At 34.1% G+C, this 72,089-nt stretch overlaps 2 protein-coding genes across 12 annotated transcripts in view; both read left to right on the forward strand.

Moving 5' to 3' along the window:
* The first annotated feature begins 1,591 nt into the window (after nt 1-1,591).
* KLRC2 (killer cell lectin like receptor C2) lies at nt 1,592-52,656 on the forward strand. Of its 9 annotated transcripts, XM_033222889.1 has the most exons (25): nt 1,592-1,981; nt 3,039-3,110; nt 5,779-5,996; nt 6,993-7,088; nt 7,600-7,653; nt 8,176-8,327; nt 9,952-10,052; nt 10,941-11,035; nt 23,370-23,468; nt 23,741-23,785; nt 24,244-24,288; nt 24,835-24,986; nt 26,584-26,684; nt 27,570-27,664; nt 38,567-38,671; nt 38,938-38,982; nt 39,432-39,476; nt 40,023-40,174; nt 41,773-41,873; nt 42,746-42,840; nt 48,592-48,690; nt 49,201-49,254; nt 49,800-49,951; nt 51,611-51,711; nt 52,539-52,656. In XM_033222889.1, the coding sequence occupies exons 3-25, from the start codon at nt 5,810-5,812 to the stop codon at nt 52,654-52,656; spliced, it is 2,289 nt and encodes a 762-aa protein (XP_033078780.1). In that variant the 5' UTR covers nt 1,592-1,981; nt 3,039-3,110; nt 5,779-5,809. The 9 variants fall into 9 exon arrangements, with proteins under 9 accessions (XP_033078780.1, XP_033078789.1, XP_033078785.1 ...); XM_033222890.1 differs by lacking the exon at nt 1,592-1,981 and having other exon boundaries at nt 2,625-3,110; nt 38,567-38,665; XM_033222892.1 differs by lacking the exons at nt 1,592-1,981; nt 39,432-39,476 and having other exon boundaries at nt 2,624-3,110; nt 38,567-38,665.
* A 16,014-nt stretch (nt 52,657-68,670) lies between these two features.
* The window catches only part of LOC117090555 (NKG2-D type II integral membrane protein), an 18,055-nt gene continuing 14,636 nt past the window's right edge, over nt 68,671-72,089 (forward strand). Inside the window, exons 1-4 of one of the 3 annotated variants that reach the window (XM_033222916.1) lie at nt 68,712-68,826; nt 68,950-68,986; nt 69,966-70,070; nt 71,889-71,996. In XM_033222916.1, the coding sequence (XP_033078807.1) occupies nt 70,031-70,070; nt 71,889-71,996 (148 nt within the window). In that variant the 5' untranslated portion in view covers nt 68,712-68,826; nt 68,950-68,986; nt 69,966-70,030. Of the gene's footprint in view, nt 68,827-68,949; nt 68,987-69,965; nt 70,071-71,888; nt 71,997-72,089 lie in introns of all 3 variants that reach the window. The other 2 variants (XM_033222917.1, XM_033222915.1) reach the window with 2 other exon arrangements.

The raw sequence follows: 72,089 nt of genomic DNA on the forward strand, positions 1-72,089 counted from the left end.
TAAAAAGTAAACAAAACCCCCCACAAGAGTCTCTTATCTTAGACTTTTGACAATTTGATTATATTGTGCCTCATAATAGTCTTTTTTGGGCTGATCTTGCTTATGGTTCATTGAGCTTCATGAATCTGGATTTCCATATCCTTCCCAAGTGAGGAAGGTTTTCAGGCAGTACGTCTTTAAAGAAAAAATATTTTTGACCTTTTATCTCTCTTTTCCTTCTGAAGGTTCTATACTTTGTATACCATATTCTTGGTGATGTCTCAAAGGTCTCTTATGCTTTCTTTGTCACTTTTTATTCTTTTTTCTTTTTTTTACTCTAATTTGTTAATTTTAAATGACTCTTTTTTGAGTTAACTAATTCTTCTGCGTGTTTGAGTCAGGTATTGAAACTCTTGATTGACTTCTTTCTTTCTTTCATTGTGTTCTTCAGCTCCAGAATTTTTGTTTGGTTGTTTTTAGTGGTTTATATTTCTTTATTAAATTCTTATTTTGTTCATGTATTTTTGTTTTAGATTTTTTAGTACTCTTTTCTTTTGCATCTCACTGAGATTTTTTAAGATGATTGTTTTGAATTATCTTAAAGGAAACTTATAGATCTCCATTTATTTGGATCAGTTGCTAAAGCTTTATTAGTTTCCTTTGGTGGTGTTGTATGTGTCTGACGCTTTGTTATTTGTTTATCCTTGTACTGGTGTCTGTGCACTTGAAAGAGCAGACATCTCTTTCAGTCTTTACAGACTGGTTTCGTTAGGTTAAGGCCTTCTCCTGTTAGGGTGCTGGGCTGATGAGATTGCCTTCAGTGTCGTGGTTGAATGGGGTTACAGCCAGATCACGTGGTTGCTTATGGGTCCAGAGTGGGATCTTTGGTTCATGATTCTGTTACTAGGGCTTCTGGCAGGCTTGTATCCTACTTAGTCCCTCAGAGGACCAAACTGGCTCTAGAATCATACTCCATAGGGCTGGGGAGGGAATGAGGGTCCACTTAAGGGTCTGTAGATGGTGGGTCTATTATTAGGTGTGTAGCTGGGGGAGAGTTCTAGTTTTCTGGGAAGGCTGCTCATGGGTCTCTGAGTGGGTTCCTCAACCTGTGGCTGAGAGGAGTTAGTGCTAAGTCACAAGGTTTCCTCGGAGTCTATAGCTGAAACCAGTGCCTTCATGTCTGTCTCTGGGGTCATGGATGAGTGTGTTTTCTGGCAGGTCTCTGGGCAGGCAGACTTGCTTCAGACTGTAGTTAAGATGGGCTGGAGCTGGATCACAGGATTGTTTCAAGATCTGAAATAAAACTAAGGTCTGTACCTTTAGGGGCACTTATGATGTCTCTCTCCAGGTCCCTGTGTGGGCAAACTGCTCTCTAGCATAGCTGAGAAGGGTTGAACCCCCTTTTCTGGTCCATTTCAGGATCTGCTGTGAAACCTAGGTCAATGGTCTCCCAGTTGGGACATGGATGCACATGCCCTCCCTCTGTATCCCTGAGCTGGCAAGACTGCTCACAGCCCACAGCTGAGAAGGATGAGGGTCAAGATTCAAGGCTGTTTCAGAAACTACCGTGGAACTGAAGTCAGCAAGCCTGTACTGCTGACAAAGATGAGTGAGTCTCACAGCAATTTCCTGTGATTAACTCAGGCCACAGTTGAGAGGAGCTTGAGTGGAGATTCAGGGCCATTTTAGTATCTTCTATAGGACAGAGATCAGCAAGCATGCCCCAGGGGAACAGATGTATATGTCTCCCAGGAAGTCTCTGTGGGTGAAGGACTGATCTCAAGTTGTGGCTGACAGTAGTTAAAGCCAAGTTACAGGGCTGTTTCAGGGTCTACATTGAGACTACAGTTGATATGCCCGCCTCCTGAGACACTAGTGTGTGAGTCTGCTCCTGGGCCCCTGGGCAGATGGTTTTGGCAGCATGACGAAGTCCTAATGCGGCTGAAGGCAAGTGCACAGGAGGATGAGTCCCTTTTCAGGTCTGAAGATGGAATCACTGTTGGTAAGTCTGCCACTTGGATGCAAATCTACTCTCTAAAACAACCCTCCTAGGTCTTGGGTTCCACTGGCATTTTACAAACTCCTACTTGAATTCCAAAACTCCCTCAAAGGAACTTTTGTCTGTGGATGGCTGAAAAATTATTGTTGTTGTGGGGGCATATGTGTGGGGGACCACCTGTTCTACCAATTTGCTGACTTTCCTCCTAGTAAGATTTTAAAATTACTTTTTCCCCATACATAGTTTGACTTCAGTTTTTGCCATTTACAACTAAATATTTCTATCACAGTTGAGATAATTTGTTATGGCAGAGAATGGATAAATGAAGAATGTAATGAATATCTATTTAATATTTCAATCTCTTGTGTGCTAATATATTTCAAAATTGATTAATATTTTACCTTTCCAAGATACATTTATTTTTATCAAGGGTAATCTGAAGATTAAATAATCTATTTTTAAAAAATTAAATGCAAAAATTTAAGAACTAAGAGATGTTAATAATATAACTTTGGCAATGATGGTTTTTGTACCAGCTACAATCAATTGAGTAATTACTACAGTAATTTTTCAGAATAATTAAGGAAAAAATCAGTAGATATCAGTTGATAATGTTACTATGAGTTTTAGAATGTTTTCTATTATAATGGAAGTGACAGAATAAGAAAAGAAGTATGTAATGTTAAGATTTAGCAATCTAGTCTAAAAGGCACTCTTAATGAGGTGAGGGTTGGCAATGTTTGTGATCAAGACAGAAACAAAAATTATCATAGGCACTTGAAAAATGGACCAACTAAATGACCCACTTTCAAAGTCAACCTTGTACTTCTAACAGACCAGAGTATCCTATATTTTGGAGGTGTGTGATGAGATTAAACTGATTTCGCAATAGCCCATGTGTAGAATTTCCTGTTCAAACCTTAGTAACATGTTGATGAGATATCTACTTTTTCCACTCTTGACTCACTCTGAGCCTTCACAGGGCAGTCTGCGAAGATTATAGGCATTGTTTGTTCTTGTCCTGGATTTATGCCTTTAAATTTCACCTTTTATTACCCAGCTATAGCAGGCCTTTTTGTGAGACTAACCTGGCCTCTCCACTAAAGGATGTGTGACTTTCTGGGGACAGAAGGTATGTGTTGCTACTCTCCAACTCTCTACTAGCCTACCTCACTTAGTGAGTGATTACAAGTGCTCAATATGGTGCAGAGGAGGTATAATTAATATAAAATAAAATCAAAGTAGAATATTGCTGTCTTCATTTGAATAACTCAGGGTAAAAACCATATGAAATATGTTGAAGGATTTCTTAAAGTTTTCAAATTCTTGTTTGTGGAAACCTAGTGGGTTTGTTGATCAATATAATTTAAGTGAAACCTATTAACATCACAATAATGGACAATTAATTTTGTATTTTGTAATCAGTACATCATGTATCTTTGAATAATAATTTATAGTTAGCTTAGCCATTAAAGATTATTAAAATAAATGAATCAATTGATGAAAGCCAAATACAATTCCTCAGACACGTAGATTAAATAAAAGCAGTTTTTATTTTTAATAAGAATCACAATGAGATAGAGTACATAAAATGCTAAAGGTAATACAAAACAATCAAAATACTTTTTTAAAATTGATCAAAATATTGCAAAAAAAATGTAGCACACGGATATAGGAGACTTATCTGAAGATTTATTTTCCATGCTTTAACTGACACGAATCAGAAACAGTAACATAACAATTGTGACTAAAATAATAATTACAATAGCTAATGCTTATTAAGAACTTTAAGTGCCAGGTTGAGTGGTAAATGTTTTACATGCAATGTTTCATATATTCTTATTGCCGTTTTAGATTAGCAAACTGGGTTATTAAACATAGAATAACTTTTTAAATGTCACACATTGTAAATGTCAAAGCTAGAATTAATTCTAGATCTCACTGACTCCAGAGCCCATTGACTAAATGATTTAATTACATTATCTGAAACTTTACAAGTACTTACACAACAAAAGTGGCCTTTACTCACTTTGACAACCATAAAATCTTTTTATAAGTTTAAATGAAATGTGCTTTAACATGAATTACCTATGCTTTTACTTATCAGTTTTTGGTTCATAACTTAGCCAGGAAATGAATTACCAATTACTTATTAAATTACCAATACTTCTATAAATATTAACAGTTTATGTGGTGTTCCTAATACTATTTAGGTTAGGCATAAGTTAACCGTGTCACATAGCATTTTCGACATATACAAATATTCACATTTTTAATAATTTTTAATAGTTTAAATTTTTAATAATTTCTTAGAACATTTCAGCCATTAAGAAAAGACCATTTAATTGCCCCTATTGATTTTCATTAATGTGTATAAATTACTAAATAAAAGTAATTTAGTGCAAGAAATTTATATATATATGTGTATATAAATATCTCAACTTTACGATTTTCATGTGCAGACCACATAGTCTTAACCATTACTGGACTTCAAAATTAACATAAAAAATGAGTGCAGAACTTTTTCTAATACATTTTAATTTTTAATACAGGTAAAGCATCACACTTTAAGAAATATATTTTGGCCAGGCGCAGTGGCTCAAGCCTGTAATCCCAGCACTTTGGGAGGCCGAGACGGGCGGATCACGAGGTCAGGAGATCGAGACCATCCTGGCTAACACGGTGAAACCCCGTCTCTACTAAAAAATACAAAAAACTAGCCGGGCGAGGTGGCGGGCGCCTGTAGTCCCAGCTACTTGGGAGGCTGAGGCAGGAGAATGGCGTGAACCCGGGAGGCGGAGCTTGCAGTGAGCTGAGATCCGGCCACTGCACTCCAGCCTGGGCGATAGAGCGAGACTCCATCTCAAAAAAAAAAAAAAAAAGAAATATATTTTTATTCCTGAACTTCTTTATTCCTTAGTAATTTATTGCTTCTTATTGCCCCAGCAACAATATTTTGTCAAACGTAGAATTTTCTCTCTCTCTCTTTTTTTTTTTTTTTTTTTTTGAGTCAGAGGCTCACTCTGTCGCCCATGGAGTGCAGTGGCAAGATCTCGGCTCACTGCAACCTCTGCCACCTGTGTTCAGGCGATTCTCCTGCCTCAGCCTCCCGAGTAGTTGGGACTACAGGCGCCTGACATTGTGCCCGGCTAACTTTTGTATTTTTAGTAGAGACGGGGTTTCACCGTGTTAGCCAGGATGGTATAGATCTCCTGACCTTGTAATTGGCACGCCTCGGCTTCCCAAAGTGCTGGGATTACAGGCATGAGCCACCGCGCCTGACCCACCAATCTTTTTTTGAAACAAATATTTTACCATAAGAAACTTGTTTAGGCTTGAAGAAAATCAGAGAAAGAACTTTAGATTCTTTAATGCAAAATGAGCTCCAATACTCGTTCTCCACCTCACCCTTTTTTTTTTTTTTTTTTTTTTTTTTTTTTGAGACGGAGTCTCGCTCTGTCGCCCAGGCTAGAGTGCTGTGGCCGGATCTCAGCTCACTGCAAGCTCCGCCTCCCGGGCTCATGCCATTCTCCTGCCTCAGCCTCCCGAGTAGCTGGGACTACAGGCGCCCGCCACCTCGCCCGGCTAATTTTTTATATTTTTTAGTAGAGACGGGGTTTCACCTTGTTAGCCAGGATGGTCTCGATCTCCTGACCTCGTGATCCGCCCGTCTCGGCCTCCCAAAGTGCTGGGATTACAGGCTTGAGCCACCGCGCCCGGCCACCACCTCACCCTTTTAACTGCACTAGGGAATATTGTATATAAACCATTTATTAACTTCTTAACTACGGTTATTATAGAGTACAGTCGCTGACATCACACACTGCAGAGATGGATAACCAAGGAGTAATCTACTCAGACTTGAATCTGCCCCCAAACCCAAAGAGGCAGCAACAAAAACCTAAGGACAATACAAGCTCCATTTTAGTAACTGAAGAGGAAATAACCTATGCGGAATTAAACCTTCAAAAAACTTCTCAGGATTTTCAAGGAAATGACAAAACCTTTCACTGCAAAGGTAAAGCATTTAAAAGATCCTCAATATAGGATGTGGAGAAATAGGAACACTTTTACACTGTTGGTGGGATTGTAAACTAGTTCAACCATTATGGAAAACAGTATGGCGATTCCTCAAGGATCTAGAACTAGATGTACCATATGACCCAGCCATCCCACTACTGGGTATATACCCAAAGGATTATAAATTACTCTACTACAAAGACACATGCACACGTTTGTTTATTGCGGCACTATTCACAATAGCAAAGACTTGGAATCAACCCAAATGTCCATCTGTGACAGACTGGATTAAGAAAATGTGGCACATATACACCATGGAATACTATGCAGCCATCAAAAAGGATGAGTGTGCGTCCTTTGTAGGGACATGGATGCAGCTGGAAACCATCATTCTTAGCAAACTATCACAAGAAGAGAACACCAAACACCGCATGTTCTCACTCATAGGTGGGAACTGAACAATGAGATCACTTGGACTCGGGAAGGGGAACATCACACACTGGGGCCTATCATGGGGAGCGGGGAGGAGGGAGGGATTGCATTGGGGAGTTATACATGATATAAACATCATGCACATGTACCCTAGAACTTAAAGTATAAAAAAAAAAAAAAAAAAAAAGATCCTCAATATAACAGTCTAGGATGTGCAGCTTGGGGTACAGGGATGTGGGGAAAGAGCAGGGAGTGCTCACATATTTTCTATTTGCAAAGATCAGAATTTCAAGTTGAGATATGCTATTTCAATATAAAATATGAAGACTGATTTAACGCATTGTTGAAATGTGTAGTCTTCGTCAAAGAATTCATGGAGCATTATTTTTACTGAAAATGCAATGGTATATTATTCTGAGAAAAAGATTACAATGGGAGATGAGGGTTTGGGGTCCAAGTTTCTCCGTATGATTCCTGTGCATTCAGGTTCTTTTGTTTTTGAATCTTCTAAACAACTGTGTCCACCTCTCCTTTCGCACTGTTCCCATTTCGCTCCCTGCAGATTTACCGTCAGTTCCAGAGAAGTTCATTGCTGGGATCCTGGGAATTAGCTGTCTTGTCTTCATGGCCTCTGTGGTAACGATAGTTGTTATTCCCTGTAAGTCTATTTTAGAAGATTACAAGGGGAATTTTCATGTTAATGATTGAATGTGCCTCTATACATTTCATATTTTCAGGGAATAGAATTCTCATTGTAATGTATATCTTTGGACTGAATGTGGAATGGTCATTCAGAATTTGTCAAAGAATAAATGAAAGAATAATTGTTGAAAGTATTTGCTTCTGATGCAATTGTATGTATATAATTTGATTTCATAACTCAAAAATACGTTCTAGGAGTCTGAAAAACCTTACTGAGAAATAGAAATTAATTTTTGAAAGTAGTTAAATCAAGAATTATAAGAACTATATGAGATGGTGAAATTTAGTTCTTTAGATCTATGAAATACTTTTCCAAAAAACCATTATTACTTTATCAAATTTTTCTTAAAATCATTTTTATTCCATATTATTCTAACTCTAACACAAAAAATTTCAAACAAAAACTTAAAATTATTATGATTGATTTAGATGCTAATTTTTTACAAAGATTACTTTAATTTTTCTAGCTACATTAACACAGAAGCACAACAATTCTTCCCTGAATACAAGAACTCAGAAAGGTATATAATAATTTTTAAAGTTTTAATATTGTACAGTTTATTTTTTCTTGATCTTAGGCTGTGCAAAAATAAAATTTGGGGTGAAAAATTATAAAATTTGGCAATAAATGTTCATAAATAAGGATTAGAGTAAGGCATTCCCTTGTCATCAACTGTAAGTAAAATCACTATGCTTTGTTTTTATCTGTTGTGTTCAAATTCTTATTGCTATAAGATACAAGTTATTTATTGTTCCTTAAAAATCAGATTAGTTTGTTCATTGATTTTCAAGACATGTATAAAGTAGATTTTTGTTTGCTGGTTTGCTTTATATGGGAACACAATTAGGAGATGAGAGGCTGACCCTTTATTGCACATATATATATAAGTGACTGGGTATTTTAAAACTACATATTTACCAGCCTCTGAAGATGCATAGATATGTTGCATACATATAGGTTTACACCTTTGCAAATATGTAAAAAAAAATTTCATTTTAAAAAATTCATATTGGTCTAGACAGTAATTCATATCTTTATTTAGCACGTCACTGTGGCCATTGTCCTGAGGAGTGGATTACATATTCCAACAGTTGTTATTATATTGGTAAGGAGAAAAGAACTTGGGCAGAGAGTGTGCAGGCCTGTGTTTCAAAGAACTCCAGTCTGCTTTCTATAGATAATGAAGAAGAAATGGTAAGATGTAAATGTTATAAGCACTTTATGAAAAGCTTATTTCGGTCAATAATATATTTATAGAAATCATCCATATGTGTGGGTATATATATTTAGCTTATGTATTTAGTAGGGAGTAGCTTGTATGTTTTCAAGTTTATGTAATAGTTAATTGATTGACTTAATAATGTTTAAAAATTCATATACTGATAAGGTACTTTTGATTGTTTTCAGTTTTTGCTTTTCATGGAAAACCATGCTTCTATAAATGCTTTGAATCCACAATAAATGTTGCTATCTAATTTTATCAGGCATTATATGATCTGGTCATGCAGATTGATCACAAAGTGAATGAACTCATGTTACACAAGTCAGATCATGAGATAAAAGTTTCCAGCTCTAGCAGATCCACCCCTGTGTGTGCCCTCATCACTTACCCTGACTCCTCTCCAAAACACTGTCTTGACTTTTAATATTATAAATAACATTTGCCTGTTTTTGAATTTATATAAAGGGAAACATACAGTGTAAATTTCATATCTGTGTTTTTCACTCCTATCTGATATTTGTGCAATTCCTCCATATTATTGCAGTTATCAGTAGTATGTTACTGTTCACTGCTGTACTATGTACAAAGAACACTAAGAATCCATTGAGTCTTTGTCTCTGGATGGGGAAGTGGGTCTCCTGCCCTCAGGGACAAAGAGGACCCTGGGTGGTGCACTGGTGGTCATGGGGTCGCTTTGCTGATCCTCCTCACCCACATCCACCCTGCTGTCTCTTGGTATGAGAAGGAAGCACTTCCTCTGGCTGTTTTGATAGCAGGTCTCCTGGTAGATCATGCTCGCCAGTGGTACCAGCCTTGCCTGGTGTTGTGGAGGGGACTCCCCTTCAATACAGAGCAGGAGTGAGCTTTGCTGGGCCTCCTCCTGTTGCCAGGTTGGGTGCAGGGAAACAGCAGGCCTAGGTCACCTTCTTCTCTCAGGTGGGGGACTTAACACGCTCGCTCCGACACTTTGTTGATCCCTGATGCTAGGGTCCCAGACAATTTCATCTATCTCTTTCCACCTTTCAGAGTTCTCCGTTGCTTTTGTCTTTCATTAATCACAGGGTTATAATTGTTTTTAGCAGGGAATACCAGAGAGAGATGAGTCTACACCACCTGTCAGGACCACTGTTATTCCACCAAAACCAAATCAGTTAAAAGTGAGGGCTTATCTAGTTAAAGAATGCTGTGGTGCCCAGAAAACCCAGTCTGTAGCTTCTATGTCATTTATTTCCGAATAACAACCTCTCATTCCTCTTCCAAATCTCCAACTCTGGGAAATATAGTACAAAAATAGATTGATTTAGTCACATATCTGGAGGAATGAATGCACAGTATCACTAAACTTATTTAAATCCTTCCTGGGTTTATTCGGTCAATTGGGGTCACTATTAAAATGCAAGAATTAACAGGTCCTCATTAACATGAGAATAAGAATGAAAGTACTAAGTATAAATGTTGAAGAGTTCATTTATATCAAAATTATAAACATTTATGAAAAATTTAGGTACTGCAAATAGTGGTTTTCAACTTTAATATATTGCTTTTATAATGTTTTCATAATTATTATTTAAGTGAAAATTCTTTCTTTTCTTTTAGAAATTTCTGACCGCCATTTTATCTTCCTCATGGATTGGTGTGTTTCGTAACAGCAGTCATCATCCATGGGTGACAATCAACGGTCTGACATTCAAACATGAGTACGTTGTTTTGTATGGTGCTATATAAAAATATATATAAATGATAAATTCAGAGGAATAATATGAATAAATGTGTGTGGACTCATTGACATGAAGAAAGATGTGGAAAGTTAGTGAAATGTTGACATAAATAATTTACAAGAGACCATAGTAGTCCATAATGTCTACCCGCTCATTAGTCACTAGTAACCCTCTTGGTTATCAGAAAGACCGGGGTGTCCAATCTTTGGCTTCTGTGGGCCACATTGGAAGAAGAAGAATAGTCTTGGCCCACACATAAAATACACTAACACTAATGATAGCTGACGAGCTAAAAATGTATATATATATATATATATATCTCAGAATGTTTTCAGAAAGTTTACATATTTGTGTTGGGCCGCATTCAAAGCTGTCCTGGGTCACATGCGGCCCATGGGGAGCGAGTTGGACAAGCTTGAGACGGACTATCAGGGAATTGCAGAGCTTGTTTTTATTAAAAAGCCACACTTACTTTTTTCCTTAAGAATATCCTCAAAGCACAGTAGTAGTGCTGTTGGCATATTGCTATAATTTTTTTATTAGTAGTTATTGTTGTCAATCTCTTATTGTGCCTAATTTAGAAATTAAACTTTATCATAGTTATGAATGTGTAGAGAAAACATAATCTCTCTATAGGTTCTGTACTATCTGCTGTTTCAGGCATCCACTGGGGTCTGGAAACATATCCCCCATGGATGAAGGGGGACCACTCTATTGAGTGTTCAGAATAATGACTCTTACTAATATTATGAAAAATTTAATTATCCTTTCCCATGAAGTTCTTTTCTTACAGTACATGGAAAATGTTTTTGTCTCATGAATCATTTGCCTAAAATGTAACAGAATTTGGATTTGTTTCCATTACAGGATAAAAGAGTCAGATCATGCTGAACATAACTGTGCAATGCTACATGCACGTGGACTTTCATCAGACCAGTGTGAATCTTCAAAAATATATCATTGTAAGCATAAGCTTTAGAAGTAAAGCGTTTGCATTTGCAGTGCATCAGATAAATTTTATATTTCTTAAAATAGAAATAATATTATGATTGCATAAATCTTAAAATGAATTATGTTATGTGCCCTAATAAGAAAATTGTAAATCAATTATTGAAGTAGGATACACACAATTACTAAAGTACAGATATCCTAGCATTTGTGTCGGGCTCGTTTTGCATTTGATATTTGTAGTATTCAGCCTTTCTAAAAGTTGCATGTTATATGAGTCAGTTTATATGAAGTATCAAGAACAAGCAAACCCATGGAGATACAAAGTAGAATAGTGGTTACCAATGCCTAAGGGAGGTGGAAATAGGAGATGATCACTAATTGCTAGAAAGTTTCTTTGTGTCACGATGAAAACTTTCTAAATTTCTGTAGTGGTGACGGTTGTAACTCTGTGAATATACTAAACATAGATTTTTAATCATTTTAAGTGGATGGAAATTTATGCTTTGTATGTGACACTTCAATAAAGCTATCCAGAAAAAAAAAAAAAAAAAGCCTCTCGTGGGATTGTTTGTGACCGCATTTATTCTCTAATTTTCAAAGATTAACTTCTTCATAATATTGACTTTTCTAATCAACATAAAGTGTTTCCTTCAGTGTACTGTGTTATCTTTAATTTCTCTCTATCGTATTTTGTATTTTGGGGGATTAAAGTCGTACAGAAATGTAGGTATTTTATATTCATGCTTTTGTAAATGGCATCCTGATTCTAAAATTCCCTTTAGTAATTTTTGTTGTTATAAATAGAAATACAATTGATGTCTGCATTTTGATTTTATATCTACTTATTCCACTGATTTTATATATTGCAATCTATTATGTCAACTATTGATTTTTTTCTGGGTATTCTATATAAAGAGCATTTTATCTGCAAATCATCACACTTTTATTTTTTTTAATCCACATGCTATAACTTAGTTTTATTTTCATTTATTTTCACTGGCTAGGGTTTTATACCCATAGTTGAATAGAAGATACAATCAAAGTTCTGTGTGTATCATATGTATCGTTTTCTGGTTTTGGCAAACAATACCTCAACATGCTATTCATATTTACAAAGCTTGTTTTTTTTTATGCTATCTTTCTCATATCGAAACAGTTTTATAATATTTCTATTTTCTAATAGATTTTATCAATTGTACCATTTTTACTAATTTGTATCAGTTGGAGTGATATATGTTTTGTTTATATAACGTTTTATAAACTACTTTTATTTTTTCAAATGTTAAATGAGGCTTTGTATTTGAAACAAATTCATGATGATCATTGTATATTTCCCACGTAAAATATCAGTGCTGGCCAGGTGCGGTGGCTCACGTCTGTAATCCCAGCACTTTGGGAGGCTGCGGTGGGCGGATCACGAGGTCAAGAGGTCGAGACCATCCTGGCCAACATGCTGAAACCCCATCTGTACTAAAAATACAAAAATTAGCTGGGCATGGTGGCGCACACTTATAATCCCAGCTACTCGAGAGGCTGAGGCAGGAGAATCACTTTAAACCGGGGTCCGAGGTTGAAGTGAGCCGAGAGTGCACAACTGTACTCCAACCTGGCGACAATAGGAGACTCTGTCTTAAAAAAAAAAAAAAAATTGGTGCATATGTGTTTTATGTAGGGTGAGATTTGTTTCTTCATCCATGTTCACGAGGATATTTGACCATGTTTTTATTCATAGCTATATACTTGAAAGGTTTTGGTATCCAGGCTATCTCGGGAAGAATTTCTGTTTTTCTATAACCTGGAAGCATTTGTTGAGAGTACTGCTTTATTTTTAAATGTTATCGTTCACTGTTATGCCATCTGTTTGTAGACTATTTTTGTAGAAAAGTTTATGTCTAAACTGAATTTCTTTAATACATGTAGGATATACTCAGATTTCTATTTGAGATACTGCATTTGGTAATGAGTATTTATGAATTTTCTATTTCATATAGACATTAAAATGTAATAAAAGTATACATTTATTGCCTCTAAATAACTGTACAGACCATAATGGTATTTCCATGTTTAATCTAGAAATAGGCCAGTTCTGGTGGCTCAAGCCTATAATCCCAGAACTTTGGGAGGCATCACTGTGCCCAGCCCTTATCAATTTTTTAAAATGTTAAATTTATTATTTTTGTGGATGTGTTAATAGGTGTATATTCTTAGTAGTCTTTCATCAAAATTTAAAGGCATTTTCAATGAAAATACCTTTGGCCTTTCTCTTCTCTCTATTGTAATGTTATTCTTTATTGTGATTTTTTACTGTTTATTCATTTTTTTCTTATACATTACTTGTATTTAATTTTAGCTTTTCTATTTTTAATTTATTTCAGTGCATTCACAGGTAATTTAATTTTTAGGCCATCTTTTGTAATATATGTACATTGAGGGCAATCAGTTTTTACAAGAAAGATTTTCTTTTCTCCTTATAATTCATATAAAAATTGTGACCATTCATTTTGATAATTTCGTTCACCCATATGTTATTTAGACATGTATTACTGAATTTAAAACCATGTAAGGTTGGCAGATTTTTTTATTGACTTCCGTGGTAGGTAAACTGTAGTTAGAACATTTTCTATGAAGCTGGAAATATTCTTCATCTTTGTACACCAAGATGTGGCTAGTGTGCTGAGAAACTGGTTTTACATGTTCTTTAATTTGTATTAATTAATGCTGTATTAGAATAGCTATTTTTTAACTGTCCACTGGCCAAGCTTGGCTACTGGTACTACATTGAAATCGTAGTCCTATATTTTTTACTAATATGCTTAGAATTATGAGCTTATAGTATATTTGGGAAAAATATGTGAAATTAAATATGTGAATATTCTACATATGTGTGAGTGTGTGCATATGAGTGATAACTACTTGTCTAGTTCAAATCTTTCTATAGGCTCCCTGGCCTGTTTATGTGTTAAGCACTGAGAGAAAAGTGTTGAAAAATCCCATTTATGATTGTCTACTTATTCACTTTCTTCAGTTATATGTTGAACTTGTATCATTAGGTACATGCAGTGATAAAAATGTATATTACTAGAGGTTTGGAAAGTTAATCTAACGTTATGAAGTATGCTTCTTCAATTCCAGTAAAGGGCTTGCCTTATATTAAGACAGCACATTAACTGTAATAGTGGTCTACCAGTTCGTGAGGCATGGTATGTTTTTAAATATTTTATCTTCATCTTTTCTTTTTTAAATATTTCAGTTTTAATTTCAGTGAGTACAAAGTAGGTGTATATGTTTATTGGGTACATGAGCTGTTTTGAGACAGACGTGCAATGCATAATAATGACATCATGTAAAAATGGTGTATCCGTCTCCCTAAGGATTTATCCTTTGTGTTACAATCTAATTATACTCTTTAATTATTTTAAAATGTACAATTAAATTATTATCGACTGTAGTGATCCTTTTGTGCTGTCAAACACTAGGTCTCATTCATCCTTTCTAAATATTTTTATAGCCGTTAATTAAGAATTTTCACCTCCCTACTACTACCCTTCCACTATCCTTCTCAATCTCTGGTAACCATCCTTCTACTCTGTCTCTCCATGAGTTCAATTGTTGTGATGTTTAAATCCCACAAGTAAGTGAGAGCATGTGATGATTGTCTTTCTGTGACTGGCTTATTTTACTTAACATAGTGACCCCTGGTTCCATTCATGTTGTAGCAGATGACAGGGTCTCATTCTTTTTATGGCTGAATATTAGTCCATTGTTTATATATACCACATTTTCTTTGTCCATTCCTCTGTGGATGGGCACTCGGGTAGCTTCCAGATCTTGGCTATCGTGAACAGTGCTGCAGCAAACATGGGAGTACAGCTATCCCTCAGATATACTGATTTTCTTTCTTTTTTTTTTTTTTTATTATACTTTAAGTTCTAGGGTACATGTGCATGACGTTTATATCATGTATAACTCCCCAAAGCAATCCCTCCCTCCTCCCCCCTCCCCATGATAGGCCCCAGTGTGTGATGTTCCCCTTCCCGAGTCCAAGTGATCTCATTGTTCAGTTCCCACCTATGAGTGAGAACATGCGGTGTTTGGTGTTCTCTTCTTGTGATAGTTTGCTAAGAATGATGGTTTCCAGCTGCATCCATGTCCCTACAAAGGACGCAAACTCATCCTTTTTCATGGCTGCATAGTATTCCATGGTGTATATGTGCCACATTTTCTTAATCCAGTCTGTCACAGATGGACATTTGGGTTGATTCCAAGTCTTTGCTATTGTGAATAGTGCCGCAATAAACATACGTGTGCATGTGTCTTTGTAGTAGAGTAATTTATAATCCTTTGGGTATATACCCAGTAGTGGGATGGCTGGGTCATATGGTACATCTAGTTCTAGATCCTTGAGGAATCGCCATACTGTTTTCCATAATGGTTGAACTAGTTTACAATCCCACCAACAGTGTAAAAGTGTTCCTATTTCTCCACATCCTCTCCAACACCTGTTGTTTCCTGACTTCTTAATGATTGCCATTCTAACTGGTGTGAGATGGTATCTCATTGTGGTTTTGATTTGCATTTCTCTGATGGCGAGTAATGATGAGCATTTTTTCATGTGTCTGTTGGCTGTATGGATGTCTTCTTCTGAGAAATGTCTGTTCATATCCTTTCCCCACTTTTTGATGGGGTTGTTTGTTTTTTTCTTGTATATTTGTTTGAGTTCTTTGTAGATTCTGGATATTAGCCCTTTGTCAGATGAGTAGGTTGCAAAAATTTTCTCCCATTCTGTAGGTTGCCTGTTCACTCTGATGGTAGTTTCTTTAGCTGTGCAAAAGCTCTTTAGTTTAATTAGATCCCATGTGTCAATTTTTGCTTTTGCTGCCGTTGCTTTTGGTGTTTTAGACATGAAGTCCTTGCCCATGCCTATGTCCTGAATGGTACTACCTAGATTTTCTTCTAGGGTTTTTATGGTATTAGGTCTAACATTTAAGTCTCTAATCCATCTTGAATTAATTTTCGTATAAGGGGTAAGGAAAGGATCCAGTTTCAGAGTCCTCAGAAATAATACCACACATCTACAGCCATCTGATCTTTGACAAACCTGAGAGAAACAAGAAATGGGGAAAGGATTCCCTATTTAATAAATGGTGCTGGGAAAATTGGCTAGCCATAAGTAGAAAGCTGATTTTCTTTCTTTTGCGTATAGTGGGATTGCCGGATCATATGGTAGCTCTACTTTTATATTCATTTTTCTTTATGCTTACATGAAAGGAATGTCTCATAAAGACAACAGTTATTACTGAATATATACATTCTTTGCTTTTACATTCAAATTACTCTATATTTAATATAATTATCAATTTCTAAAAGATAATCCTTATGTATTTTATTTGTATTGAAATATAGAACCATAGGTGTTAATTATAACTTAATTTTATTACATTCTGATTGAACATTACCAAGTGTGTTTAAACTCTGTTGTTCCCTTATGTTTTCATAATAGACATTTTCATTGTTTACTTTCTACATGCAAACTTGTTAATTTAATACAATTTACACCAAACCTGCTGGCACTTGGATCTTGGACCTCCCTGTTCTCTGAACTGTGAGTAATATATCTCTATGGTTAATACATTGCTTGGTTTGTGATATTTTATTTTACCAGTACAAACAAAGTAAGATTACTCTCTATTTTGTTTACCAATTAGCCTGTATCTGCCCCTCAAATTCTAATATAAATATTTATTTTAGTGTTGGAAACTTTGTCATTAATACACTATTCAATATCCAATTAGGTATATCCATGTAATTCCTTTAAGTCTTTTTGAATATCCAAGTTTTCATTGGGAATCTGTGTTTAATCTATTGAAGATATTTAAATTTTGTTTACATTAATAACTAATTCACTCTAATTTCTTAAATTCCTTGAATAATTATTTTATTTCATGTTACATTAACAGTACATATTCAGTTCTTATTGACTTCCAACTTACCCATAACCCATAGGAAACCAGTTATTGCCATTATTTGCAATAGTCACGGTAATACATATGTACGTTCGGCGTTAGGGTTCTCCTGACTGACAGAACTAAGAGGATACGTGTATATACGAAAGGGGGTTTATTAGGGAGAATTGGCTCACACAATCACAAGGCCAAGTCCCACAATAGGCCATCTGCAAGCTGGGGAAGAACGAACCCAGTAGTGGCTCAGTCTGAGTTAAAAGCCTCAAAGTCAGAGAAGCCAAAAGTGCAGCCTTCAGTCTGTGGCCGAAGTCCCAGGAGCCCCTGTAAAACCACTGGTGTAAGTACAAGACTCCAAAGGCTGAAGAACTTGGAGTCTGATGTCCAAGGGCAGGAGGGTTGGAAGGAAGCATCCAGCTCGGGAGAAAAATCAAAGTCGAACACTCAGCAAGCCAGCTTACCCCACATTCTTCTAGCTGCTTTGTTCTACTGGCTCTGGCAGCCATTGGATGGTGCCCACCCACACTGAGGATGGGTCGTCTTTGCCCAGTCCGCTGACTCAAATATCAATCTCTTCTGCCAACACCATCACAGATACAGCCAGAAACAACACTTTACCAGCTATCTAGGCATCCTTCCATCCAATCCAGTTGACAACTAATATTAATCATTGTAAGTTCTGTATGTGTGTGTGTGTATTTAGGTCGTATCAACATATATATATACACACATCATATACAGTAAATTCTAATTACTCCAGTTATCTTATGTAATTTTTGTGTTCTTTTTATATGTTTATTGTACCTTTGTATAAGCGTAAATTTCATTCACATTAAATGCTCAAACAGTAGAAACCTGTATTTTGATTAACAAAGAACATGATATACAGTCACATGGCACAAAATGTTTTGGTCAGTGACAGACTGCACATAGATAGTGGTCCCATTAGATTATTACGGAGCTGAAAAATTCCTATGACTTAGTGATGTCATAGCAATAGTTGCAGTACAGTGTATTATTCAAATGTCTGTGGTGATGCTGATGTAAACAAATTACCATGCTGCCAGTGGAATAAAGTATAGCACACACAATTACATACACTACATAACATTTGATAATGATAATACATAAACAGTGTTACTGGTTTATGTATTTAACGTAGTGTACTTTTAATTATTATTTTAGAGTGTACTCCTTTTAATTCTGCAAAATCAGTTACCTGAAAAACAACCTTGGGCAGGTCCTGCAGGAGGAATTCCAGAAGAAGGCCTTGTTACCATAGGAGAGTATGGCTGCACGTGTGTTATTGCCTGAACCTTCCAGTGAGACAAGATGTGGAGGGGATGACAGTGATATTGATCTGGATGACACTGTGTAGGCTTAGGCTAATGCGTGTGTTTGTGTTAGTTTTTTTAAAAGGTTAAAAAGAAAAATTAAAATGAAAAATAGAAAAAAGCTTGTAGAATAAGAATACAAAGAAAATAGTTTTCAAGGCAGTGCAATTTCTGTTTTTAAATAAAGGATATGTAAAAAGAGGCAGAAAGTTTTTAAAAATTGAAAAATTTAGAAACCAGCAAAGTTGCAGTAAGCTAACGTTAATTTATTATTAGCTAAAGAAAAAAAGCGCTGCATAACTATAGTGTACCCTAGTGTAGAGTTTATGAATCCTGCAGTAGCGTGCTGTAATATCCTAGGCCGTGACTTTCACTTGCTACTCACTGACTCACCCAGGGAAAATGCCATTTCTGCAGGCTTCATTCGTAGTCAGTGCCCTATAAAAGCATGACATTTTTCCCCTTTTTTAAAACCATATTTTACTGTTTTTTTATGTTTATGTATGATTAGATAAACAAAAATTATCATTCTGTTCATTGCTTACGTTATTCACTACAGTAACATGTTGTACAGGTTTGTATCCTTGGAGCAATAGGCTATCCCATATAACATAGGTGTGTAGTAGCTGTACCATCTAGGTTTATGTAAATACACTCTATGATGTTGACTCAGGGATGAAATTGCCTAAAGACACATTCCTCAGAAGTATCCCTGTCATTAAGCAAACAATAACAGTATAACACTATTTAATGGAAAACTCCAAGTGGATGTTTGTAGCAGTAGTAGACATCAGTATTTCAAACTTAAATAGAAAACATTAGTGAATGATATGTTATGTGGCATCTTTAGTGAATGATTTTACTGTTTTAATTCCATAATATGACTAACAGAAAAAACCTAGTTAATGAAAATGTAATAAAATGTACATATAAAAAATTTACTTGTAATAGAAATAGATACAATATAAACACAAGCATATATGCATATAACATTATTAATTTATTTTGTGAAAATAGATTACAAAATATTTTACAGAAAAACATATACACCTACCAACATTAGCCGTGCTGATGGAAGGGCAAATAATAATTCTCAGTGCAAAGAAATAAATATGGATTTAAATTTCAACTGTTTAGATTTTAGAGAATGGCCAGGCACAGTAGCTCACGCCTGTAATCCAGCACTTTGGAAGACCGAGGCAGATGGATAATGAGGTCAGGAGATTGAGACCATCCTGGCTAACACGGTGAAACCTTGTCTACCAAAAATACAAAAAATTAGCTAGGCATGCTAGTGCACACCTGTAATCCCAGCTATTTGGGAGGCTGAGGCAGGAGAATCACTTGAGCCCCGGAGGCGGAGGTGCAGTGAGCTGAGATGGCACCACTGTACTCCTGCCTGGGCAATAGAATTATGCATAAACATTCCCCCTTTTCTTGATAGAAAATAAATGATGAAAAGATTTTATTTAATACGACTAGATAATTTATAGTTTTTTTCCTGATATTCGTATACCATTTTTAAAATTTTTGTTTACTTATTTTTGAGACAAGGTCTGGCTCTGTCACCCAGGCTGCAGTGCTGTGACACTAACTCAGTTCACTACAGCCTTGACCTCCAGGGCTCAAGCGATCTCCAGTCTCAGCCTCCAGTGCAGCTGGGACTACAAGCAAACACCAGCATCCTCGGCTAATTTTTTTTTTTTTTTAAGAGATGGGGTTTCATCCTGTGTATCATGCTGACCTCAAACTCCTGAGCTCAAGTGATTCTGGATGCTGGGATTACTGACATGAGCTACCATGCCCCGGCACTCATGTACCGTTTTACTTATGTTTTTAAAAATCTCTGTTTTCTGTCCTCCCCATTTTTAAGTAGGTGATATCTTAAAAATTGCTTTTACCTCCCTACTTAGTTTAACTTAAGCTTTAATCATTTACAACAAATATTTCTATTAAAATGGAGACAATAAGTCATGATTAGAGAAGGAATCAGTGAACAATATTGTAGGTAGTTTTTTATTATATCAGTCTCTGGCATAGAGATATAGTTCAGTATTGTTTAATATTTTATTCTTTCAAGAGACATTTATTTTAATCAGAGGAATCTGGTTAACTTACATAAAGAAGAAAAATGAATGAGAGAATTTTAAGAACTACGGCAAAGAAATCAAGAAGATAAGTTTGAAAATTCATGTCAGTTACAATTAAGTTGAAAATGTAGCATTTTCTGAAAACAGTGACAAGTACATTAAATTCTGATTGATAAGATTATTTAAATTTTTTATTATGATAACAGTGATAGAGGTGTATGATAAAGAAGTATATAATGCCAACTTTTAGCCACCTTGTCTAAAGGTAGAAAGTAAACATCTATGATACTTTTAAAAAGTTACAAGATTTTGGTGTTTGTGACTGAGATGGAAACAATCAACTCCATGGGTCAAATCTCTGCTCTCCGCCCATCCTGTCGACTATAAAAATAATTTCTAAGAGGCACTGAAAATGGACAAACTAAACGACACACTAGCCACCCAGTCTCCTATATTCTAAAGTGTGTGATGAGATAAACTGATTCAAAATAACCCTAGGGTGAGAATTTCCTGTTCAAATCTGAAGTGACACATTGGCAAGGAATCTACTTTTTCCACTTTTGCCTCACTCTGACCCTTCAAAGGGTAGTCTGTGAAGATCACAGATAAGGTTTGTGTCTTTAAGAGGTAACCTGACCTCCCCACTGAAGGGCGTGTGGCTTTCTGCTGACAGAAGGTATGTGTTGCTACTCTCCCTGTTTCTCTACTTGCTCATCTCATTTAGTAGAAAATTGTAAATACTGGCTGTGATGCACCTGAGGTAAAGTTTATATACACTAAAATCAAGGTAGAACTCTCTTCATGTGGATAATTCAAGGTGGAAAACGAGCCAAAATATAAAATACGTTTGAGGATTTCTTAGAGTATCCACATTATTGCCTGTGGAGAATCACTCAAGTAGATGCATACATAATAATAGGTTTGCCAATCAATGTAATTCAGAGTGAAACCCATAACCATCATGACAATGAACAATTCATTTTGGATTTTGTAATCGTTACTGGCTTAACTGTATATTACACTTAGACCAACCTCTAAAAAATTTTTTTAAAATGGATACCTCAAATTGTGAATGTCCCAAACATTAATTCCCAATCTCATACCTGGATTTAATGAACGTAGTTTTAATTTTTAATAAAAGCAAGGATTAAATCATTTCCATAAAATGCAAATCTGTCCTGAATTTTAAACAATTAGAAGACTTAAAACAATTGAACCAAACATTGCAAAACACATGTACTACACTGACATGAGATGCCTAATTAATGAGTTATTTTACACACTCTAATGCTAATCAGAAATAATAAAATGGCAATTGTGTTAAAAATAGGTAAAATATATATTATATATTCAGTGCTCACATGTGCCAGGTTGTGTGTTTAGTTTTGCATGCATTATACTTTATAAATTATTTTTCCCAATGTAGATTAGTAAACTAGGTTAGTAGACACACAGTAATTTAGTAAAGGTCACCCATTATAACTTGCAAAGCTAGAATTAACTGTAGTCTCACTGACTACAGAGCTCATTGACAAGATTATTAAATTACATTATCTGAACTATTACAATTACTGATATAACCAAAGCGACCCTCACTGACTTCGACAACCGTAGGAGCTTTCTGAAAGTTTGATTGGACACTGTTCTTCCACAGATGCCCCACACGTTTATTTATCATTTTAAGTTTTCCAATTTTAGTCCTTAAATCAATTACCAATTAATTGTGTAAAAGAAGCAATTCAAAAATGCATTTTGTTTTCAATAGCATTTACTTTATGCATAGAGTAATGTACTGTTTTACAAGATATAAGATATATTTTTAAAATCTTAATGAATTTTCCAATTTCCTAATTTAGAAAAAAAATCATTTGACAATACCTCATATCCTTTTGAAAAATGAATTTTTAGTATAAGAAGTTACTCTATATGCTAACAGAACTATTTTATCTTATGGCACAATATGCTTAACCATCAGTGAATCTTAAAACTATCATAAAAAATAGTGTATGTGTATTTCTAAATACAGTATTTTAATTGTTAACATATGCATTCTATTGGTGCTAAATATTTTTGAAGAATTTAAACTTAATTTAATACAAATTTTTTCATGAACTTCCTAGTTCTCACAGGTTTAATGTTTTTATTGTTTCCACTAGTAATATTATGTCAAATACAGAATACTTCTAAAAAAATACCAATTATATCATGTGATTTTTGCTTAAAGCTTTAGGAAATTAGTACCAGAATTTTACACTGGTTAACAGCAAAGTAAACATTACCGCTCAGCTCCAACATATGCAGATTGCCTATACCAGGGATCCTGTCAAAATACACACCGTTTATAGCTTCTTAAGTGTAGTTATCATAGAGCACAGTCCCTGACATCACACAGCTGCAGACATGAATAAACAAAGAGGAACCTTCTCAGAAGTGAGTCTGGCCCAGGATCCAAAGAGGCAGCAAAGGAAACTTAAAGGCAATAAAAGCTCCATTTCAAGAACCGAACAGGAAATATTCCAAGTAGAATTAAACCTTCAAAATCCTTCTCTGAATCATCAAGGGATTGATCAAATATATGACTGCCAAGGTAACACATTAAATAGATCTTCAATACTATTGTTCTAGGACGTGCAGTTGAGTGCAGAAGGGTGGGGAAAGATTAGGGAATATTTTGCACTTGTGAGAATCAGAGTTCATAACTGGGATCTTATATTCTAATATGACATCAGAAGACTAATTTTATTCGGGCATTGTTCAACCGTAATCTGCGATCCACTCATGGAACATTATATTTACTGAAGATGAACTGGAATATTCTGAGAGAAAGATTACCAGAGTAGATGTAGATTTAGAGGCCAGAGTTTATCATTATGTTTCCCTGTGCATGTGGGTTCTCTAGTATGGAATCCTAATCAACCCTCTATCTCCCCTCTCTCAGTGCCTCTGTTTCTCTCCCTGCAGGTTTACTGCCACCTCCAGAGAAGCTCACTGCTGAGGTCCTGGGAATCATTTGCATTGTCCTGATGGCCACTGTGTTAAAAACAATAGTTCTTATTCCTCGTAAGCGTATTTTTGAAAGATTAGACGGGAAAGTTTTACTTTAATGCTTGGAAGTGCCTCAAAATATTTCATACTGTTGAAGAATAGAACTCTCATTGTAATGTTTATTTCAGAGATCTATTACTTCATTTATTTTTATAGAAAAAGTTAATTTTATTAAAGATTGTCCCCATTTTAAATAACATACAAAGTTTCAAAGTAAGAAACTAAACCCATTATGGTTTATCTAGATATTAGTTTTTATGAAAATCATTTTAATTTTTCTATTACAGTCCTGGAGCAGAGCAATTCTTCCCCGAATACAAGAACCCAGAAAGGCACATTTTTATTTTCAACGTTCAGATATTAGTATAATTTGGACCCAAAAGTGATGTGGTTATTCTGAACTTTTCACAACACATATAACAAAATCATTGTAGAGAACATGCATTTTTTTTTTGTGTTTGTAATCTATCTATTTATATACACATACACACACAATGTATTTTCTGATTTCATAATTCAAAGGTATGCTATAGGAGAAAAGAATTTAGAAAAATTAATTTTTGAAAGTGATTACATCAAATACTATAAGCGATGGTGAAGTTCTGTGCTAAAGTCTTTAAAAATACTACTTTCAAAGATCTATTCGTTTATTTTTATCGGAAAAGTGAATTTTATTAAAGATTGTTCCCATTTTAAATAACACACAAAGTTTCAAAGTAAGAAACTAAACTCGTTATGGTTTATCTAGATATTAGTTTTTATAAAACTCATTTTAATTTTTCTATTACAGTCCTGGAGCAGAACAATTCTTTCCCGAATACAAGAACCCAGAAAGGTATATATTTATTTTCAACGTTCTGATATTAGTACACTTTATATTTTGTGTCTGGTTTAAGGCATGTAAAGGAATAAGGGCATTTTTGCAGAAAATAAGCCATAAAATTCAACATTAAATATTTATAAACAAAGATTATAAGGCAGCATTTCCTTTTCTCCAATAAGTAGAAATACTCACTTAAAATCATTCTACCCTCTTTCTCCCAATTAACAGAAGTGTCCTACTGCTATGAGATGATATGAAATGAATAATTTTACTATCCTAAAAAAGCAGTTGTGTGTCAGTGATGTTCAAGACATGTGTAGAGTGTATTTTTGTTTGTTGGTTTGCTTTCTATGGAAACACAATTAGGGATGAGAGGCTAACCCTTGTCTGTGCATGTGTGTATGACTGACTCGGTTATTAAAAATATATATTTATAAGCCTGTAAGGATGCATAAATATGTCAAGCACATATAGGTTCATACTATTGCAAATATGTAAACTACTTTTCATTTGTAAACATTCATATTGTTCTGCATAGTAATTCATATCTTTATTTAGCACGTCATTGTGGCCATTGTCCTGAGGAGTGGATTACATATTCCAACAGTTGTTATTACATTGGCAAGGAAAGAAGAACTTGGGCAAAGAGTTTGCTGGCCTGTGCTTCAAAGAACTCCAGTCTGCTTTCTATAGATAATGAAGAAGAAATGGTAAGATGTAATGTTTCAAAGATTTTATGAGAAGCTTCTTTCAGTGAATAATACATTTGTAGTAAACATCCATATGTGTGTACATATATTTATCTTATATATTTTCAAGTTTATGTATTATTCAATTGATTGACTTAATAATGTTTTTAAAGTTATATACTGTTATGTACTTTTATTTTCAGTTTTTGCTTTTCAAAGAAAACCATGCTTCTATAAATACTTTGAATACACAATAAATTTTGCTATCTAATTTTATCGGTCATGATGTGATCTGGTCATGCAGATTGATTGCAAAGTGCATGAACTCATGTGATATAAGACAGATCATGAAATAAAAGTTTCCAGCTCTAACAGTTCCACCCCTGTGTATACACTCATCACTTATCCTGACTCCTCTCCAAAACACTGTCTTGACTTTTAATATTATAAATAACATCTGCCAATTCTTGAATTTATACAAAGGGAATCATACAATGTGAATTTCATGTCTGTGTTTTTCACTCCTATCTGATATTTCTGCAATTCCTCCATATTATTGCAGTTATCAGTAGTATGTTACTGTTCACTGCTGTACTATGTACAAAGAACACTAAGAATCCATTGAGTCCTTGTCTCTGGATGGGGAAGTGGGTCTCCTGCCTTCAGGGACAAAGAGGACCCTGGGTGCTGCACTGGTCGTCATGGAGTCGCTTTGCTGATCCTCCTCACCCACATCCACCCTGGTGTCTCTTGGTATGAGAAGGAAGCACTTCCTCTGGCTGTATTGATAGCAGGTCTCCTGGTAGATCATCCTCGCCAGTGATACCAGCCTCGCCTGGTGTTGTGCAGGGGACTCCCCTTCAATACAGAGCAGGAGTGAGCTTTGCTGGGCCTCCTCCTATTGCCAGGTTGAGTGCGGGGAAACAGCAGGCCTAGGTCACCTTCTTCTGTCGGGTGGGAAACTTAACATGCTCGCTCAGATACTTTGTTGAATCCTGATGCTAGGGTCCCAGACAATTTCATTTTCCTCTTTCCACCTTTCAGAGTTCTCCATTGCTTTTGTCTTTCATTAATCCCGGAGTTTATAGTTATTTTTAGTAGGGAGTAGCAGAGAGAGATGGGTCACACCACCTGGTCAGGACCACTGTTATTCCACCAAAACCAAATCAGATTTAAAAAATGAGGATTTATCTAGTTAAAGAATGCTGTGGTGCCCAGAAAACCCAATTTGTATCTTTTATGTCATTTATTTCTGAATGGCAACCTCTCATTTCTCTTCTAAATCTCCAGCTCTGGGAAATATATACAAATATAGATTGTTTTAGTCACAGTATCTGGAGGAATGAATGCACAGTATCAGGAAACTTATTTAAATCCTTCCTGTGTTTATTCAGTCGATTGGGGTAACTATTATAATGCAAGAATTAAAATGTCTTTATTAACATGAAAATAACAATGAAAGTACTAAGTATAAACATTGAAGAGTTCATTTATATCAAAATCATAAACATTTATGAAAGTTTTTGGTACTGCAAATAGTGATTTTCAACTTTAATACATTGTTTTTATAATGTTTTCATAATTATTATTTAAGTGAAAATTCTTTCTTTTCTTTTAGAAATTTCTGACCGCCATTTTATCTTCCTCATGGATTGGTGTGTTTCGTAACAGCAGTCATCATCCATGGGTGACAATAAATGGTCTGACTTTCAAACATGAGTAAGTTGTTTTGTATGGTGCTATATAAATATATACATATATAAAGGATAAATTCAGAGGAGTAATATGAATAAATTTATGTGGAATCATTGACATGAAGAAAGATGTGGAAAGTTAGTGAAATGTTGACATAAATATTTTACAATAGACCATAGTAGTCCCTATATGTCAACTGCTCGTCGGTCAGCTAGTAACCCTCTTGGTTATGAGATGGACCAGGGGCGTCTAATCTTTGGCTTCTGTGGGCCACATTGGAAGAAGAATAGTCTTGGGCCACACATAAAATATGCTAACACTAACAATAGCTGATGAGCTAAAACAAGCAAACAAACAAAAATCACAGAATGTTTTCAGAAAGTTTATGTATTTAAGTTGGGCCACATTCAAAGTTGTCCTGGGTCACATGCGGCCCATGGGCAGTGAGTTGGACAAGCTTGAGATGGACTATCAGGGAATTGCAGAGCTTGTTTTCATTAAAAAGGCACGCTTACTTTTTTCCTTAAGAATATTCTCAAGGCACAAGAGTAGTGCTGTTGGCATATTGCTATAATTTTTTATTAGTAGTTATTGTTGTCAATCTCTTATTGTGCCTAATTTAGAAGTTAAACTTTATCATAGTTATGAATGTGTAGAGAAAACATAATCTCTCTATAGGTTCTGTACTATCTGCTGTTTCAGGCATCCACTGGGGTCTGGAAACATATCCCCCGTGGATGAAGGGGGACCACTCTATTGAGTGTTCAGAATAATGACTCTTACTAATATTATGAAAAATTTAATTACCCTTTTCCATAAAGTTCTTTTCTTACACTACATAGAAAATGCTTTTGTCTCATGAATCATTTACTTAAAATGTAACAGAATATGGATTTTTCTCCATTACAGGATAAAAGACTCCAATAATGCTGAACATAACTGTGCAATGCTACATGCACGTGGACTTTCATCAGACCAGTGTGGATCTTCAAAAATATATCATTGTAAGCATAAGCTTTTGAAGTAAAGCGTTTGCATTTGCAGTGCATCAGATAAATTTTATATTTCTGAAAATAGAAATAATATTATGATTGCATAAATCTTGAAATGAATTATGTTATGTGCTCTAATAAGAAAATTCTAAATCAATTATTGAAATAGGATATACACAATTACTAAAGTACAGATATCCTAGCATTTGTGTCGGGCTCGTTTTGCACAACATGATATTTGTAGTATTCAGCCTTTCTAAAAGTTGCATGTTATATGAGTCGGTTTATATGAAGTATCAAGAACAAGCAAACCCATGGAGACACAAAGTAGAATAGTGGTTGCCAGTGCCTAAGGGAGGTGGAAATAGGAGATGATCACTAATTGATAGAACGTTCCTTTGTGTCATGGTGAAAACTTTCTAAATTTCAGTAGTGGTGATGGTTGTAACTCTGTGAATATACTAAACATCATTGATTTTTAATCATTTTAAGTGGATGAAATTTATGCTTTGTACATGACACTTCAATAAAGCTATCAGGAAAAAAAAAGCCTCTCATGAGATCGTTTGTGACTGCATTTATTCTCTAATTTTCAAAGATTAGCTTCTTTATAATATTGACTTTTCTAATCAACATAAAGTGTTTCCTTCAATGTACTGTGTTATCTTTAATTTGTCTCTATCGTATTTTGTATTTTGGGGGATTGAAGTCATACAGAAATGTAGGTATTTTATATTCATGCTTTTGTAAATGGCATCCTGATTCTAAAATTCCCTTTAGTAATTTTTGTTGTTACAAATAGAAATACAATTGATGTCTGCATTTTGATTTTATATCTACTTATTCCACTGATTTTATATATTGCAATCTATTATGTCAACTATTGATTTTTTTCTGGATGTTCTATATAAAGAACATTTTATCTGCAAATCATCACACTTTTATTTTTTTCAATCCACGTGCTATAACTTAGTTTTATTTTCATTTATTTTCACTGGCTAGGATTTTATACCCATAATTGAATAGAAAGTGCAATCAAAGTTCTGTGTGTATCATATGTATCGTTTCCTGGTTTTGGCAAAAAATACTTCAACATGTTATTCATATTTACAAAGCTTGCTGGGTTTTTTCATCCTATCTTTCTCATATTGAAGCAGTTTTATAATATTCCTATTTTCCAATAGATTTTATCAATTGTTGTAACATTTTTATTTGTATCAGTTGGAATGATATATGTTTTCTTTATATAACGTTTTTATAGACTACTTTTATTGTTTCAAATGTTAAACCAGCTTTTGTTTCTGAAATAAAACCATGATGATCGTTGTATATTTCCCTCATAAAATATCAGTGCTGGCCGGGCGCGGTGGCTCACGTCTGGAATCCCAGCACTTTGGGAGGCTGAGGCGGGTGGATCACAAGCTCAGGAGATCGAGACCATCCTGGTCAACATGCTGAAACCCCATCTGTACCAAAAATAGAAAAATTAGCTGGGCGTGGTGGTGCACACCTATAGGCACCTATAGGCTGAGGCAGGAGAATCACTTTAAACTGAGGGTCCAAGGTTGCAGTGAGCCGAGAGCACACAACTGCACTCCAACCTGGCGACAGAGGGAGTTTCTGTCTCAAAAAAAAAAAGTGGATATATATTTTATGTAGGGTAAGATTTATTTCTTCATCCACGTTCACTAGGATATTTGACCATGTTTCAAGTTTATTAACTTGAAAGGTTTTGGTATCAAGGCTATCTTGGGGAGAATTTCTGTTTGTCTGTAACCTGAAAGCATTTGGTGAGAGTACTGCTTTATTTTTAAATGTTATAATTCACTAGTAATGTCATCTGAGTTTGCAGACTATTTTTGTAGGAAAGTTTATGTCTAAACTGAATTTCTTTGATACATGTGGGATGTACTCAGATTTCTATTTGAGGTGCTGCATTTGGTAAAGGGTGTTTATGAATTTTCTATTTCATATGGACATTAAAATGTAATGAAAATATAGTTTTATTGCCTCTAAATAACTTTAAATACCATTATGGTATTTCCATGTTTAATCCAGAAATAGGCCAGTTGTGGTGGCTCAAGCCTATAGTCCCAGCACTTTGGGAGGCATCACTGTGCCCGGCTCTTACCAATTTTTTAAAATGTTAAATTTGTTATTTTTGTGGATATATTAGTAGCTGTATATTTTTAGTAGTCTCATCAGATTTTAAAAGCATTTTCATTGAAAATACCTTTGGCCTTGCTGTTCTCTCTATTGTAACATTCTTTAACGTGGCTTTTTACTGTTTATTCATTTTTTTCTTATACATCACTTGTATTTAATTTTAGCTTTTCTATTTTTATTTTAGTGCATTTCAGTTAATTTAATTTTTAGGTCATCTTTTGTAATATATATACATTACAAATCAGTTTTTACAAGAGGGCAATCAGTTTTTACAAGAAAGAGTTCTATTTTCCTTATAATTCATATAAAAATTGTGACCATTCATTTTGATCATTTCTTTCACCTATATGTTATTTAGACATGTATTACTGAATTTAAAACCATGAAAGGTTGGCGGATTTTTTTTACTGACTTCTATCGTAGGTAAACTGTAGTTAGAACATTTTCTGTGAAGCTGGAAATATTCTTCATCTTTGTGTACAAAGATGTGGCTAGTGTGCTGAGAAACTAGTTTTACATGGTATTTATTTTGTATTAATTAAAATTGAAACTAGAATATCTATTTTTTCACTGTTCACTGGCCAAGCTTGGCTAGTGGTACTACATTGAAATCGTAGTCCTATATTTTTTACTAATATGCTTAGAGTTATGAGATTATAGTGTATTTGGGAAAAATATGTGAAATTAAACATGTGAGTATCTACATATGTGTGAGTGTGTGCATATGAGTGATAACTACTTGTCTAGTTCAAATCTTTCTATAGGCTCCCTGGCCTGTTTATGTGTTAAGCACTGAGAGAAAAGTGTTGAAAAATCCCATTTATGATTGTTACTTATTCACTTTGTTCAGTTATATGTTGAACTTGTATCATTAGGTACATGCAGTGATAAAAATGTATATTACTAGAGGTTTGGAAAGTTAATCTAACGTTATGAAGTATGCTTCTTCAATTCCAGTAAAGGGCTTGCCTTATATTAAGACAGCACATTAACTGTAATAGTGGTCTACCAGTTCGTGAGATATGGTATGTGTTTTTAAATATTTTATCTTCATCTTTTCTTTTTTAAATATTTCAGTTTTAATTTCAGTGGCTACATAGTAGGTGTATATGTTTCTTGGGCACATGCGCTGTTTTGACACAGACGTGCAATGCATAATAATAACATCGTGTAAAGATGGTGTTTCCATCTTCCTAAGGATTTATCCTTTGTGTTACAATTTAATTATACTCTTTAGTTATTTTTAAATGTACAATTAAATTATTATCCACTGTAGTGACCCTGTTGTGCTATCAAACACTAGGTCTTATTCATCCTTTCTAAATATTTTTATACTCATTAATTAAGCATTTTCACTTCCCTACTACTACCCTTCCACTATCCTTCTCAATCTCTGGTAACCATCCTTCTACTCTGTCTCTCCATGAGTTCAATTGTTGTGATGTTTAAATCCCACAAGTAAGTGAGAGCATGTGATGATTGTCTTTCTGTGACTGGCTTATTTTACTTAACATAGTGACCCCTGGTTCCATTCATGTTGTAGCAGATGACAGGGTCTCATTCTTTTTATGGCTGAATATTAGTCCATTGTTTATATATACCACATTTTCTTTGTCCATTCCTCTGTGGATGGGCACTCATGTAGCTTCCAGATCTTGGCTATTGTGAACAGTGCTGCAGCAAACATGGGAGTACAGCTATCCCTCAGATATACTGATTTTCTTTCTTTTGGGTATATACCTGGGAGTGGGATTGCCGGATCATATGGTAGCTCTACTTTTATATTCATTTTTCTTTATGCTTACATGAAAGGAATGCCTCATAAAGACAACATTTATTACTGAATATATACATTCTTTGCTTTTACATTCAAATACTTTATACTTAATATAATGATGCATATTTAAATATTATCCTTATGTATTTTATTTGTATGGAAATACATAAGGACTGGTATTAATTATAACTTAATTTTTATTACATTCTGATTGAACACTACCAAGTGTTTAAACTCTGTTGTTCCCTTATGTTTTCATAATAGACATTTTCATTGTTTACTTTCCACATGGAAACTTGTTAATTTAATACAACTTACTGCAAACCTGCTGGCACTTTGATCTTGGACCTCCCTGCTCTCTGAACTGTGAGTAATATATCTGTATGGTTAATACATTGCTTGGTTTTGATATTTTATGATACCAGTACAAACAAAGTGAGATTCTCTCTATTTTATTTACCAATTAGCCTGTATCTGCTCCCCAAATTCTAATATAAATACTTATTCAGTGTTGGAAACTTTATCATTAATACACTGTTCAATATCCAATTAGGTATATCCACACAATTCCTTTACTTTAAGTCTTCTTTTTGAATATCCAAGTTTTCGTTGGAAATCTGTGTTTAATCTATTGAAGATATCTAAATTTAATTTTATTTAGAGTTTGTAATAACTAATTCACTCCAATTTTTTAAATTCATTGACAATTATTTTATTTCATGTTACATTAAAAGTATATTTTCACTTCTTCTTGACTTCCAACTTACCCATAACTCATAGGAAACCAGATATTGTCATTATTTGCAATAGTCATAGTAATACTATGTACGTTCGGCGTTAGGGTTCTCCTGAGGGGCAGAACTAATAGGATACATGTATATATGAAGGGGAGTTTATTATGGAGAATTGGCTCACACAATCACAAGGCCAAGTCCCACAATAGGCCATCTGCAAGCTGGGGAAGAAAGAAGCCAGTAGTGGCTCAGTCCGAGTCAAAAGCCTCAAAAGCAGAGAAGCCAAAAGTGCAGCCTTCAGTCTGTGGCCGAAGTCCCAGAAGCCCATGTAAAACCACTGGTGTAAGTACAAGACTCCAAAGGCTGAAGAACCTTGAGTCTGATGTCCAAGGGCAGGAGGGTTGGAAGGAAGCATCCAGCACGGGTGAAGAATCAAAGTCGAACACTCAGCAAGCCAGCTTACCCCACATTCTTCTAGCTGCTTTGTTCTACTGGCTCTGGCAGCCATTGGATGGTGCCCACCCACACTGAGGATGGGTCTTCTTTGCCCAGTCCACTGACTCACATGTCAATCTCCTCTGCCAACACCGTCACAGATATAGCCAGAAACAACACTTACCAGCTATATAAGCATCCTTCCATCCAATCCAGTTGACACCTAATATTAATCATCGTAAGCTCTGTGTGTGTGTATTTATGTCATATAAACATATATATACACATATATATACACATCAAATAGAGTAAATTCTACTTCAGTTCTCTTTTTTTGTTTTTATATATTTATTGTGCCTTTGTATACGCATAAATTTCATTCACATTAAATGCTCAAACAGTAGAAACCTATATTATTTCGATTAACAAAGGACATGATGTATAGTCACGTGCCACAAAATGATGTTTTGGTCAATGACAGACCAAATAATAAATTATATATTATATATTGCTACTATAGTAGATAGATAGTGGTCCCACTAGATTATTACGGAGCTGAAAAATTCCTATGACTTAGTGATGTCATAGCAATAGTTGCAGTACAGTGTATTATTCAAATGTCTGTGGTGATGCTGATGTAAACAAATTACCGTGCTGCCAGTGGAATAATGTATATCACACACAATTACATGCACTACATAATATTTGATAGTGATAATACATGACAATGTTATTGGTTTATGTATTTGCTGTAGTGTACTTTTAATTATTATTTTAGAGTGTACTCCTTCTACTTCTACAAAAACAATTACCTGAAAAACAACCTTGGGCAGGTCCTGCAGGGGAATTCCAGAAGAAGGCCTTGTTACCGTAGGAGAGGACGGCTGCACATGTGTTATCGCCCATGAACCTTCCAGTGCGACAAGATGTGGAGGGGATGACAGTGATACTGTTCTTGCTGACACTGTGTAGGTTTAGGCTAATGCGTGTGTTTGTGTCTTAGTTTTTTTAAAAGAAAGGTTAAAAAGAAAAAATATTAAAATGAAAAATAGAAAAAGCTTGCAGAATAAGAACATAAAGAAAATAGTTTTTAAGACTGCAATTTGTGTTTTTAAATATAGGGTATTTAAAAAGAGGCAGAAGGTTTTTATAAAATGAAAAATTTAGAAACCAACAAAGTTGCAGTAAAGTTAATTTATTATTAGCAAAAGATAAAACTGCTGCATAAATATAGTGTACTCTAGTGTAGAGTTTATAAATCCTGCAGTAGTGTGCTGTAATATCCTAGGCCTTGACTTTCACTGCTGCTTACTCACTGACTCACCCAGGGAAAATACCATTTCTGTAGACTTCATTCATAGTAAAATATACCTACAAAAGGATGTCATTTTAACCTATTTTTAACCACATTTTACGGGTTTTTTTATGTTTATATATGATTAGATAAACAAAAATTACCATTCTGGTCACTGCTTACATTATTCACTACAATAACATGTTGTATGGGTTCGTATCCTTGGAGCAACAGGCTATCCCATATAACATAGGTGTGTAGTAGCTGTACCATCTAGGTTTGTGTATTTACCCTCTATGATGTTGACTCAGGGATCAAATTGCCTAGAGGCATATTCCTGAGACATATCCCTGTCATTAAGCAAACAATAACAGTATAACACTAATGGAAAACTCCAAGTGGATATTTGTAGCAATAGTAGATATCAGCACTTTAAACTTAAATAGAAAACATTAGTGAATGATACGTTATGTGGCATCCTTAGTGAATGATTTTATTGTTTTAATTCCATAATGTGACTAACAGAAAAAATTAACATAGTTTATGAAATATAAAAAAAGTAAATATAAATAAATTTGCTTATAATAGAAATAGATAAAATATAAACACAATATATTTTACAGAAAAACATCTATGCCTAGCCAATATTAGCCATTCTGATGGAAGGGCAAATAGTAATTCTGATTGCAAAGAAATAAATATGGATTTAAATTTCAACATTTTAGATTTTAGAGAATGACTGGACACGGTGGCTCATGCCTGTAATCCCAGCACTTTGGGAAGCCGAGGCAGATGGATAACAAGGTCAGGAGATTGAGACCATCCTCGCTAACAGGGTGAAACCTCGTCTCTACAAAAATACAAAAAAAATTAGCTGGGCATGGTGGCGCATGCCTGTAATCCCAGCTACTCAGGAGGCTGAGGCAGGAGAATCACTTGAGCCCAGGAGGCGGAGGTCGCAGTGAGCCAAGATGCAGCACTGCACTCCAGCCTGGGCAATAGAATCATGCATAAACATTCCCCCTTTTCTTGACAGAAAATGATGAAAGATTTTTATTTAATACAACGAGATAATTTATAGTATTTTTCCTGATGTTCATATACCATTTATTTCTTTAAATTTTTATTTATTTTTGAGACAAGGTCTGGCTCTGTCGCCTAGGCTGCCGTGCAGCGACACTAACTTAGTTCACTGCAGCCTTGACCTCCAGGGCGCAAGCGATCCCCCCACCTCAGCCTCCAGAGCAGCTGGGACTACAAGCAAACACCGGCATCCTCGGCTAATTTTTGTATTTGTTTTGAAGAGAAGGGGTTTCATCCTGTGGATCATGTTGACCTCGAACTCCTGAGTTCAAGTGATTCTGGATGCTGGGATCACTGACATGAGCTACCGCGCCCTGGCAATCGTACCATTTTACTTATGCTTTAAAAATCTCCATTTTCTGGCTTCCCCATTTTTAAGTAGTTGATGTCTTTAAAATTGCTTTTACCTCATGATTAGAGAGGGAATCAGTGAACAATATAGTGAGTAGTTTTTTATTATATCAGTCTCTGGCATAGAAATATAGTTCAGTATTGTTTAATATTTTATTCTTTCAAGAGACATTTATTTTAATCAGAGGAATCTGGTTAACTTACATAAAGAAGAAAAATGAATGAGGGAATTTTAAGAACTACGGCAAAGAAATCAAGATGATAAGTTTGAAAATTCATGTCAGTTACAATTAAGTTGAAAATGTAGCATTTTCTCAAAACAGTGACAAGTGCATCAAATTCCGATTGATAAGATTATTATTTAAATTTTTTTATTATGATAGCAGTGATATTATTGGGGTATATGATAAAGAAGTATACAATGCCAAGTTTTAGCCACCTTGTCTAAATGTAGAAAGTAGCCATCTAAGATACTGTTAAAAAGTTACAAGATTTTGGTGTTTGTGACTGAGATGGAAGCAATCAACTCCATGGGTTAAATCTCTGCTCTCCCCCTATCCTGTTGACCATTAAAATAATTTCTATCAGAGGCACTTGAAAATGGACAGACTAAATGACACACTAGCCACCCAAAGTCTCATGTATTATAAAGTGTGTGATGAGATAAACTCATTCAAAATAGCCCTAGGGTGAGAATTTCCTGTTCAAATCTGAAGTGACACATTGGCGAGGAATCTACTTTTTCCACTCTTGCCTCACTCTGACCCTTCAAAGGGTAGTCTGTGAAGATCACAGATAAGATTTGTGTCTTTAAGAGGTAACCTGACCTCCCCACTGAAGGGCGTGTGGCTTTCTGGTGACAGAAGATATGTGTTGCTACTCTCCCTGTTTCTCTACTTGCTCATCTCATTTAGTAGAAAATTGTAAATACTGGCTGTGATGCACCTGAGGTAAAGTTTATATACACTAAAATCAAGGTAGAACTCTCTTCATGTGAAGAATTCAAGGTGAAAAACGAGCCAAAATATAAAATACGTTTGAGGATTTCTTAGAGTATCCACATTATTGCCTGTGGAGAATCACTCAAGTAGATGCATACATAATAATAGGTTTGCCAATCAATGTAATTCAGAGTGAAACCCATAACCATCATGACAATGAACAATTCGTTTTGGATTTTGTAATCCTTACTGGCTTAACTGTATATTACTCTTAGACCAACCTTTAAAAATAAATTTTTAAAATGGATACATCAAATTGTGAATGTCAAACACTACTTTTCAATCACATACCTAGAATGAATGAAAGCAGTTTTAATTTTTAATAAAAGCAAGGATGAAATCATTTTCATAAAATGCAAATCTGTCCTGAATTATAAACAATGGAAAGACTTAAAACAATTGAATCAAACATTGCAAAAAAGATGTACCACACTGACATGAGATGCCTAATTAATGAGTTATTTTACACACTCTAATGCTAATCAGAAATAATCAAATGGCAGTTGTGTTACAAATAGTTAAAATGTCTATTATGTATTCAGTGCTAATATGTGCCAGATTGTGTGTTTTGTTTTTTACATACATTATACTTTATAAAGTCTTTTTCTCATTGTAAACTAGGTTAATAGACATTAAGTAATTTACTAAAGGTCACACATTATAACTTGCAAAGCTAGAATTAACTGTAGTCGCACTGACTAGAGCTCATTGACTAGGTTATTAAATTATGTTGTCTGAACTATTACAATTACTTACACATCCAAAGTGACCCTCACTCACTTCTACAACCATAAGAGCTTTCTGAAAGTTTGATTGGACACTGTTCTTCCACAGATGGCCCACACGTTTATTCATCATTTAGGTTTTCCTATTTTAATCGTTAAATCAATTACCAATTCTTGTGTAAAAGAAGCAATTCAAAATATGTTTTGTTTTCAGTAGTATTTAGTTTATGCATAGGGTAATGTAATGTTTTACAAGATATGAGATGTATTTTTAAAATTTTAATAGTTTTTCTGATTTCCTAATTTACAAATTTAGTATAAGAAGTTACTCTATATGCTAGCAGAACTATTTTATCTTATGGCACACAATCCTTAACCATCAATGAATCTTAAAACTATAATAAAATTTGTGTATTACTAAATACAGTATTTTAATTGTTAACACATGCAGTCTATTGGTGTTGTGTTTTTGAAGGATCTAACCTTAATTTAATACAAATTTTTTTATGAACTTCTTAGTTCTCACAAGTTTAATGTTTTTATTGTTCCCACTAGTAATATTATGTCAAATACAGAATACATCTAAAAAATTACCAATTATATCATGAGATTTTTCTTTAAAGCTTTAGGAAATTAGTACCAGCATTTTACATTGGTCAACAGCAAAGTAAACATTACTGCTCAGCCCCAACACATGCAGATTGCCTATACCAGGGATCCTGTCAAAACATACACCATTCATAGCTTCTTAAGTGCAGTTATCACAGAGTACAGTCCCTGACATCACACAGCTGCAGACATGAATAAACAAAGAGGAACCTTCTCAGAAGTGAGTCTGGCCCAGGATCCAAAGAGGCAGCAAAGGAAACCTAAAGGCAATAAAAGCTCCAATTCAGGAACCGAACAGGAAATATTCCAAGTAGAATTAAACCTTCAAAATTCTTCTCTGAATCATCAAAGGATTGATCAAATATATGACTGCCAAGGTAACACATTAAAAAGATCTTCAATATTATTGTTCTAGGACGTGCAGTTGAGTGCAGAAAGGTGGGGAAAGATTAGGGAATATTTTGCACTTGTGAGAATCAGAGTTCATAATTGGGATCTAATATTCTAATATGACATCAGAAGACTCATTTTATTCGGGCATTGTTCAACCATAATCTGCGATCCACTCATGGAACATTATGTTTTCTGAAAATGAACTGGTATATTCTGAGAGAAAGATTACCAGAGTAGATGTAGATTTAGAGGCGTATGTTTCCCTGTGCATGTGGGTTCTCTAGTATGGAATCCTCATCAACTCTCTATCTCCCCTCTCTCAGTACCTCTGTTTCTCTCCCTGCAGGTTTACTGCCACCTCCAGAGAAGCTCACTGCTGAGGTCCTGGGAATCGTTTGCATTGTCCTGATGGCCATTGTGTTAAAAACAATAGTTCTTATTCCTCGTAAGCGTATTTTTGAAAGATTAGACGGGAAAGTTTTACTTTAATGCTTGGAAGTGCCTCAAAATATTTCATACTGTTGAAGAATAGAACTCTCATTGTAATGTTTATTTCAGAGATCTATTACTTCATTTATTTTTATAGAAAAAGTTAATTTTATTAAAGATTGTCCCCATTTTAAATAACATACAAAGTTTCAAAGTAAGAAACTAAACCCATTATGGTTTATCTAGATATTAGTTTTTACGAAAATCATTTTAATTTTTCTATTACAGTCCTGGAGCAGAACAATTCCTCCCCGAATATAAGAACCCAGAAAGGTACATTTTTATTTTCAACATTCAGATATTAGTATGATTTGGACCCAAAAGTAATATGGTTATTCTAAATTTTTCACAACATAAATAACAAAATCATTGTAGAGAATATGTGTGCAATCTATCTATATATATATACACACACACACACAATGTATTTTCTGAATTCGTAATTCAAATACATGCTATAGGAGAAAAGTATTTAGAAAAACAAATTAATTTTTGAAAGTGGTTACATCAAATACTACAAGAGATGGTGAAGTTTTATGCTAAAGTCTTTAAAAATATTTCTTTCGAAGATCTATTCATTTATTTTTATAGAAAAAGTGAATTTTATTAAAGATTGTCCCCATTTTAAATAACACACAAAGTTTCAAAGTAAGAAACTAAACTCATTATGATTTATCTAGATATTAGTTTTTATAAAACTCATTTTAATTTTTCTATTACAGTCCTGGAGCAGAACAATTCTTTCCCGAATACAAGAATCCAGAAAGGTACACTTTTATTTTCAACGTTCTGATATTAGTACAATTTATATTTTGTGTCTGGTTTAAGGCATGTAAAGGAATAAGGGCATTTTTGCAGAAAATAAGCCATAAAATTCAACATTAAATATTTACAAACAAAGATTATAAGGCAGCATTTCCTTTTCTCCAATAAGTAGAAATACTCACTTAAAATCATTCTACCCTTTCTCCCAGTTAACAGAAGTGTCCTACTGCTGTGAGATGATATGAAATGAATAATTTTACTATCCTAAAAAAGCAGTTGTGTGTCAGTGATGTTCAAGACACGTGTAGAGTGTATTTCTGTTTGTTGGTTTGCTTCATATGGGAACACAATTAGGGATAAGAGGTTAACCCTTGTCTGTGCATGTGTGTATGACTGACTCGGTTATTAAAAATACATATATTTATAAGCCTGTAAGGATGCATAAATATGTTAAGCACATATAGGTTTATATTGTTGCAAATATGTAAACTAATTTTCATTTGTAAACATTCATATTGTTCTGCATAGTAATTCATATCTTTATTTAGCACGTCATTGTGGCCAGTGTCCTGAGGAGTGGATTACATATTCCAACAGTTGTTATTACATTGGCAAGGAAAGAAGAACTTGGACAAAGAGTTTGCTGGCCTGTGCTTCAAAGAACTCCAGTCTGCTTTCTATAGATAATGAAGAAGAAATGGTAAGATATAAATGTTTCAAACATTTTATGAAAAGCTTCTTTCAGTGAATAAAACATTTGTAGTAAACATCCATATGTGTGTACATATATTTATCTTATATATTTTCAAGTTTATGTATTATTCAATTGATTGACTTAATAATGTTTTTAAAGTTATATACTGCTAATTTACTTTTATTTTCAGTTTTTGCTTTTCAAGGAAAACCATGCTTCTGTAAATACTTTGAATACACAATAAATGTTTCTATCTAATTTTATCAGGCATGATATGATCTGGTCATGCAGATTAATCACAAAGTGAATGAATTCATCTGATACAAGTCAGATCATGAAATAAAAGTTTTCAGCTCTAGCAGTTCCACCCCTGTGTATACACTCATCACGATCCTGACTCCTCTCCAAAACACTGTCTTGTCTTTTAATATTATAAATAGCATTTGCCTGTTCTTGAATTTATATAAAGGGAATCATACAGTGCGAATTTCATATCTGTCTTTTTCACTCCTATCTGATATTTCTGCAATTCCTCCATATTATTGCAGTTATCAGTAGTATGTTACTGTTCACTGCTGTACTGTGCACAAAAAACACTAAGAATCCATTGAGTCCTTGTCTCTGGATGGGGAAGTGGGTCTCCTGCCTTCAGGGACAAAGAGGACCCCAGATGGTGCACTGGTAGTCATGGAGTCGCTTTGCTGATCCTCCTCACCCACATCCACCCTGCTGTCTCTTGGAATGAGAAGGAAGCACTTCCTCTAGCTGTATTGATAGCAGGTCTTCTGGTAGATCATCCTTGCCAGTGGTACCAGCCTCACCTGGCGTTGTGGAGGGGACTCCCCTTCAATACAGAGCAGGTGTGACGTTTGCTGGGCCTCCTCCTATTGCCAGGTTGGGTGCGAGGAAACAGCAGGCCTAGGTCACCTTCTTCTGTTGGGTGGGAAACTTAACATGCTCGCTCAGATACTTTGTTGAATCCTGATGCTAGGGTCCCAGACAATTTCATTTTCCTCTTTCCACCTTTCAGAGTTCTGCATTGCTTTTGCCTTTATTAATCCCAGAGTTTATAGTTATTTTTAGTAGGGAGTAGCAGAGAGAGATGGGTCTACACCACCTGGTCAGGACCACTGTTATTCCACCAAAACCAAATCAGATAAAAAAGTGAGGGCTTATCTAGTTAAAGAATGGTGTGGTGCCCAGAAAACCCAATCTGTAGCTTCTATGTCATTTATTTCCGAATGATAACCTCTCATTTCTCTTCTAAATCTCCAACTCTGGGAAATATAGTACAAAAACAGATTGATTTCATTACAGTATCTGGAGGAATGAATGCACAGTATCAGGAAACTTATTTAAATCCTTCCTGTGTTTATTCAGTCAATTGGGGTAACTGTTATAATGCAAGAATTAAAATGTCTTTATTAACATGAAAATAACAATGAAAGTACTAAGTATAAACATTGAAGAGTTCATTTATATCAAAATCATAAACATTTATGGAAGTTTTTGGTACCGCAAATAGTGGTCTTCAACTTTAATATATTGTTTTTGTAATGTTTTCATAATTATTATTTAAGTGAAAATTCTTTCTTTTCTTTTAGAAATTTCTGACCGCCATTTCACCATCCGCATGGATTGGTGTGTTTCGTGAGAGCAGTCATCACCCATGGGTGACAATAAACGGTCTGACTTTCAAACATGAGTAAGTTGTTTTGTATGGTGCTATATAAAAAATATATAAATTCAGAAGAATAATATGAATAAATTTATGTGGAGTCATATACATGAAGAAAGATGTGGAAAGTTAGTGAAATATTGATGTAAATATTTCACAATAGACCATAGTAGTCCCTATATGTCAACCGCTCATTGGTCAGCTAGTAACTTTCTTGGTTATGAGATGGGGCAGGGATGTCTAATCTTTGGCTTCTGTGGGCCACATTGGAAGAATAGTATTGGGCCACACATAAAATACACTAACACTAATGATAGCTGATGAGCTAAACAAAAAAAATTGCAAAAATATCTCAGAATGTTTTCAGAAAGTTTGCATATTTGTGTTGAGCCACATTAAAAAGCTGCCTGGGCCACATGCGGCCCATGGTCCGTAAGTTGGACAAGCTTGAGATGGACTATCAGGGAATTACAGTGCTTGTTTTCATTAAAAAGCCACCCTTATTTTATTTAAGAATATCCTCAAAGTACAAGAGTACTGCTGTTGGCATATTGCTTATAATTTTTTATCAGTAGTTATTGTTGTAATCTCTTGTTGTGCGTAATTTATAAATTAAACTTTATCATATTTAGGAATGTGTAGACACCACACAATCTCTCTACAGGTTCTGTACTATCTGCCATTTCAGACATCCACTGGGGTCTTGAAACATATCCCCAGTGGATGAAGGGGGGACTACTGTAGTGAGTTTTCAGAATAATGACTTTTAGTAATGGTATATGAAAAATTTAATTACCCTTTTTCTTAAACTTGTTTTCTTACAGTACATGGAAAATGTTCTTGTCTCATGAATCACTTGCATAAAATGTAACAGAATTATGGATTTTTCTCCATTACAGGATAAAAGACTCAGATCATGCTGAATGTAACTGTGCAATGCTACATCTAGATAGACTTAAATCATTCCACTGTGGATCTTCAAAAAGATATTATTGTAAGCATAAGCTTTAGAATGAAAGTATTTGAGTTTGCAGTGCATCAGATAAATTTTATATTTGTTAGAATAGAAATGATATGATTGCATAAGTCTTAAAATGAATTGCATTATTTGCTCTAATAATAAGAAAATTCTAAATCAACTATTGAAATATAATACACACAATTTTAAAAGTACAGATATCCTAGCATTCAGGTCGGGCTCATTTTGCTAATCATGTTTGTGGCATTCAGCCTTCCTAAAAGTTGCATGTTTTGTGGGTCAGTTTATATGAAGTGTCAAGAACAAGCAAAACTATGGAGACAGAAAGTAAAAGAGCACTGCCAATGCCTAAGGGAGGTTGAAATAGGAGGTGGCCACTATTGCTAGAATGTTTCTTTGTGTCAGTGATGAAAACTTTTTAAATTTCAGTAGTGGTGATGGTTGTAACTCTGTGAATATACTAAAAATCACCGGTTTTTAATTATTTTAAGCAGATGAAATTTATGGTATGCACACAATACCTCAATAAAGCTCTCCAAAAAAAAAAATAATACTGTCCTGGGATTGCTTGAGTCTGCATTTAACCTCTAAAGTAATATTTAAAGATTAGCTTCTTGACTTTTCCAATCAATATCATATTGTGCCCTTCAATGTACTGGGTTCAATGTACTGGGATCTCTTTAATTTTTCTCTATTATATTATATAATTTGGGGGATTGAATCATACAGAAATGCAGATATTTTACATTCATGCTTTTGTAAATGGCATTCTGATTTTAATATTCCCTTTAATAATTTTTGTTACTGTAAATAGTAATACAGTTGATGTCTGCATTTTGATTTTATATCTAGTTATTTCACTTATTTTACATATTTAAATCTGTCATTTCAAACGTCGATTTTTCTGGATTTTCTATATAAACAGCAATTTTATCTGCAAATAATCACACTTTTATTTTTTCTATCCATGTGCCATAACTTATTTTTTCTTCATTTATTTTCTCTGGCTAGTGCTTTATATCCATAGTCGAATAGAAGATACAATCAAATTTTGCGTGTATCATATGTATCATTTTCTGGTTTTAGCAAAAAATAATTCAACATAGTATTCATATTTACAAAGTTTGGTGTTTTTTTCATTATATCTTTCTTATATTGAAGCAGTTTTATAATATTCATTTTTTCTAATAGATTTTATCAATTGTAACATTTTTATTATTTTTTGTTACTCAGAATGATATGTGTTTTCTTTATACAACATTTTATAAAATAAATTAGTTTTATTTTTGTCAAATATTAAACTAGGCTTTGTTTCGAAACAAATCCATGCAGATCATTGTATATTGCCCCTTATAAAATATCAGTACACATATTATATCTAGGGTAAGATTTGTTTCTTCATCCATGTTCACAAGGATATTTGACCATGTTTTTATTCATAGCTATGTACTTGAAAAAGTTTTGGTCTCAACGCTATCTTGGGAAGATTTTCTCTTTTTCTATAACCTGGAAGCATCTGTTAAGAGTACTGCTTTAGTCATGAAAAAGGATGAGTTCATGTCCTTTGCAGGAACATGGATGCAGCTGGAAACCATCATTCTCAGCAAACTATCACAAGGACAGAAAACCAAACACCACGTGTTCTCACTCATAGGTGGGAATTGAACAATGAGAGCACACGGACACAGGGAGGGGAACATCACACACCGGGGCCTGTCGGGTAGTGGGGGATTGGGGAAGGAGGTATTAGGAGAAATACCTTATACCTAATACCTTTTATATTAGGTATTAGGAGAAATACCTAATGTAAATGACAAGTTGATGGGTGCAGCAAACCAACCTGGTACATCTATGCCTATGTAACAAACCTGAACATTGTGCACATGTACCCTAGAACTTCAAATATAGTAATAATAATGAAGAGTACCACTTTATTTTTAAATGTTATCATTCCCTAGTGATGGCATCTGAGTTTGCAGGCTATTTTTGTAGAAAAGTTTATGTCTAAACTAATGTCTTCAGTACATGTAGGGTTTACTCAGATTTCTATTTGAGGTACTCTATTTTGGTAATGAGCATTTCCTAGGAATTTTCCATTTCATATGGACATTAAATGCATTGATAATATAGTTTTATTGCCTGTTTAATAACTGTAAATACCATAATGGTATTGCCATGTTTAAACTAGAAATAAAATGTCTGTGCCTTTTCAAAATCTTCCTTTAGTAGTCTTTTGTGACCATTCATCTTGATCATTTATTTGGCCCATATGTTATTTAAACATACATTACTGAATTAAAAACCGTATAAGGTTCTCAGATTTTTGTTCATTGATTTCTATTGTAGGTAAAATATAGTTAGAACATTTTCTATGAAACTGGAAGTGTTCATTCCTCTATAAATGTGGTTCATGTGGTGAGGTACTGGTTTTAAATGTTATTTACTTTTTATTAATTAATGTTAAATTTGAATAGGTACATTTCGACTGTCTCCTGGCCAAGCTTGCCTAATGGTACTATATTGAAATTGAGTATATGTGTGAGTGTGTGTGTGAATGTATTCATATGAGTGATAGTTCCTTGTCTAGTTTAAATCTCTCTACAGGCTCGCTGGCCTGTCTTGTATTAAGCATCAAGAGAAGAGTCTTTAAAATCCCACTTATGATTGTTTACTTGTTCACTTTATTCAATTATATGTTGAATTTGTATCATTAGGTATATGCAATGATAAAAATATATTACTAATGGTTTGGAAAATTAATTTATCATTATGAAGCATATTTCCCCAATTTCAGTAAATTTCATCTCAGCTCACTGCACCCTCAGCCTTACCTCCAAGGCTCAAGCGATCCTCCCACCTCAGCCACCAGAGTAGCTGGCTACAGGCAAATACCACCATGCTGGCTAATTTTTGTATTTTTTTGTAGAGACGGGATTTCATCATATTGACCAGGCTGGTTTTGAACTCCTGAGCTCAAGAAATCTACATGTCTTGCTCTCCCAAGTTGCTGGGTACATGAGCCACCACGCCTGAGTGCTCATGTACCATTTAGCTTGTATTTTTAAAATCTACTTTTTCTGACTTCCCTATTTTTAACTAAGTGACGTTTTAAAAATTACTTTTCCCTCTCTATATAGTTTGATTTAAGCATTAGTCGTTTACAACAAATATTCCTATTAAAATGCAGACAGTTATGATTGGAAAATAAATCAATGAACAATATAATGAATGCATTTTTATATTTCAGTCTGGCGTGGTGATATAGTACAATATTGTTTAATAATTTATTCTTCCCAGAGGCATCTCCTTTAGTAGAAGATTGTAAATATTAAATGTGATGCAACAAGGTAAAGTTAATACAGAATAAAATCAAATTAGAACTGTCTTTACATGAATAATTCAGGGTGAAAAACAACCCAAAATATACCACGTTTGAGGATTTTCAAAAGTATTTACATGATTGCCTGTGGAGAATTAGTTAAGAACATGCATACATAATAATAGGTTTGTTGATCAGTATAATTTAGAGTGTAACCAATAAATATCATGACAATGAAGAATTAATTTGAAATTTTATAATCATTCTAGATGTAATAATACTTTATATGTAGCCCAGACTTTAAAAATCAATATACATCAAATTGTGAATGTCAAACATAATTTCTCATTCACATATTTAATTGAAGCAGATTTTATTTTTTTAAGAAAACAATAATGAAGTAGTTTCCATAAGATGAAAATCTAATCTTAATTATAAATAATGACTTAAAAAAATTGAACCAAACAAAGATTGCAGAAAAGATGTACTACACTGACGTCAGACTCCTACCTAATTAGTTATTTTACACACTCAGTATGAATTAGAAATAATAAAATGGTAATAGTGTTAAAAATAATTAAATTATAAATAAATTAAATAATTTTAAAAATTAAATTATAAATAATTTAAAAAATTAAACTATAAATAATTTAAAAATTAAATTATAAATAATTTTAAAAATTAAATTATAAATTAAAAATAAATAAAATAGTTGAGGCCTAATGTGTGCCAGGTTGTATAAGTGTTTTACATACATTACACTTTATAAATTACTTTCCCTAATCTAGATTAGTAAACTGGGGTTGTAGACACTAAGTAACTTTGTAAACAGTCATGCATTATGAGTTTCAAAGTTCTAATTAAATTTAGGTCTCACTGGCTACAGAGCTCATTAACTAGATTATTAAATTATATTTTCTGATTTATTACAATTACTTACACAACCAAAGTGACCCTCATTGCCTTTTAAAACAGCCACAGGATCTTTCTGAAAGTTTGAACCTAAAGTGTTCTTTCATAGATGGTCCAAACTTATATTTATCATTTCCAGTTTTCCTATTTTAGCCATTAAACCAATTAGCAATCACTTCTGTAAAATAAACAGTTCAATGATTTTCTATAGTAATGAGTTTATGCCTAAGTTAGTGTAATGTTTCACAAGGTATAAAATATTTCTTTAAAATTTTAACAGTTTTTCTGATGTCCTCAATCATTCAGAATAAAAAACATTTGCCAAGACCTCATGCCCTTTTAGTAAATGAAAGTAAGTCACTAACTTAATGTACTTTAGTATTAAAAGTTGCTCTATATGCTAACAAACTATTCCTCCATCTTTAGCATTCAATCCTTACATTAATGAATTTTAAAATTGTCATACAATTAGTGTATTTTATTTTCAGGTTTCAATTTTAGTGTTTTACACAGGTATTGGTGATAGAATGTTTCTGTAGAATCTGACTTTAAATTAATGAAGATATTTATATTCATTTACTTCTTAGTTTTCACAAACGTATTGTTTTTTATTGTTCCTGTTAATAATATTATGTCAAATACAGAATACCTTTTAAAAAATGACCTATTGTTTAAAGAGATTTCAGTTTAAAACTTTAGGAAATTGGTACTAGACTTTTATATTGGTCAACAGCAAAATAAACATTATTACTCAGCCACCAACACATGCAGTTTGCCTATACCAGAGATCCTGTCAAAATATACACCATTTATAACTTCTTAAGTGCAGTTATCATAGAGCACAGTCCCTGACATCACACAGCTGCAGAGATGAATAAACAAAGAGGAACCTACTCCGAAGTGAGTCTGGCCCAGGACCCAAAGAGGCAGCAAAGGAAACTTAAGGGCAATAAAAGGTCCATTTCAGGAACCAAACAGAAAATATTCCAAGTAGAATTAAATCTTCAAAATGCTTCTTCAGATCATCAAGGGAATGACAAGACACATCACTGCAAAGGTAAAACATTAAATAGATCTTGAATATTATTGTTCTAGGACGTGCAGTTGAGTGCAGAAGGGTGGGGAAAAATTAGGGAATATTTTGCACTTGTGACAATCAGAGGTCAAAAGTCAGAATCTAATATTCTAGTATGAAATCTGAAGCCTGATTTTATTCAGGCATTGTTCAGTTGTCATCTGTGATCAACAATTCATGGAGCATTATATTTACTGAAAATGAACTGGTATATTCTGAGAGAAACATTACTATAGTAGATGTAGATTTAGAGGCCAGAGTTTATCTTTTTTTTTTTTTTATACTTTAAATTCTAGGGTACATGTGCACAACGTGCAGGTTTGTTACATATGTATACTTGTGCCGTGTTGGTGTGCTGCGTTTATCTTTATGTTTCCCTGTGCATGTGGGTTCTCTTATATGTAAACCTCATCAACTCTCTATCTCCCCTCTCTCAGTGCCTCTATTTGTCTCCTTGCAGGTTTACTGCCACCTCCAGAGAAGCTCACTGCTGAGGTCCTGGGAATCATTTGCATTGTCCTGATGGTCACTGTGTTGAAAACAATAGTTCTTATTCCTTGTAAGCGTATTATTGGAAGATTATAAGGGAACTTTTCACTGTAATGATTGGAAGTGCCTTGAAACATTTCATAATAATGAGGATTAGAACTCTCTTTTTAATGTGTATATCTGAACCCCAAGATAATACCGTTCTTCTGAACTTTTCAAAATTATAAGTAACAGAATAATTGTAGAAAATATTTGTTTATATTTGTGTGTGTGTTAAATATGTATGTATATATAATACACACACAGAGAGATGTATTATGATTTCATGATTCAAAGACATGATTTAAGAAAAAAATATTTAGAAAAACAAATTAATTTTTGAAAGTGGTTAAATCAAATACTATAAGAGATGGTGAAATTTTATGCTAATGGCTTTAAAAATATTTGTTTTAAAGATCGTTTTTATTTCAGATTGTTCCAGTTTAAAATAATTTTAAATTTTGTATTTCGAAGTAAGCAACTGAAATTATTATGGTTTATCTAGATGTTAATTTTGTAAGAATTACTTTAATTTTTCTAGATATTGGAGTACTGGAGCAGAACAATTTTTCCCTGAATACAAGAATCCAGAAAGGTACATTATGATGGTCAGTGTTCTGATGTTAGCACAGTTTATATTTTGTCTCTATCTTAAGGGATGCAAAATGACAAGAAAATTTTTTGGGAGAATAAACTATAGCACTGAGCCATAAATGTTTATAAAAAAAAGATTATATGAGGGCATTTCCGTTTCTCCAATAATAAGTAGAAATACTCAGTTAAAATCATTATACCCTCTTGTTGCATTTAATTAACTGAAATTTCCTAATACTGTAAGATGATAAGAGATAAATAATTTTACTATACTTAAAAAGCAGTTTTGTTCAGTGATGTTTAAGATGTGTAGGGTGGATTTTTGTTTGGTGGTTTGCTTTATATGGGAACACAATTAAGGTATGAGAGGTGGACCTTTCATTGTGCATGTGTGTATGAGCGACTAGTTGTTTTAAAATATATATTTAACAGCCTATGAGGATGCATAGATATTGTGTACCTATGTGTTTATAGCTTTGCAAATATATAAAATAATTTTAGTTTGTGAACATATTGTTCTGCATAGTAATTCATATCTTTATTTAGCAAATGATTGTGGCCATTGTCCTGAGGAGGGGATTACATATTCCAACAGTTGTTATTACATTGGCAAGGAAAAAAGAACTTGGGCAGAGAGTTTGCTGACATGTGCTTTGAACAACTCTGATTTGCTTTCTATAGAGAATGAAGAAGAAATGGTAAGATGTAAATGTTTCAACACTTTACTAAAAGCTTATTTCCATCAATATCATATTTGTAGAAATCATCCATATGTTTATACATATTTAATTTATATATTTTTAAGTCTGTGTAATATTCAACTGACTTCATAATATTTTTATATTCATATACTGTTAATGCACATTTGATGATTTCCAGTTTTGCTTTTCATGGAAACCCATTCTTCTATGAATGTTTTTATCCCAAAATAAATATAAAGAAAACTAATCCTGTCATAGTCATTCATATTGATCACAAGGTGAATGGATTCGTGATACAAGGCAGATCATGAAATAGAAATTTCTAGCCCCAGCAATCCTGCCCCTGTATATGCCTTCCTCACTTTTCCTGCCTCCTCTCCAAACCTTTGTATTGACTTTTAATGTGATGAATAAGCTTTGCCTGTTTCTGGATTTATGTCAAGCGAATCATACAGTGTGCATTTTCATGTGTGTCTTCTTTTACTCCTATATGATATTTGTGCAATAATGCAGTCAGCTGTTGTTTGTTACTGTTCATTGCTGCATGATGTACATAGAACACTTACGATCCATTCAGTCCTGTGTCTCTGGATAGGGAAGTGAGTCTTATGTCTTCAGGGACAAAAAGGAACCTGGATGTGCACATGTAGTCATGGGGTTCCTTTGTTGATCCCTCTCGCCCGCACCTACCCTGGTGTCTTTGGTTTGGGAGGAGAAGCACTTCCTCTAGCTCCTAATTGGTAGCAGGTCTCCTGGTAGATCATCCTTGCCAGTGGTACCAGCCTTGCCTGGTGTTGCTTTCAATACAGAGCAGGAGTGGGTTTAGCTGAGCCACCTCCTGTTGCTCTGAGAAACAGAGGACTAGTTCACTTCCTTCTGCTGAGTGGGGGACTGAAGATGTCCGGACACTCTGTTGAAACCTGATTCTGGAGTCCCAAACCATTTTGCCATCCTCTTTCCACCTTTCAGAGTCTTCCTATGTGTCTTTCATTGCTTGCACAGTTTAGAGTTGTATTTAGTAGGGAGTAGCAGAGAAAAAGGAGTGATGTACCTGGTCAAGACCGTTGTTCTTCCACCAAAACCGAATCAGATAAAAGTGAGCGCTTATCTAGTTAGAGAGTGGTGTGGTGCCCAGAAAAGCCAATTTTTGGCCTCTGTGTCATTTATTTCCTCAATGGCAACCTTTCAATTTCCTTCTAAACTTCAAGAAGGAAAAGTTCCACTATGAGAAACATAGTGGAAAAATACATTTATTTAATCAGAATATCTGGAGAAAAACATGTGCAGTATCAGGACGTTTATTTCAGTTCTTACTGTGTCTGTCTTACCAACCCAGGCAACTATTAAATTACATGAATCACAATTTTGCTTATTAAAATAAGAAGAATGAATGTACTAAGCATAAAAATTGAAGAGCTCCTTTTAAGTCAAAATTACAAAAATTGGTAACAGATTTTTACACTGTAAAAGCCGTTTTCAAGTTTACTATTTTGTTTAATGTATTTATTTTGTTTTGAAAATTAAGCATCCTATGAAAGAATGTATTACCTGCACTTTTAAAAATTAATAAAAGTTTAGAATTCAAAGAAAGCACCTAAAAATTAATAAAATCTTTTATAATTATTATTTAAATGAAAATTTTGTATTTTCCATTAGAAACTTCTGGGCTCCCTGTCAGTTCTCTCATGGGTTGGCGTCTCTCGTAGCAGCAGTGATCATCCATGGATGTCAATAAATGGCTCAACGTTCAAATTGAAGTAAGTTTTTTGAATGATGCTATATAGTAGAAGAATATAAAAAGCTTCAGAATAACATTGTGAATAAATTTAAGTGCAATTATAGCCATAAATAAAGATGTTGAAAGTTAGTGAAATGTTGATATAAGTATTAAGGAATGATCCATTACATTTTCTGTGGTTTTAGTTACCCAGGCTCAACCACAGCCAAAACTATTAAAAGGAAAACTCTAGGAAGAAAAAAATTCATGAATTTTAAATTGTTCACTATTCTGAGTAGTGTGGTCAAATCCTTCATATAGTGTATGGATCCATCTCACCTGGGACGTGAATCATTGCTTCATCCAGGATACCTGCATAGCCTAAGTTCCCTGTCCACTAGTCACTCAGCTGTCTCAGTTATGAGATCGACTGAGGTGGTATTGTACCATTTGTGTTCAAGTCACTGTTAGTTTACTTAACAAGGACCCCAAAATGCGAGAGTATTTATGCTGGCATATTGTTATAATTGTTCTTTTTCATTATGATTAGTTTGTTTTAATCTCTTAATGGGCCTAATTTATAAATTAAACTTTATCAAAGGTGTGTATGTATAGATAAAACACAGTATATATACAGTTCAGTGCTATCTATGATTTCAGACATCCACTGGCGTCTTAGAACATATCCCCTGCGCAGATGAAAGGACTATTTCATTCAGTTTCCATGTTACCAACTCATGATATTATTATATGGAAAATATCATCTGTTTTTATAATATTCTTTGCTTACAATTTGTGGAAAATGCTCTTGTTCCGTGAACTGTCCCCATACAATCTAATGGGATTATGGATTTTTCTTCATCACAGGATAGCAGAATCAGATATTGGTAAACATAACTGTGTAATGCTGCACTCATCTGGCCTTAAATCACACAGATGTGGATCTTCACAACTGTATAATTGTAAGCATAAACATATACAATAAGTTATTATTAAATATAGCTGCCTTATTGTGCTACCATTGTGCTTCCTTTCTTCATACCCCTGACACTATCCTTCCCAGCTCTGGCAGCCATCATTCTACCCTCTACCTCCATGAGATCAATTGCATTAGTTCCCACATATGAGTGAGAACATGTGATATTTACCTTTTTGTGCCTGGCTCATTTCACTTAACATGATGTCCTCCAGTTCCAACCATGTTGTTGCAAATTACAAGGATTTTATTTTTTTATGACTGAATAATGTTCCATTATTATTCCACATGTATGTGATCTATCTGTACCACATTTTTTTAATCCATTCATCCACTGATGAATACTTAGCTTGATTCCACATCTTAGCTATTGTGGATAGCACTGCACATGGTAGTGCAGATCTATCTTTGATAATCTGATTTCCTTTCTTTTGAATGTATACCCAGCAGTAGGATTGCTGGATCATATGGTAGTTCTATTTTTCACATTTTGAGGAATCTCCATACTGTTTTCCATAATGACTGTACTAATTTACTTTCCCACCAACAGTATATGAGGGTTCCCTTTTCTCCACACCTCATCAGCATCCATTATTGCCTTTTTGATAATAGCCATTCTAACTGGGGTGAGATGACATTTCATTGTAGTTTTTATTTGCATTTCTCTGATGATTAGTGATGTTGTGCCCTTTTTCATATACCTATTAGCTATTTGTATGTCTTCCTTTGAAAAACGTGTATTCAGATCTTTCACTCATTTTTTAATCTGGTTATTTGGTTTCTTGTTACTAAGTTGTTTGAGTTCATTATATATTCTGGTTATTAATCTCTTGTCAGTAGAATAGCTTAAAATTATTTTCTCCCATTATATAGGCTGTATTTTCACTCTGTTGATTGTTTCCTTTGCTGTGCCAAAGCGTTTTAACTTGATGTAATCCTATTTGTCCATTTTTGCTTTTGTTGCCTGTGCTTTTGAGGTCTTACTCAAGAATTTTCTGCCCAGACCAATGTCTAAAGCATTTCTCCAATGTTTTTTTTCTAGCAGTTTTATAGTTTCAGATCTTATATCTAAGTCTTTAATCCATTTTAGCTTGGTTTTGTATATGGTGAGAGATAGGAGTTTAATTTAATTCTTCTGCATATGAATATGCAGTTTTCCCAGCATTAATTTTTGAAGAGACTATCTTTTTTTCTCTTCTTTGTCAAAAGTGAGTTGGCACCTTTGTCAAAAGTGAGTTGTCTGTAAACTCATGGATTTATTTCTGGATTCATTGGTCTATATGTCTGTTTTAATACCAGCACCATGTTGTTTTGGTTGCTATAGCTTTGCAGTATATTCAGGTCATGTGACACCTCCAGCTTTGATATTTTGCTCAGAATTGCTTTGGCTATGCTGGGTGTTTTGTGGTTCCATATGAATTTGAGGATTGCTTTTACTATTTCTGTGAAGAACGTCAGTGGCATTTCGATACAGATTGCATTGAATCTGGACTAGCTAAGATTTTGAATGTTGAATAGAAGCCACAGAAAAGTTATATGTATATCATATGTATCATTTCCTATTTTAGGTAAAAAGATTGCCACATTTCATCCATTTTTACAAAGTTTGTTTGTTTTTATTATACCTTTCTCATATTGAAGCAGTTTTATCATATTCCTGTTTTTCTAATAGACTTTGTTATCAGTTGTAACATTTTTATTATTTTGGCATCAATTAGAATGATTTATGTTTTCTCTGCGTAATGTTTATAAAGTAAACTATTTCACTTCTCTCAAATGCTAAACCAGTCTGAAATAAACCATACTGGTCATTCTGTGTTGCCTGTTTAAGTTTATTAATGCACAAGAGATTACACTGTGTTTTTATTTATAGTTATGTACATGAAAGGCTTTGCTCTTAAGGATATATTGGGAAGCATTTCTCTTTTTCTGTAACCTAGAAGACTTTGTGTAAGGGTACTGTTTTATTTTAAAATGTAATTATTCACTAGTGATGCCACCTGAGTTTGTAGAATGTTTTTGTGGGAAAGTTTATGTAGGAAAGTCAATTGCTTCAGCACATGTAGACATTTCATCCATATTTACAAAGTGTATGTTTATAGAGGTTACTAAGATTTCGGTTTGTTGTATTGCAATTTGGTAACTTGCATTTTCAAGAATTTTCTATCTCATATGGATATAAAAGTATTCATAATATGGTTTCATTATCTGTTTAATACCTGTAAAAGTCACAATGGTTTTCCCTTCATCTAGAAAAATATTTGTGCCTTCTCATATTCTTTAATAGTCTTTTATCAATTTTATGAAGTCCTTTCAATAAAAATACCTTCAGCCCCATTGACCCTCTCTACTATAATTTTGCTCTTTGTCATGATTTTTTTTACTATTTGTTGTTTTATTCCTACCACTTTACTTCTATTTAATTTCAGTTAATTTCATATTTCTGTTTTTATTCAGTCAATTCAGTATCTGCAATTTTGTTGTAATATATGCATTTAAGGCAATCCATTTTTCCCAAGAAAATATTTTGCTCTATTTTCCTTATAATTGATGTAAAAATTGTGAACATTTATTGTGATAATTTATTTGGCCTTTAGTTTATTTATAATTATATTTACTGAATATAAAACCATATAAAGTTTCTAAAGTTTTGATTATTGACTTCTGTGTTAGTAAACTGTAGTTAGAACATTTTCTGTGAGGCTAGAAATGTTCTTCATCTCTGTGTAAATGTAGCTAGTGTGACTAATAAACTTATGTTTAATGTTATTTACTTCTAATTAGTTAATATTAAACTTGAATTGGTACATTTTAACTGTCCACTGGCCAACTTTGGCTAGTGCTACTGTACTTACAGCAAACTTCTAAATTTTATATTAAAATGCATAGGCTTATGAAAATATAGTGTAGCTTAAAAAATTAGTATTCCAAATTAGTATACAGTTTTTAGTGTGTGTGTGTACACAGGTGTGTTGGCTAATTGTCTAGTTTAAATCTGTAGAGTCAGTGATGTATCTGTTTGTGTGATGAGATGTGAAAGAGAAGTGATTAAACCCCTAATTTTATTATTTACTCATTTATTTCTTTCAATTCTATATGAAATGTGTATTATTAGGTACATACACATTATTTTAAAGTTACTAATGGTATAGATAAATATATCGCTATAAATATGCTTCTTCATTTCTAATAACAATTTCTGTTTTATCTTATTATAGTATATTAAAGTAGTTTTCTACCAGTTTGTGTTGCATGGTATATTTTTTCCATTTTTCATTTTCATATTTTTTATGTTTATGATAAAGGAGTATCTTTATGAGTATCTCATAAAGACAGCAAGCCACTATTTTTAAACACAAGCACTTTGTAACAAATCAAAATCATTTCATATGTATTTGTTAAATTTTAAAGTAATTATTATTTATATTTTTTAATTCTATGTATAAATGTGTAAATATATTATGTTTACTGAATATAACATTATTTCATTCCAACTAAACACTTCCAATTTTTGAACTCTCTTTTTCTTAACTTTATATTAAGCTCTGGAATACATATGCAGGTTTGTTATATAGGTAAGCAAGTCTCACAGGGGTTTGTTGAACAGACTATTTTGTCACCCAGGTATGAACGCTAGTACCCATTAATTACTTTTCCTGATCCCTTCCTTCCCCCACCCTCTACACTCAGGTAGGCCACAGTGTCTATTATTTACCTCTATGTGCCCATGTGTTCTCATCATTTAGCTCCACTTGTAAGTGAGAACATGCAGTATTTGGTTTTCTGTGTCTGTGTTAATTAGCTTAGAATGATGGCCTTCCGCTGCATCCATGTTGCTGCAAATGATATAATCTTGTTCTTTTTTTTATGACCGCCTAGTCTTTCAGGGTGTATATGTATCCTTGATGGGCACTTAGGTTGATTCCATGTCTTTGCTACTATGAAGAGTGCTGTGATGAACACGCAAGTGCATGTGTCTTTTTGGGGATATACACAGTAGTAAGACTGGTTGATCAAATGATAGTTCTAAGTTCGTTGAGAAATCTCCCAATGGCCTTCCTCAGTGGCTGGACTAATTTACATTCATACCAACAGTGTGTAAGCGTTCCCTTTTCTCCAAAGCCTTGCCAACATCAGTTGTCTTTGACATTTTAGTAATAGTCCTTCTGACTGGTGTTAGATGGAATCTCATTTCGACTTTGATTTGCATTTCTCTGATAATTAGTGATGTGGAGCACTTTGTTATATATTTGTTGGCTGCCTGTATGTCTTCTTTTGAGAAGTGTCTGTTATGTCTTTTGACTATTTTAATGGGATTTAATTGTTTAAGTTCCTCATAGATTCTGGATATTGGACCTTTGTCAGGTGCATAGTTTGCAAATATTTTTCCCATTCTGTAGGTTTTCTGTTTTTTGGAGTTTAAAGTTTCTTTTGCTGTGCAGAAGTTGAGCTTATTTTGTATATGGTATGAGGTATAGATCAAAATATTTTGTATGTGCATATTGATAGCCAAGTATTTAAATCTTTGTTACAAAGATTATACTTTCTCCACTGAATGCGTTTACATCTTTCTTGAACTATTCTACATTCCATATATTTGTGGATACATTTTTGCTCTTAGTCTATTTGATTAATCTAGGTATCTATTTATCTACTAGTTCCACATCTTGTGAAAATTGAGAGAAAGCTACAGAGATTTCCCATGGTCCTCACTCATGCACTACCTCTCCCATTATCAGTGTCCCCCACCAGCCTGGTATATTTGTTACGAATGAAACACCATTATTATCCAAATACCATAGTTTATGTTAAGTTTCACTCAGTGTTGTACAGTTTATGGGTTTGGCCAAATATATAATGATAGTGACATGTCTATCATCACAGATCATACAGAATAATTGCATTCCCCTGAAAATCTTCTGTACTCTGCCCACTAATCCTTTCCTCCTTCAAACACATGGCAGTCATTGATCTTTGTACTGTCTCCATAGTTGTTACTTTTCCAGAATGTCATATAGTTGAACTCATACAGTATGTTACATCTGAGACATTACGTCTTAACCATATCATATATCTCAACCATTTTTGAGTGAACAGGTCAGTACTGTTAACTATATTCACATTTTACAACAGATTTCTAGAATTTGTTCATTTTGCAAAACTGAAACTCTACACACATTGGACAACTCCTCTTTTTGCCCCTAACAAGCAGCATTCTACTTTCTGTTTGTATGAGTTTGACTACTTTAGATATCTCATTTAAATAAAGCATGCAGTATTTGTTTTTTTTGTGCCTGGCTTATTTAACTTAGCATAATGTCCTTAAGATTTATCCATGTTGCAGTATGCAACAAGACTTCGTTTTTAAAAATAAAATATATTATCCTTTTTAAAAATGTTTAAACAACTTTATTGAGGTATGATTGACATATAAAAAGCTATACATACTTAATGCATACAACTTGATGACATTAGAGATAAGTATATAACCATGAAACCACCACAATAATCTATGTCATAAACATATCTAACAGTTTCCTTCCATCCTCTTTATTATTGTTTTTTGTGATACAAACACTTAACATAAGATCTTCCCTCTTAGCCAAATCTTTAGTATACAACATTGTTAACTACACATTCTGTATAGTAAAATAGATCTCTAGACCTTGTTCATCTTGTATAACTGAAAGTTTGTACCCTTTGACTAATACTCCCCTATTTTTCCCTCTCCCAGCCCCTGACAACTACCCTTCTACTCCCTGCTTCTATGAATTTACTATTATTTTACTCAGCATAATGTCCTTCAGGTTCATCCATGTTGTTGCAATAGGGTTTTCTTCTTTTTAATGGCAGAATTGTATTCCATTTTGTATACATGCCACATTTTCTTTATCCACCAATTCATCAATGGGCATGTATGTTGCTTCTATGTTTTAACAGTTGCAATGAACATGGGAGTGCAGATATCTGCTCAAGATCCTGATTTCAACTCCTTTGGCTCTACAGAAGTAAGATTGTTGGTTCATATGTCAACCCATTTTTAAATTTTTGAGGAACCTCCATAATGTTTTTCATAGTGACTGTACCATTTTACATTCTCATTAACAGTGCACAAGGGCTCAAATTTCTTTACAACCTAACCAACAGTTGTTATTTTCTGCTTTTTTCATAGCAGCCATGCTAATGGGTATGAAGTGATATTTGTAGATGATATCTATTTGAATCCTTTGTCCATTTTTAAATAGGGTTATTTGGGTTTTGTCATTGGATTACATAAGTTCTTAATATATTCTGGATATTAATCCCTTATTAGATACATGATTTTGTTGCTTCTATCATTTGCTGTGCAGACATTTTTAAGTTTGATGTAATCCCATTTGCCTATTTTTTTGCTTTTGTTGCCTGTGATTTGGGTGTTATATCAAGAAATGAGTGCTAAATCCAATTTCGTGAAGATTTCCTTACATGTTTTCTTCTAGAAGTTTTATAGTTTTGAATCTTTTTTTTTTTTTTTTTTTTTGAGGCGGAGTCTCGCTCTGTCGCCTGGACTGGAGTGCAGTGGCCAGATCTCAGCTCACTGCAAGCTCCGCCTCCCGGGTTTAAGCCATTCTCCTGCCTCAGCCTCCACAGTAGCTGGGACTACAGGCGCCCGCCACCTCGCCGGCTAGTTTTTGTATTTTTAGTAGAGACGGGGTTTCACCGTGTTAGCCAGGATGGTCTCGATCTCCTGACCTCGTGATCCGCCCGTCTCGGCCTCCCAAAGTGCTGGGATTACAGGCTTGAGCCACCGCGCCCGGCCTTATAGTTTTGAATCTTATCATTAAGTCCTCAATACATTATGAGTTAATATTTGTAGATGATGTAATGTAAGGGTTTGACTTCACTCTTTTGCATATTTCTAACCAGTTTTTTCAACACTATTTCTGGAAGATACTGCCCTTTTCCCACTGAATGGTCTTGGCACTCTTGTTGAAAATCACTAGTCCATATGTGCCAACATTTATTTCTGGATGTATTAAGTTGTTGTTTCTATGGAGAGCAAGTACCCGGGGTATGCTATTCCTCTATCTTGTTGATGTTGCCTTCTTCCAATCTAGAATAGTATTCAGGGCAAATGTGGGCTCTGTGGAAGGTAACGTGGTCTAAATGCTCCTGGTGGTGGGGGATACATTGACCATTCTCTGATTTTCGCACTGACTCAAGTCATCTCATAATCAATCCTACCTGTTCCACAAGATCATATCAGAGTCCTTGTCTTAAAATCCCCTTCAGTCATTTGATTATGATGTTTTGAGATGGAGATTTCTACATGCTGATTCTATTAGTAGTTAGTTTACTTAGCATCTTGGATGCATACATTTTTTAAAAAGCAAATTTGAAAACTTTTAAAGTCAGTTTTGTCTTAATATTATTTTTCTACATCTTTCTGTATTCTCTTTTTCTCTTGGATGAATAATTTCCGTTAATCCATCCCAAAGTTGATGAATTCTTCCTTTTGAATCTCAATTTTTTTTCTAGCCAATTTAGTGAATTTTTCATTTCAAGTAATGTACTTCTCAACTCAGAATTTGGTGTATTTCTTGGTTTTCATTTCTCTGCCAAAATTTCCTACTTGTTTTCTCATTGCCATCATATTTTCATTTAATTGATTGAACATACTTTTCTGTATAATTTAAGTACATTTATAATAGTTACTTTAAATTTTATTTTCTGATAAATCTACTGTCTTGTCCCAGAAAAAGTCAGATTTTGTTGACTGATTGTCTTTTCCTCCAAGTATGGAAGACATTTGCCAGTTTCTGCATGTTTTCTAATTTCTTATAATAAATTTTTTTAATAATATAGTATCATGCAAATAAATTTGGGGGGTTTATAAAGAATTTTGGGAGGTAACTTGCATACAATTTTACTGCAGAATCTTTCTCCTTTAAAATGCATTTACTGATGTTTTTGTTTCAAATTCTTATTTTTTTATTTTTAGTTTTTGGCCCCATTTCCTAGGGATTGCCCTTGTGAATTGCATAGCTTGGCTGTCAGCCAATATATTATTTTAAAAGATTTATTCAAAAACCTTAAGTTAGTAGAGGTTCCACTCTGCGCTAGTGTGTGTGTGTGTGTGTGTGTGTGTGTGTGGTGGAGGAAGTGTTCATAAATTTGCAATCAGTTCTCAAGTCTCCTTGGGCTTTTCCTTTTTACTGGAATCACCCTGGTGTCCTCTCCACATATGCATATTTTTTTCAATAATCGAGAATAAAATCCTGCCGTTTATACGACATGGATGAACCTGCTGAGCATCGTGTTAAGTGAAATGAGGCAGATACAGAAAGACAAACATCACATAATCTCACTCATATGTAGAATTAAAGCAAAAAAGAGCTGATATTATAGAAGCAGAGTGATCACCAGAAAAACACCAGAACAGTGGTCAACAGAGACTGAAGGAGAGAAAAAGAGGGGGACAGGGTGAGAGCTTGGTCAATGGGTACAAAGTTATAGTTAGGTAGGAGGAATCAGTTCTGTTCTATTGCATAGTGGGGTGATGATGGTTAACAGTAAGATATTGTATATTACAAATTAGCTGGAACAGAGGCTTTTGAATGTTCTCACCACAAAGAAATGATAAATACACGAGGCAGATGGATACACTAAATACCCTGATTTGATTATTTAATATAACATATATATGTATTGAACATCAAATTGTACCCCATAAATATGTACAATTACAATGTGTCAATTTTAAAAAAATTTAAAGAATATGTAGAGGGCTAATGTCATGAGGTCTATTGCACTTTCATGTTTAGGATTTTGTTATATTTATGGCTGACACTGTTCTTCCCCCAGAGCAGACTGCACCTCAGACAAAAAAAAAAAAAAAAAAAAAAAATGGGGTTTTCTCATTCATTTCCTGCAAAATTCAGCACTTTGAGTTGAAAAGTAGTGATCTATTACACTATGCCCCAACCTCTGACCGCTAATCAAGTCTGTCCTTGTGGCAAAAACACTGTTTGGTTTTCCCTGCTTTCCCCAAGCTGTAAAAACTGCAACTGTTACTCACAGTACCAGGCTATGGTGGGTGGGCAGGAGGCATGGGAGCAACACTAGGTAAACTTACTACAAATTTGCTGCATTCTTCCTTGAATCTCTAGCAGTTTTTCCAAGAATGAATAGTCACAAATGATTATTAGCCTTTGATCAATTTCCAGAAGCTTGGAATTGTTTTGTTAATTTGTCCTCTTCATTCAGTCACGGCAACACATTTTTGTCTGTGCAGTGTGTAACACTCATTATCTTAGTGAACTGAAAGACTGAAAAGTAACACGAATTAGCTTTGCTATTACAACATTTAAATTAGTATAATAGTTTTGATTTTGCATCTCATAAAATTTGTTTTCTCATACAAATTCTCAAACTCTGCCAGTAATATTTTTATGGATTGCAGTCTCCTACAAAACCCATAATCATTGGCTAGTGTGGCCAAATGGCAAACACTAATCTTGAGAACTTCCATATTTTATACCTAGAAGGAATAATATTAGAAAGAAAAGAGCAATATGTGAACAATTCTATAAATATTTATTTCCGTAGACAAATTATATAGAAAATATTCAGATTTATATATATAACTATTAATCTAAATAAGTCATCTATTCATAAAAATATTGTTATATATTACCAGTATTAGCAATACGTTATTTTGCGTATTTCAGGTTTCCAATATATTCAGAGAGGAACAAGAACTGTGTACAGGTGAATTTTTACAGAGACAAACTTCTTTTGAATTTTGTTTGGAAATAAAAACATGCTTGTAAACACCAGCTTATAAACAAGTTTATAAACACTTAAGTGTTATCACTTACACAAGTTTAATATAATGTTACTCCCGCCATCTGTAAAGAACATACTTCTAGTTTCTTCAAAAGCCATACAATTAGGTTCTTAGAATTATGTTTAAATCTTTACATTATTTTAAAAATATATATCCAGGTACATACTCTTTCCTTCTTTGAGGCAGAGGCTCGCTCTGTCACCTGTGCAGTGGCACCATCTCGGCTCACTGCAATCTCAGCCTTCCAGGCTCAAGCAATTCTTCGGCCTCCACCTCCGAAGTAACTGGGACTACAGGTACTGGCCACCAGGCCTGGCTAATTTTTTGTAGAGATGGGGTTTCGCCATGTTGACTAGGCTGATCTCAAACTCCTTACCACGAGCAATCTGTCCACCTCGGCCTCCCAAAGTGCTGAGATTACAGGTGTGAGGGATTATAGGAGCGAGGGATTACAGGCGTGAGGGATTATAGGAGTGAGGGATTACAGGCGTGAGGGATTATAGGAGTGAGGGATTACAGGTGTGAGGGATTATAGGAGTGAGGGATTACAGGTGTGAGGGATTATAGGAGTGAGGGATTACAGGTGTGAGGGATTATAGGCGTGAGGGATTACAGGCGTGAGGGATTATAGGAGTGAGGGATTACAGGCGTGAGCCACTGTGCCCTGCTATATTATTTATTTCTTAAACACCTGCAATTCGTTAAAATACATCATGTATGAACTATAAATCATAATATTATCAAGAACTATTCTAAGTGCTGAATCAAATGAATATTTCCACTCATATATTCAGATGAATTAATTTCTTCTAGTCTTTGAAGGTGTTTAAAATGACAATTCAACACAACTGTGGGTGGCCCCAGGACAGGGCAGTTCTAACATCAGCAAGTTGAAATTGGTGAGGATGGATCTCACACTGTGACTGGCCAGCAGGAAGTCTTCATTCCAGAGTGCCGGAGCTAGATAGTGGAAGGCATGCAACAGGGATCCGGATAGCTAACAAAAACTTGCTGGAGGATAGATACCACAGGATGTCACGCAAACATGCAGCTAGTAGCCACAGCCATAGGAGCAAAAGGAGAGAAAGTATCATAAAACCAAGAAGAAAAATCCTTTTCCTCCAGTCTACACAGTGCCTTTTAGAGACAAAACTTATCATGTAAGCTGGCAAGGGAGAAAAATTTATGGGATCTGTTTTCATTGTGATAGAGCAGGGTAGTGAAGGATAGATTTGAAACTAAGAGGTGATAAATTGTGAATAAGCACATAAGGTTACTATGCGGCAACCACAATGTTGCTATACAACAGCCATTTGGATATACCCCACTTCCTCAGAGAATGAAACCAACATTACATTCTAAATCTGTTCTAGTGTAGCATTGTCAGTAATTAGTTCTGCTTTATGGTATAGATTGGTATCTTCACTGAGAAATAGTTTCCTTTGTCAATATCACAGTTCCATGTAAAAACATCATTTGCTTCTATGGCATGTAGCCCTTAACAATTTGTGTCTGTTTTTCTAGCTCCGTTAGTATCAAATTCATTGTCCTCTGAGTAGGTCACATTGTATGCTCAAAGCATACAAGCCCAGCCTTGTTAACCTCTTACTTAAAACCCCTCAAAGACTTTTTACTGACTACATGGTACTACTCAAACAACATAGCTTAGATTATAAATCTTTCTTCTCACACCCTTTCTTGTGGTTCCAGCTTGCTTCAGGCTCTGTTTTCATCTCCAGCTCTTCATAACGGCACTTAATAAACCAACAGTACTGGACTGCACATAGCTTTATTTATTCATTTTAATGTCTCTCTTCCACGTTTTTGAGATTTCTGTCTTTGATATGTTGTATGTTTTAACAACATTACTTTGATTTCTAACATTTTTTTTAATCTCCAGAAATCACCCAGTCTAGGACACCTTCTCTAACACCATTTTCTCATATTTAATATTGGAGACCTATTAGAAAATTGTCATCTATAATACTATCTTTTAAAAAACCCAAAGTTTGTGTCTACCACTGTGAATTACATACTAATTTAAAACCACATGCTTCTGTGTATGCCTTAAATAGAGTGTGAACAGCTAGATGACAGGAGTCATGCTTTATACTTTATTGAACTTTGTTTATTCACGCCAAACAATATGATTGCCCTATAATAGATAAAAGCCCAATAAATAAATATAGAATGACATTATGAAAATATTGGTAATTTCCTATTTTTTACTTATTTTTGTTAAGCTTTGGTACTGTTACTTCTATGTCAAATAATGAAGACAACATTATTACAGTGTAGAAAAACGCCAGGGTCTCTTGGCTAAGACCTCAAGAGGAGCATTGTAAGATTTTAGTAGTGATTTTTATATTCTCCAAAATACAATGCAAGAGTTGTAGACTTTTAACCACTTGCATTTTTTATGCCTCTGCACACAAATGAAACTCCTGGGGATAAAGGAAGGAGAAATAAGTCAGCTAAAATTTGAGCACCTGCTAATAGGTACATAAGAGGGAAAAAAACGTGACTTGAGACACCTTGCTTTCACTCAGATCTACAATTAATGAGCCATTTTCCTTTGGAAAAAAAAAAAATGCTGTCTTATCCCTAGATCCTGTCTTTAGGCACTTGTGGTAAGTAACGTTACCAATTTAAGACATCTTCAAAATTCTAGACTTCTTTGATACTCGGAGCACTGAAGTAAACACAAAATCTATTTGAATCCAAGATGCAGAAGTCATTAAAGGCATCATTCCATTTACGAATGTGGAGATTATCACTCTAGCAGGAAATGAAAGGTTTAATGGCAAACAAATAAGCAATCAGAGAAAAGTAACCAGGATGCTAATAAAAAATATGATGTCATCTGACCTGCAAATCATGCATGTAACTTACTTGAGAGCAATTTTTAAAAGGTACTATTTATTTATGGCTATTTATGCACAATTATAAAGATAATACCAGAGTGGGAAAAAACACTTTTCTGTTCCATTATACTATATAGATTGCAATTAAACAAACAAAAAAATGGTGTGTCCTAGCATGGATTAAGTTAATATAACACAAATATTTGCTAAAGATATTTCAAATGAATTGCTAAATTTTAGAATTATACAAAGTTTCAACTGAGTTGGGGCCAAAAAATCATTTAATCATTCCTGGTTTAGGAAGCTGTGCCAAATAATATTAATTAGTTGCCAAGATGATGACCTGTTTTTCCCCAAAGTATACATTCAAGATTTATGGAATCTCTGCCTTGAGTTCATATGATTACAATATACCAGTTGATATTATACATCAGTACGTAGCCCAGTATGTAACACCTAGCTGAATGCAAAATAGGTTCTGAAAAAAAAAAAATATATATATATATATATTTCTTAAAATGTTTGCAGACTTTTTTACTTTTACATTAGTCATCATTTCACTTCTGCTTCAATATGCCCATGCATGTCCTGACGACACTGGGTGCACCATGGTAGTGTGGCCATAGATGCCCCTGCATATCCAAAGACTCAGCTCTGTTTCTTCCACTCCCTTTTATTTTCTTTATTGTCCATGTGAATTTTAAAAATTTGTCCTTTTTGACATGTCTTTTGTCAATTCAAACACATTTACCAAAAGGTCAAGTTTACAAAATTTTTGCTTGGCAATAATCGCACATTTTATGCTTTCATATTTGGGCAAGTGTCCAGTAAACACCTCAGACCACATCCAGTTTTAGTGTCACAGCTTAAAGCAAGCAACCTGCCAAGCGCTCTGTTTCTCACCACGAACTTGCACTGCATGTTAAGTCTTTCCTGTGTACCAGAAGAGAAGGATTTTCTAGACCACAGTGCAAGTTAGCTTACTGATCCAAAAGGCTAGTTGATTATTGGCTCTTCTCAACTAATAAACGTAATTAAATAGCTTATTGTGGTGATGGATGTTCTCAAATAACTTGAGCCCAGGCTGTTTGCAAAATATTGTAACTTCTCTTCTAACAATAGTTTTTAAAAGTTATATAAATATGTCTATACGAAGTTTGTTCAGGTACTTTTATAGTCAAATTATTCTTTCTGCATAAATTCATTTGTGTGGGTTTTATTTTATTTATTAGAAAATATTATCTCTGAAAGCTATGCTATGTCCTTTTGCAATTCCACGTAGCATAAACCAGTACAAATGCCCAGCAAACCCCCAACAAGTTTACCATCATGACTATAGCAAAGTGAGTGTATGTTCAACATTGAGAAAGAAATTGGAGTTTTAACATACTATTTCTTTATCTAAGTAATTGTTTTGACTCAACATACAGGACTCATTTTAGAATTTTCTTTTTTGAGGATCCTTTCCACACTCTGTCAGTTGGTTTAGGGTTCTTTATATATGACAATATAACTCTCCCTGTGCTTAGCTTTATCATGGTATTTATTTCAAAAAACTTCTTTTAGACATGTTTTGTGACTTCCCTGTTGGCTATAAATTGCCATTTGAACTAAATGAAATAGGTAGGATATACAAATGTTCTTTTTTATCCTATTCCTATCCCCTTTTCTCAATTCTGTATTTAAGAGACAAATAATCTCTATTCAATTGAAAACTACATACATAAAAATAACTCTTCAGGAAACTGTGATTCAGGTTTTCCCCATAAAAAGCCAGCGTTTAAACATTTATTCGTTTCCTTTCAAAAACCAAATATTTGTTAAAATGTGGTTGTAAGAAAATATCAACCCAAATTTCCTCTATATAGATCTATTTTTACTATATAAAATAGTTAATAGAAAATGCTGATTAGCTGAAAAGAATCTTGGTATGTCAGAAAATAATATATTTTCTTCAACTTGTTTTATATTTATCTATCCTGTTTAATTTTGAATTTGTCTTGTGCTTATTCATTTTCTATCACCTAAACTAAAAAGCAATTTCCAGCTGGGTGTGGTGGCTCATGCCTGTAATCTCAGCACTTTGGGAGGCCGAGGCAGGAGGATCACCTGAGGTTAGGAGTTCGAGACCAGCCTGACTAACATGGCGAAACCTCGTCTCTACTTGAAATACAAAAATTAGCCAAGTGTGGTGACACATGCCTGTAATCCCAGTTACTCTGGAGGTTGAAACAGGAGAATTGCTTGAACCCAGGAGGTGGAGGTTGCAGTGAGCCGAGATCACCCACTGCACTCCAGCCTGGACAACAAGAGCGAAACTCCATCTTTAAAAAAAAAAAGTAATTTCCATGTGAGCAAAAACCTTCTTTCGGATTGTTTACTTTGACATTCTCAAGACCTAGAAAAGTGTGTAGCAAATAGTATTTGCTAAATAAAAAATGTTGAATAAATTTATTGTCCAACTTTAACACATCACCACATGAAAGTTGTTTTTGAGATTAATAACTTTGGTTATTGTTAAAATTGTATAATGTGTTCATCTTATATTACTTTATATGATGTCTTATGTTAGTATTTTAAATTAATAAACAAATAAAATATATATTTAGCTATTCTTGTTCATTGGCATCAGTTCATATATTCACTTATTTTTATGTATACTGGTGTATATATTTAAGTTTCTAATTCTTCTGCATATGATGTCTATATGACAGAGAGGCAATTTCATGTTTTTATATTAAAATTTAACAATTTCCAGAACTAATTTTTTTTAACTTAAAGGCCAGTGTGATAGTAACCGAGGACTAATTATTGAAAAGAAGCTAATTTCCCACTTTATCTGCAATGTTACCTTATATTTTTTAATCTATGAACGTGACTTTTTCTTGTCTGTATTTTTTCCCTTCTCAATTTGTCTATCTATGTCCCACATGCCACTTTGCCTTTATTAATATGGTTTTAACATAGGTCTTACTATCTAATAAAACAAGGCTCCCACATTTTCTTCATCTTCAATAGTGATTTTCCTAGTCTTGACTTTTGCAATTTAATGTACATTTAGAATTCTGCTTTGTAAGTCCCACAACAAAACCTGTGGTATTAACTGGAATTGAATTGAATCTCTAAAATATTTAGGGTTAAATGGCATCATTTAAAATCATCATTTTCAAATCCTAAAATGTTATTAAAAATAATGACAAAACTAAAATTACTTTTGCACCAACTGAACGTTTATCCAACTATGGGTGGTCTTACCTCTTTTACCAAATTAACAATGTTTCTATAGTGATAAGGCGGAAGTACTGTGGTTTATGTTTTTCCACAGGAAGGTGAGATTATAACATTTGTCATACCTTTCTCAAAGATAGAATTTCACTGAGTATCTCCACTTTCAATTCTAGATCAGGAACTGAGAACATATCTAAATTTTCTAGTTTTATAGAAGACTTTTATCCACAAGAATCAAGATCTTCCCTCTCTGAGCAGGTGTGTGTATGTGTGTATGTGTGTGTGTTTATTATTCAAGATATGAGAAACTATATTTCAACCTCAAAAAAATAAAAATATTTACACTATAAGGTAATTCTTTTTTTTTTTTTTTTTGTTGAGACGGAGTGTCGCTCTGTCGCCCACGCTGGACTATAAGGTAATTCTAATTGTTTCTTAGATGCTTGAATAGAACTCCTGAGGATAGAGAATACTTATCATTTCTGATGTATATTCTATCACTGTATCTGATGATAGGGAATTAGGATACACCTATTGAAGAATCAGAAGTTGTAATATTACTATAAGAAGAAGCTTTTCTCTAAGCAAAACTAGAAAAAATTGAACCTTTACCTTTAGGATTAGCAGAATTGAGTTTCAATTTGAATTCTCACATTTTTGAGTTTTCTGATGTTGTAGGGGCACTTACCTTTGATACACATCTTTACATGCAAGGTGAAACAAGCTATATCTGCGCTTTCCAACTATCATAATCAAATATGAAATAGCTTCTATTTTTAAAGTCTAAACACTATGCATATTTATTAAACAGATTTTTTTCTGGAAGCTCTGCTGTGCATTGCTAAGATGTTACTAAATAAACATGTGAGATTAGTTTTGTTAATGATGATGGTGATGAGAATTTGTTGTTGATGATGATGATATGGGCACGTTGGATGAAAATGCACTAGAAAAGGACATTCAATAAAAGTGCATAAAACTTACCTGAATTTAGCTGGCAGAAAGAAAACTAAATTATTGCCAGATAAAATAAACAACTATAAACACTTGATCTTAGCTAAAAGGCCAAGAAGCAATAAATGACTATAAACAGAAAACTGTGTGTGTTGTTATCTAATATCAGTCATGTAAAATATTTGTGTTAAATATCTCAATGTAGGTGAATTAATATATTCATTATATTGTTATGACATTTTGAAGTAATTGGCGATTATTTTACAACCAAGAGAAATGTATAAAATTATTTTTGCCTGGCTTTATGTGAATTGTCATTTCTATTCTTTTCTTAGAGGCATGCACAGGGGGAAAGTTTCTGCATTTTACTTTTCTATTCAAAATATTTTATCTCACCACAGGAAAGAGAACAAAAAACAAATGCCCAATTTTATTTTATTCAGGAATCCTTTGTGCTTTGAAGACTTTAGATTCCTCTCTGAGGTAGACGTGCACTTACAATTATTTGATGGGGTGGATGCGTGGTCGGAGGCCTCGACACAACTTGGGTATGTTTTCACCACATGAATGTGTAGTTTTTTTTGTATACGATTTTAAGATACCAAGAATTTTATACAAGCATATAAGGCATAGGCAAGCAATTTACTCTGATTCTTTTCATGTTCTATTTATGTTGATTTCATGTTACGTCCGTATTGTATGTCAAATCAAGTCTTCCAAAACTTAAAAACTTTTTTTTCCTTTATTTTATTAACTATATTATGGTAAAGTCACTCACAAGTCACTCACAATTTGGGCCAGCTTGAAATAGTGAAACAGATGTGGAATCATACTTGAATTTTACTCAAACTTTTACCACTCTCTAGATTTGAAATGGGGTCAATCTGCAACCTCTATGTAGTTTAGTTTAGTTTCTTTTTCTATCAAATACAGGCATGAAACGTTCCATATTGATCTTAGTAGATTTGTGTAATATTCAAATCAAGTGACATGTATTTTAAAGCCCTTTTTATCCTAAAGGTGTTTATAAATTTATAACTTATTCACAGTTGGTAACATTACATTAAATAAGCTTTATGATTTTGGCCATCTCTAATATTCAATTTCTTCTTCCATAAAGTGATACCTACTCTCTTTACTCCATATGTAAAATAACTGAGTTAGATATTACATGTGCAAACAATGTCTAAGTCTAATTTTAGCTATAAAAGGTAATTCATATTATCATTTAATTTATAAAAGGCTTTTATACAACAAACCCCCTTGACATGAGTTTACATATGTAACAAACCTTTGCATACAACCCTGAACCAAAAATAAAAGTTTTTTAAAAAGCTTTTAAGAAAATATTAATCATCAGTAAATAATTAATATTTCAAGAGAGCAAAATGATTCTTTCAGTATTTTGTTCAGAGGCAGGATTATCTGTCTTTGTTCTAAAGGGTTGAATCCTACTATTTTAGCCTATGTATGTCCTTCATTATGAAGAAAATTAGACGGCCGGGCACAGTGGCTCATGCCTGTAATACCAGAACTTTGGGAGGCCGAGGCAGGTGGATCACCTGAGCTCAGGAGTTCGAGACCAGCCTGGCCAATATGATGAAACCCCGTCTGTACTAAAAATACAAAAATTAGCCAGGTATGGTGGCACAAGCCTGTAATCCCAGCTACTCAGGAGGCTGAGGCAGGAGAATCGCTTGAACCCAGGAGGTGGAGGTTGCAATGAGCCAGGATCACACCACTGCATTCCAGCCTGGGCTACAAGAGCGAAACTCTATCTCAAAAAATAAAAAATAATAAATAAATAAATAAATGAAAATTAGACACACTAGTATTTACTAAAAGCTTACTAAATGATTGATGTCATTGCTGTTAAGTTCCTTATATTTTTATTTCATTTTTAAAATACCCATACTGGGTTGTAATAATATCCTTTTTTATTGCTTTCTTCTTTTGCAAGTTAGGAAACTGGGATGCAAAAGCTAGATTATTTATGAAGTTACATTAAGTTTGTATATGTGGATCGGTGATTTAAATACATGTCTTTCTCCCTACATGTCTTTTCACTATACCAAGTCCCTTTCTGGTAATGTTAGGTTTCATTATACATTACGAATTAACTAATTTTAATAGTACATAGGATTTTGCTAAGGGTACTTTGCATGGCATAAATGTAATTTTATTTATATAGTAAAGTGTAAAGATAATAATGTAGTAATATAAAACAAAAGTGAATTCATGTTGTACTTTAAAAAGGATTGTCATGAGAAGTACATAGATGGAAATGGCAAGTGGAATTTTTAAAATGTATGCCCCAAATAGCAGAAAGGCCATGACTCATATAAGCCTGAATTCTTTCTCTCTAGAGATGAGTGAATTTCATACTTATAAGTTGGGTCTAGCAAAGAGTGATTTTTCAACACGATGCCAAAAGCAAAGATGTCCAGTAATCAAAAGCAAATGTAGAGAAAACGGTAAGTGCTATGTTCCATCTGTCCACTCTCAGTATATTCAAATGAATCTTGGAAACTATGTGATTAAATCAATGACAATCATTCAGTTTACTT

Source organism: Trachypithecus francoisi, unplaced genomic scaffold, assembly GCF_009764315.1.
Source record: "Trachypithecus francoisi isolate TF-2019V2 unplaced genomic scaffold, Tfra_2.0 Lachesis_group11, whole genome shotgun sequence".
In the NCBI taxonomy this organism is placed as follows: domain Eukaryota; kingdom Metazoa; phylum Chordata; class Mammalia; order Primates; family Cercopithecidae; genus Trachypithecus; species Trachypithecus francoisi.

Coding starts and splice junctions, on each gene's coding strand:
- KLRC2 (XM_033222889.1), top strand. CDS start 5,810: ATGGATAACCAAGGAGTAATCTACTCAGACTTGAATCTGCCCCCAAAC. Junction 23,786..24,243: donor GAATACAAGAACCCAGAAAG/GCACATTTTTAT, acceptor TTTCTATTACAG/TCCTGGAGCAGAACAATTCT. Junction 38,672..38,937: donor AGTTCTTATTCCTCGTAAGC/GTATTTTTGAAA, acceptor TTTCTATTACAG/TCCTGGAGCAGAACAATTCC.